Source organism: Chelonia mydas, chromosome 1 (genome assembly GCF_015237465.2).
Source record: "Chelonia mydas isolate rCheMyd1 chromosome 1, rCheMyd1.pri.v2, whole genome shotgun sequence".
NCBI lineage: Eukaryota > Metazoa > Chordata > Testudines > Cheloniidae > Chelonia > Chelonia mydas.
The window spans coordinates 5,567,840-5,638,583 of NC_057849.1; the positions used below are offsets into that span (position 1 = coordinate 5,567,840).

Below are 70,744 nucleotides of genomic sequence, written 5' to 3' on the forward strand. Positions count from 1 at the left end.
GACTGCAGTCTGGGAGCGTGGGAACTGCTGCAACCCTCTGCTGGGCTGGCCTTGGAACCTGGCCCTGGAACTGCTGGGCTGGCCCTTTTTCACACTGCTTTGCTGGTGATTCAGCCTCTCCAGGCCCTGTTATCACCCAACACGATAGCGGATGGCACTACTTACCCAACTGAACTACCTAACCCCCCAAGTACAAACAGGAAACACCAGCCAATTTCTCAGATCTACAGTCTCATGCCCCCCACTGGAGTATAAACCCCAAATTATTCTGTCTTACACTGCACAGGGATCTGTATAATATAAGCTCATTGCCCTCCCCTCAATGTGGGAAGAATATGCCACAAGCCTGTGTTAACCAAACTGAGATTTTCCCCAGACACTTCACTCAAAAGATCACTGGTTTAGATAAAGGGGAAAAAAACAATTTTAACTACAAAAAGATGGATTTTAAGTGATTTTAAGTGATAGCAAAAAGATCAAAGCAGAGTACCTAGAAAATAAAGAAATCCACATTTAAGCCGAAAATACTAGATAGACTGGATATGAATTAGCAATTTCTCACCCTGGCTGGTGATACAAGGAGTCAACCATACATAGGCTAGAAATGCTTTTAGCCTGGGACCAGAACTTCTCCCAGTTTAGTCTTTGCTCCTCAGGTGTTTCCAGGCATTCTTTTGTGTGAGAAGGAAGGCCACTAGATGCTGTCACACCCCCACCTTATATAGCTTTAACATTTGGCAGGAATCCTGTGTTCCAAAAACACTTCCCCGTCCAGTTTATGGAAAAATACAGGTACCCAAAATGGAGTTCAGTGTCATGTGGTCTGGTCACATACCCTTGCATGCCCTGCTGAGTCATAGCACCCATTATCCATAGGTTGCCTGGAGAGTTCTCAGGAAGGCTCACCAGGTGGGGTATAAGCTTCTCCTAAAGCCTATTGTTTCCCCTAATGGCCCATTACCCTGAATATGCCCTTCACAACCTGCTGTCTAGCCTGGAAGCATTTTGACGAGTGGGTGTCACCCAGATGTAATTCCATTTGAAATACTGATACATAGTCAATATTCATAACTTCACATACAAAAAATGATACGTGCACACAAATAGGATAATCCTTTTCAGCAAATCATAACTTTTCCAATGACACCTGACAAGACATATATTGTACAAAATATATCATAATATTGTCACAATTATATCACAATCAAACACCTGTGAAGGATATGGCGCACACTGTCACAATGAGGTTATGAGGAGGAGTCCCTCCTAGACTTTTAAAAGATACAAATCATAGCAAAAAGAAAAGGAGTACTAGTGGCAATTTATTTGAGCATAAGCTTTCGTGAGCTACAGCTCACTTCATCGGATGCATTCAGTGAAAAATACAGTGAGGATATTTATATACATAGAGAACATGAAAAAATGGGTGTTACCATACACACTGTAAGGAGAGTGATCACTTAAGATGAGCTATTACCAGCAGGAGAGTGGCGGGGGGGGGGGGCGCAGGGGAAGAAAACCTTTTGTAGTGATAATCAAGGTGGGCCATTTCCAGCAGTTAAGAAAGTCTGAGGAGCAGTGGGGGGTTGGGGGAATAAACATGAGGAAATAGTTTTACTTTGTGTAATGACACATCCACTCCCAGTCTCTATTCAAGCCTAAGTTAATTGTAACCAGTTTGCAAATTAATTCCAATTCAGCAGTCTCTCATTGGAGTCTGTTTTTGAAGTCTTTTTGTTGTAATATTGCGACCTTTAGGTCTGAAATCGAGTGACCAGAGAGATTGAAGTGTTCTCCGACTGGTTTATGAATGTTATAATTCTTGACATCTGATTTGTGTCCATTTATTCTTTTACGTAGAGACTGTCCAGTTTGACCAATGTACATGGCGCAGGGGCATTGCTGGCCCATGATGGCATATATCACATTGGTAGATGTGCAGGTGAACGAGCCTTTGATAGTGTGGCTGATGTGATTAGGCCCTATGATGGTGTCCCCTGAATAGATATGTGGACACAGTTGGCAACGGGCTTTGTTGCAAGGATAGGTTCCTGGGTTAGTGGCTCTGTTGTGTGGTGTGTGGTTGCTGGTGAGTATTTGCTTCAGGCTGGGTGGCTATCTGCAGGCAAGGACTTGCCTGTCTCCCAAGATTTATGAGAGTAATGGGTCGTCCTTCAGGATAGGTTGTAGATCCTTGATGATGCGTTGAAGAGGTTTTAGTTGGGGGCTGAAGGTGATGGCTGGTGGTGTTCTGTTATTATCTTTGTTGGGCCTGCCCTGAAGTAGGTGACTTCTGGGTAGTCTTCTGGCTCGGTCAATTTGTTTCTTCACTCCAGCAGGTGGGTATTGTAGTTGTAAGAATGCTTGATAGAGATGTTGTAGGTGTTTGTCTCTGCCTGAGGGGTTGGAGCAAATGCGGTTGTATCGTAGAGCTTGGCTGTGGACGATGGATAGTGTGGTGTGGTCTGGGTGAAAGCTGGAGGCATGTAGGTAGGAATAGTGGTTAGTAGGTTTCCGGTATAGGGTGGTGTTTATGTGACCATCGCTTATTAGCACCGTAGTGTCCAGGAAGTGGATCTCTTGTGTGGACTGGTCCAGGCTGAGGTTGATGGTGGGATGGAAATTGTTGAAATCATGGTGGAATTCCTCAAGGACTTCTTTTCCATGGGTCCAGATGATGAAGATGCCATCAACGTAGCGCAAGTAGAGTAGGGGCATTAGGGGACGAGAGCTGAGGAAGCTTTGTTCTAAGTCAGCCATAAAAATGTTGGCATGCTGTGGGGCCATGCGGGTACCCATAGCAGTGCCGCTGATCTGAAGGTATACATTGTCCCCAAATGTGAAATAGTTGTGGGTGAGGACAAAGTCACAAAGTTCAGCCACCAGATTTGCCATGACATTATTGGGGATACCGTTCCCAATGGCTTGTAGTCCATCTTTGTGTGGAATGTTGGTGTAGAGGGCTTCTACATCCATAGTGGCCAGGATGGTATTTTCAGGAAGATCACTGATGTATTGTAGTTTCCTCAGGAAGTCAGTGGTGTCTCGAAGATAGCTGGAAGTGCTGGTAAATACTAACACAGCTGCTACTCTGAAACAAATCATAGCAGTAAAGCACATTAGCAAATATAATCCCAACTATACATACCAAACAATAGGGTCTAAATTAGCTGTTACCACTCAAGAAAGAGATCTAGGGGTCATTGTAGATAGTTTTCTGAAAACATCTGCTCAGTGTGCAGCAGCCATCAAAAAACTAACAATGTTAGAAATCATTAGGAAAGGGTTAGATAAGAAGACAGAAAATATGATGATACCACTATATAAATACCACAACATGAATACTGCATGGAGTTCTGGTCACCTCATCTCAAAATAGGTATCTTAGCAATGGAAAAGGTACAAAGAAGGGCAACGAAACTGATCAGGGGCATGGAACAGCTTCCATCTGAGGAGAGATTAAACAGACTGGGACTTTTCAACTGAGATGAGATATGACAGAGGTTTATAAAATCATGAATGGTGTGGGGAAAGTGAACATGGAAGTCTTGTATACTCCTTCACATAACACAAGAACCAGGGGTCAGCCAAGGAAATTAATAGGCAGCAAGTTTAAAACAAAGAAAAGGAAGTACTACACAGAACACACAAACTCTGGAACTCCTTGCCTTTCCCAATTCCAACACATCCTTTTTGAGATGGGCTGATCAGATCTGCACGCAGTATTCATGATGTCAGCATACCATGGGTTTATATAAGAGTCAACATGATATTTTCTGTCTTATTATCTGTCCCTTTCCTAATCATTCCCAACATTCTGTTTGGTTTTTTGACTTCTGCTGTACAGTGAGTGGATGTTTTCAGAGAATTATCCACAGTGACTCCGAGATCTCCTTCTCTTTCTTGGTAACAGCTCATTTAGACCCCATCATTTTTTAGGTATAGTTGGGATTATGTTTTCCAATGTGCATTACTTTGCATTTCTCAACATTGAATTTCCTCTGCCATTTTATTGCCCAATCACTCAGTTTTTTTAGATCCCTTTGTAACTCTTTGAAGTCTGCTTTGGACTTCACCATCTTGAGTAGTGTTATATCAGCTGCAAACATTGCCAACTCACTGTTTACCCCTTTTCCCAGATCATTAATGAATATGTTGAACAGTAGTGGTACCAGTATACCATCTGGTCCTGGTGACTTATTACTGTTTAATTTATCCATTTGTTCCAAAACCTCTTCTAACGACACCTCACTCTGGGACAGTTCCTCAGATTTGTCACCTAAAAAGAATGGCTCAGGTTTGGGAATCTCCCTCACTCCTCTGCAGTGAAGAGCGATGCTAGGTTGGGGTGTTCTTGTGCTGGCCTGCTGGAATGTGTTTACATGTTCAGTGTGTTCTCGCAATGCTAGCGATGCCGGTGCCGAGTTCACGCACTGGACGCTGACTTTCAGGGAAGCATCTGCTTTTCACAGGCCCTGGGTGTTGCTCATAGCAAAACTTTTGCTGACTTTTGTTCAGGCCTCAGGCCTTGCACCACGCCCCTGCTTTCTACGACAGACAGATTTAGAGAATTCTGTCACTCTCCACTTGTATAGCCATTTCTGTGACACTTGTTGGATATCCTTGTTGTCATATCTGGCTGCCATATTCATAGTATCGGCAATAAAAATATGGACTTCCTCATGTTCCTTCCTTGATCAGGAACAGTCAGCATGGATTCACCAAGCACAAGTCGTGCCTGACTAATCTAATCGCCGTCTATGACGAGATAACTGGCTCTGTGGATGAGGGGAAAGCGGTGGACGTGTTGTTCCTTGACTTTAGCAAAGCTTTTGACACAGTCTCCCACAATATTCTTGCCAGCAAGTTAAAGAAGTATGGGCTGGATAAATGGACTACAAGGTGGATAGAAAGTTGGCTAGATTGTCGGGCTCAACGGGTAGTGATCAATGGCTCCATGTCTAGTTGGCAGCCAGTATCAAGTGGAGTGCCCCAAGGGTCGGTCCTGGGGCTGGTTTTGTTCAATATCTTCATAAATGATCTGGAGGATGGTGTGGATTGCACCCTCAGCAAGTTTGCAGATGACACTAAACTGGGAGGAGTGGTAGATGTGCTGGAGGGTAGGGATAGGGTACAGAGGGCCCAAGACAAATTAGAGGATTGGGCCAAAAGAAATCTGATGAGGTTCAACAAGGACAAGGGCAGAGTCCTGGACTTAGGATGGAAGAATCCAATGCACCGCTACAGACTAGGGACCGAATGGCTCGGCAGCAGTTCTGCAGAAAAGGACCTAGGTGTTACAGTGGACGAGAAGCTGGATATGAGTCAACAGTATGCCCTTGTTGCCAAGAAGGCCAATGGCATTTTGGGATGTATATGAAGGGGCATTGCCAGCAGATCGAGGGACGTGATCATTCCCCTCTATTCGACATTGGTGAGGCCTCATCTGGAGTACTGTGTCCAGTTTTGGGCCCCACACTACAAGAAGGATGTGGAAAAAATGGAAAGAGTCCAGCGGAGGGCAACAAAAATGATTATGGGGTTGGAGCACATGACTTAAGAGGAGAGGCTGGAACTGGGATTGTTTAGTCTGCGGAAGAGAAGAATGAGGGGGGATCTGACAGCTGCTTTCAACTATTTGAAAGGGGGTTCCAAAGAGGATGGCTCTAGACTGTTCTCAGTGGTAGCTGATGACAGAACAAGGAGTAATGGTCTCAATTTACAGTGGGGGAGGTTTAGGTTGGATATTAGGAAAAACCTTTTTCACTAGGAGGGTGGTGAAACACTGGAATGCATTACCTAGGGAGGTGGTGGAATCTCCTTCCTTAGATATATTTAAGGTCAGGCTTGACAAAGCCCTGGCTGGGATGATTTAGTTGGGGATTGGTCCTGCTTAGAGCAGGGTGGACTAGATGACCTCCTGAGGTCCCTTCCAACCCTGATAGTCTATGATTCTATGATTCTATGCAGTTCACATGGTCTTGTAAGCATGTTGCCCCTGGACAGCCAACAAATTTCTGCATGTAACAACCACTGTATGATGTTTGCCCCCATCTTTTCGCATAAAAGGGCAAAAAACCCTTGAATTAATCGGGAACAACATTATACAGTTTATAATATTTACTGCACCTGAATGAACATTGCTGAGCTCCTCTGCCATCTTCTTAGCAGCCAATACAGGGCAGAAAAGGTGGGGGAGTTGCACTGTATGTAAGGGAGCAGTATGACTGCTCAGAGCTCCGGTATGAACTGCAGAAAAACCTGAGTGTCTCTGGATTAAGTTTAGAAGCATGAGTAACAAAGGTGATGTCGTGGTGGGAGTCTGCTATAGACCACTGGACCAGGGGGATGAGGTGGACGAGGCTTTCTTCCAGCAACTCACGGAAGTTACTAGATCGCAGGCCTGGTTCTTATGGGAGACTTCAATCACCCTGATATCTACTGGGAGAGCAATACAGCAGTGCACAGACAATCCAGGAAGATTTTGGAAAGGGCAGGGGACAATTTCCTGGTGCAAGTGCTGGAGGAACCAACTAGGGGCAGAGCTCTTCTTGACCTGCTGCTCACAAACTGGGAAGAATTAGTAGGGGAAGCAAAAGTGGATGGGAACCTGGGAGGCAGTGACCATGGGATGGTCGAGTTCAGGATCCTGACACAGGGAAGGAAGGAGAGCAGCAGAATACAGACCCTGGACTTCAGAAAAGTAGACTTTGACTCCCTCAGGGAACTGATGGGCAGGATCCCCTGGGAGAATAACATGAGGCGGAAAGGAGTCCAGGAGAGCTGGCTGTATTTTAAAGAATCCTTACTGAGGTTACAGGGACAAACCATCCCAATGTGTAGAAAGAATAGTAAATATGGCAGGCGACCAGCTTGGCTTAACAGTGAAATCCTTGCTGATCTTAAATACAAAAAAGAAGCTTACAAGAAGTGGAAGACTGGACAAATGACCAGGGAAGAATATAAAAATATTGCTCGGGCATGCAGGAGTGAAATCAGGAAGGCCAAATCACAGCTGGAGTTGCAGCTAGCAAGAGATGTTAAGAGTAACAAGAAGGGTTTCTTCAGGTATGTTAGCAACAAGAAGAAAGTCAAGGAAAGTGTGGGCCCCTTACTGAATGAGGGAGGCAACCTAGTGACAGAGGATATGGGAAAAGCTAATGTACTCGGTGCTTTTTTTGCCTCTGTCTTCACGAACAAGGTCAGCTCCCAGACTGCTGCACTGGGCAGCACAGCATGTGGAGGAGGTGACCAGTCCTCTGTGGAGAAAGAAGTGGATCAGGACTATTTAGAAAAGGTGGACGAGCACAAGTCCATGGGGCCGGATGCGCTGCATCCGAGAGTGCTAAAGGAGTTGGTGGATGTGATTGCAGAGCCATTGGCCATTATCTTTGAAAACTCATGGGGATCGGGGGAGGTCCCAGATGACTGGAAAAAGGCTAATGTAGTGCCCATCTTTAAAAAAGGGAAGAAGGAGGATCTGGGGAACTACAGGCCAGTCAGCCTCACCTCAGTCCCTGGAAAAATCATGGAGCAGGTCCTCAAAGAATCAATTCTGAAGCACTTAGAGGAGAGGAAAGTGATCAGGAACAGTCAGCATGGATTCACCAAGGGCAAGTCATGCCTGACTAATCTAATTGCCTTCTATGACAAGATAACTGGTTCTGTGGATGAAGGGAAAGCAGTGGACGTGTTGTTCCTTGACTTTAGCAAAGCTTTTGACACTGTCTCCCACAGTATTCTTGCCAGCAAGTTAAAGAAGAATGGGCTGGATGAATGGACTATAAGGTGGACAGAAAGCTGGCTAGATTGTCGGGCTCAATGGGTAGTGATCAATGGCTCCATGTCTAGATAGCAGCCGGTATCAAGTGGGCGCCCCAAGGGTCGGTCCTGGGGTCGGTTTTGTTCAATATCTTCATAAATGATCTGGAGGATGGTGTGGATTGCACCCTCAGCAAGTTTGCAGATGACACTAAACTGGGAGGAGAGGTAGATACGCTGGAGGGTAGGGATAGAATACAGAGGGACCTAGACAAATTGGAGAATTGGGCCAAAAGAAATCTGATGAGGTTCAACAAGGACAAGTGCAGAGTCCTGCACTTAGGACGGAAGAATCCAATGCACCGCTACAGACTTGGGACCGAATGGCTCGGCAGCAGTTCTGCAGAAAAGGATCTGGGGTTACAGTGGACGAGAAGCTGAATATGAGTCAACAGCGTGCCCTTGTTGCCAAGAAGGCCAATGGCATTTTGGGATGTATAAGTAGGGGCATTGCCAGCAGAAAGAGGGACGTGATCGTTCCCCTCTATTCGATTTTGGTGAGGCCTCATCTGGAGTACTGTGTCCAGTTTTGGGCCCCACACTACAAGAAGGATGTGGAAAAATTGGAAAGAGTCCAGCGGAGGGCAACAAAAGTTATTAGGAAAAAGAAAAGGAGTACTTGTGGCACCTTAGAGACTAATTAACATGGCTGCTACTCTGAAACCTGTCAAAAATGATTAGGGGTCTGGAACACATGACTTATGAGGAGAGGCTGAGGGAAAAGGGGATGTTTAGTCTACGGAAGAGAAGAATGAGGGGGGATTTGATAGCTGCTTTCAACTACCTGAAAGGGGGTTCCAAAGAGGAGGGATCTAGACTGTTCTCAGTGGTAGCAGATGACAGAACAAGGAGTAATGGTCTCAAGTTGCAGTGGGGGAGGTTTAGGTTGGATATTAGGAAAAACTTTTTTCACTAGGAGGGTGAAACTTTTTTCACTGGAATGCATTACCTTGGGAGGTGGTGGAATCTCCTTCCTTAGAAGTTTTTAAGGTCAGGCTTGACAAAGCCCTGGCTGGGATGATTTAGTTGGGGATTGGTCCTGCTTAGAGCAGGGGGTTGGACTTGATGACCTCCTGAGGTCCCTTCCAACCCTTATATTCTATGATTCTATGAATGCCTGTCCCTGGATAATACAGTGATTCCAGGTTACTGAGGGAGCCACTTCTTTTTCCCTTCTCACAGGCCTGTGATGTCATCCTATCATAGACTGTGCTCCATTGCTGCAAATTCCAAAACAATGTCCCCAGTCAAGGCCTGTGTCTTGGATAAAATTATTTAATTGTTTAGAAAGCTCTTCACCAGTTGCTCGTGTTGGAAATGGGCGGCAAAACAGAAATTTCTTTTAATTCTATTGCTGTAGGAAAGTGAATGTACACCAGCAGCTGTGCAGCATTTGCTATACAGCAGAACCTCAGAGTTATGTACACATTGGGAATGAAGGTTGTTCGTAACTCTGAAATTTTCAAAACTCTTAACCAAACTTTATGGTTGTTCTTTCCAAAGGTTACAACTGAACATTGACTTAATACAGCTTTGAAACTTTACCATGCAGGAGAAAAATGCTGCTTTTCCTTTATTTTTTAATAGTTTACATTTAACACATGACTGTACTGTTTTTTGGGGTTTTTTTGTCTCTGCTGCTGCCTGATAGAGTACTTCTGATTCCAAATGAGGTGTGTTGTTGACTGGTCAGTTTGCAACTCTGGTGTTCGTAACTCTGAGGTTGTACTGTTTTGGTTGACTCACCTATCTGAATTGAATAATATAGACTCTGTCAAAAACTTTTAGGAGCTGCTCTTTTACATCAGTGGCCATCTCCACAATACAGCGTGAAACTGTGTCATTAGAAAGTGGCATCAAGTCTTGCTGTGATGCTACTTTCTCTCCTATCATCACCACACACGTATCCTTTACAGCTGGAAGTAGTAGTTAATAACCTATGTTTTAAGAAGAAAAGGAGGACTTGTGGCACCTTAGAGACTAACCAATTTATTTGAGCATGAGCTTTCGTGAGCTACAGCTCACTTCATCGGATGCATACCACAGTATGCATCCGATGAAGTGAGCTGTAGCTCACGAAAGCTCATGCTCAAATAAATTGGTTAGTCTCTAAGGTGCCACAAGTCCTCCTTTTCTTTTTGCGAATACAGACTAACACGGCTGTTACTCTGAAACCTATGTTTTGTGACTTACCAGCTTTGGCAATGTGCAAAACCACACAGTAAGAAGTTTGGTAGCCTTCATTTTAACAGTGCTGTGCAACTTTTTTTGTCATGTCAACTTATGAGCTTCCTCTGAAAAAACTTGACGGGATTACATACTAAGGTCGTGTGTCTTGTTTCGAGATGCTGGTGTAGCTTGCAGTTCCCCATACTGTCATTTGCCAGTACTTCACTGCATACAACACATTGAGGCCTCAGTGCATTGCGGGACCCACTCCATGTATAGCCCAGTTTAAAATAAACATTGTCATATTTTAGGCTTCTGCATTTTGCTGGAACTTCCACTGGTACCCTTACTTCAGTTTGTCTTGTACGCTTTTCTCTCTTTGTCACAAAATGATCCATTTCTCAGGTAAGCATTCAGCTGCTAATGGTTTTAAGATTGTTTTAAAGTACCTGGGGGGAACCACACAGTGGACATCCGATGTGTCACAGTTGCTAAGAGAGCCCTGCGTGGGAATAGTGTAGAGCTCAGTGGTGGCTGGGCTCCCGCCATCCCATTTATCTCCTTCCCTGGGTGTGCACGGCCTTTCTGCACAAGCCCCAGCTGCCCAAGGCTGAGAGCCGGAGCTCTTACAAAAAGAACCACATAGCTTGCACCTCCCTTTACACATTCCTGTGCCTCCCATAGTTTGAGAACTGGAGCCCTAAACAGATCTGACTGAAAGCAACGGTTCAGGAAAAGAATGACAAATGTCCAATTGGAATGATTGGCCCGCCATGACAGTGGCCGCATCATAACACTGTGCTACGACCGGCAAGTTTGCAATCCCCGATGTTTGTGAGAAATGCTTAATGTGGTGATAGATGGTGCCAGCATCCCCTCGCTCAGAGCAGTCAATGAATCCTAGAAATCGTCTCTCACACAGACTGTCACTTCTTCTTCTTGTTTAAAACTGTGCTTGGTCAACAAGAACAAGTTCTCCTGGACTTTCCGAATGGTTGTGCTTTTCACAATATCAGCAGCAATTTGTAAACGCTCATTTTGAGTTGAGGGGCTTGTGAGATTGAAAGAACCACTTGGTTGGTTTGTTTGTTTGTTTTTGCAAATGCTTCATCATACTGTGAAAACAAATTGCATAGTTCCAGAATGCTTCCACGGTTTGCTGACTTTTCTCTCTCATCCTGCCCCCACAATTCAATTCCTTGGTTAGCCAGGTAAAGCTGTACATTGGTGATTCTTGCAGCATACTCTCTGTTTTCATGTAACGCCATCTTGTGAGAATGTGACAACTATGCCACTACAGAGCCCACTTCTTTTGACGGTTTGAAAAAATGCCACCTTTCAGAACACTGCTTGTGTATTGGAGGTCATATATGTTTCTGAAACTTTTTTCCTACATTTTTCCAATTCCTTACTCTGTTTTCAGTGAATACAGGGTCTCCAAAACCAGTGGAAAACTGTCCGCAAGGAAAGCATAAAACTGCATCTGCCGGCTTGCTATACTCTAGAAATGAAACTATCTTCTAATATTCTGATGTAAATGAGAAAGACTGCGATACAACTTGGCTTATTCTAGTGGCCTAGTTCACTTTTATTCTTTGGACTTTGTGCCATTTAGTCACCTGTGGCATTTGAATGCCTCTGCTCTTTTGGTTGATCTCTGGCTCCTACACCTGGCCCAGCTGTTGTACTCCTCCTGCTGCTCTGCCTTCTGATGCTGGAGCAACTCAGCTAAGGGCACTGGAACATGGGGGGCCAGGGCCCATTTTTAAATGTGGTTCTGTTTTTCATTGGCTGGCTCAGCTTTGGGGGGTATCCTCCTCCTGCTGCCTTGCCTGCTCATGGTAGAGCCACTCAGCTAAGGGCACTGAAACACAGGGGATCAGCAGTTAGGGCCCACTTTTAAATATGGTTCTCTTTTCCACTGGCGGGCAGCGGGGGCCTCAGGACCAGGGGTTGAGAAGAGGAGAAACTGAGCGAGCGGTGGGCAGGAGGGCACAGGGGAGGGAGCGTGGAGGAGAGGAGCGAGTGGGGACTCGAGCAGGGGGATGCAGAGAGTGGAGGAGGGGAGAAATTCAGTGAACAGGGGTCCTCCTGGGGGAGAAGAGGAGGGACACAGCAAGAAGTGATAGGGGTCTTGATGAAGGGTGGATCAGGGACAGAAAGAGATGGAGCATGAACAGGGCCATGGGGGAAAAGCAGGAGTAAGCCTTGGGACAGAGTGCAGGTGGGGCCACCACAGCCCAGGCGTCCATGCTCTCAAAGGCAGCAGGTCAGCGGCTGTACCACAGGGGAAGTTTAGCCTCCCCTGGCCTACTATACATGCCACCTATGTAAGGCAGCCCTCCCTGGGCCACTTCCTACCACCTCCCTGTGAAAGTCTCAAGGTCTCCATCTGCAGTGGTGCAGCATGAAGGGTGTCTCCTCACCCGAAGGCACCTTCTGGTGGCTGCACGTAGGGAAGTCATTCTCCTTTGCTCTCGGGCAGTAACTGCCTCTACTAGCTATATGGACCAAGCTCTGAGAGCCAGCTCAGTCCAAGGATTTTCCCCTGCTGAGATAGTCCAAACAGCAAACAACCCAGCATTCATATGAGAGATGAGTGCTTCCCTCTCAGAATGTTCCTGCAGCAGGCCCTCCCTTCCCTCAAGGAGGGACCTTTGGGCAGTTGTTCACAGGGAGATTCTGCCTTCCCTCAGTTCACCTCCCCTGGAGTGGCCGGTAATAGGTCTGCTCTCCTCCCTGATCTGCCACAAATGAGCTGCTCCCCTGCTTTTTTGCCTTCCTCAAACACTTTTCCTCAGACTTGATTTGTCTGCCCCATTTTCCTGATAATTTACTTGCTGAACATTGAGCTTCTTTGAACTCATTTTGAAATGAAGCTACAAGATCAGAGGCTTTCGGAAGTACTATTGCTTCTTTGTATAGCTCTGTGTCTTTGGATTGTAGCAGTTTTAAAATAGCATTTACCACTTCCAGAATCTTTCTTTGATGCATAATGAGAAAAACAAAACTAAATTTTTCCATTAATTTCTTTAATGCTGAAGGCTGGCAAACTTCAATGGCATTTTTGCTCAGGAGAATTATTTCTGTGGGCGCCTTCATTGTGTCTAAATACCGAATCTGAGAGAAGGAGTGATTCATACTGATTGTTGATCAATTGTGTAGTCAGTTGCATTCCCCAGTGAAAGTGGGAACTATTGTGGGGAACTTTCTTGGCTTCTGCATTACCCCAGGGGAATTGGCTAGGGAAAGTGTCTGAGTCCCCACTCCCACTCCTTTTACCCAGAGGCCTGCCTGAGTTATAGGATTCCCCTTCCAGTCTCCTGTGTGGCAGAATCCTCGTAATGGTGACGTGGCTGGGCACATCCTAGGACTCCTGCCCAGGCCCTGGCTTTGCTGTGGTGATATTGTGGTCAGACACTTGCTCTGGCAGTGGCCACATGCCCTCAGGCTCTAGGTTGCAGGACTCTTCTCCCAAGAATCTGCCCTCCCATCAGATTCATGTCCCCCCTTCTGAGTCCAGCCTTCAAGGCCCTCTTGTCTGGTGACTTCTCCCTGTGTTGGGCCCTCTGCCCAGGGCCCCACCTTGCTCTTTGTACTCGGCTGCCATCTTACTTGTGGCACGGCCGGCATCCACTATCCTGGCTCTGGCCCCGCAGCTCCCCCCTGTAGCTCAGCCCAGGCTCCCCGTTGGTGCAGCTGGCCGGTGCCAACCCAGCTCCCTGCTCTGGTCTGCTCCAGCTGCAGCTCCCCAGCTCTTCAGGCCAACCTTCTGGCTGAGTGCTGCTTCTCTGGCTCCAGCCCAGCTCGGCCTTCTGGGCTGCTTCTCTAGCCCTTGTGTTTCCAGCTGCTGCTGCTGCTGCTCTGCCTCCAGCTCAGCTCAAAAGATTGCCACATTTCTACTGAATTAATAGCCCAAAATCACTTGAAAACTAACCCAAAAGTAGCCTAATCTATTTCTTGAAAGCTTTTGTTAGATACCTGGTAGAGATTTGATTGGAAAAAAAAAAAAAAAAGCTATAAGCCCTAGGACAAGTTTGTCCACATTAGCAACAAAGCTTTGAGATGAAAAAAGATATTCAAAATCAAACCCCCAATACAGGTACTTGTATTCTGATTGAGAGTTAGCAGGTGTTTCAAACAAAAAACGGCAAATGACCGTGTTAAAAATAGCTCAGAAGGAGCCCCAAACCGATGTCATCTAAAAAGAACAATAAGATTACTATATTATTTATTTCTAATTGCATTCAGTTATGGTAGTCAATGTCCACATTGAGAATTGAATTGGTTTGTTACTATTAGTCTCTAAAAGGCAACATTTCATCCTTGCTGTCTTCTTCGGAAGTAGAATGCTTCTGCTGATCTTCATACATATCAGCAGTGACTAGTGCAATCATTTCTTTCATTGGTGCAAACTCTTCACAAGAGATTTTGCGTTGTTGCATGTAACCCCTAACATGAAGAATGTTTTCTAAAAGTTCTTCTTGCATTTTGTTGCACAGTTTTGTAATTATAAAGTTCACCTGAGAAAAATCTTTCAACTGCAGAGTTGCTAAAAGGCAGCAACAGCAATGAAAGAGCAAACAAGCCAAGTTCACTAAAATCTTCATCCTCAGTGGCATCCATGTTCAAGACCTTCAACCCAAAACTGCTCTCCTTGGTTGTTCTGAGTACGGGGCCAGCGAATTAATCTAGGTCATGAAGGACTTAGTACTGTAAGTGATTCGATCACCTGGACATTTGATGGCAGTCTCTGTTTCATATGTTTCACAAACTCCAACATGAAATCTCGACACCCACTTCTGACGTCTTGGGCAACAGGAATGGTTAGTGTGTATTTTGAAAGTTCCAGCTGAAAGCGACTCCAAAATTGACTGCACACAGCAGTAAGTTATTTGACTCCAGGGTGAAGTAAGCATGCTATTGTCTAACACTGCAGATTATTAGATTTAAGCACAAACAGACATAAGCAACAGGTAGAGAACATCCCAGATAATTACCCAGCATCTGGAATGATATTGAATAAATAACAGCAGGCTAATAGTAGCCAGTTGCTCACCTGCCAGGGAGAAAGGATGTCAAGAGAAAGGTCTCTCAAGATGGTTTTGGAGGACTGCTCCAAAGTACACTGTATTAGCTAATCTTGTATAACTTCTACACAACACAGAGGCCTTAGTGAACCCTACTGGATCATCACGTTTACTAACTTTCAATAAACGTATAATATCAGAAGCGTCTAGACTGAAGGTTTTAAACCACTTATCTTCTTTCATTTTCACTTATTTACTTGTCTGTCCCCTCCTTCCATTTGTCACGAAGCTCTTTGGTTTTGACCCCATAAATGATAGGGTTGAGCACGGGAGGGATGAGGAGATAGAGATCGGCCAAGATGATGTAAACATGGGGAACAATACCTTGACTGAACTGGTGTGTGAGACTGGAGAAGAGGCCAGGGGTATAATATGTCAGCACCACACAGATGTGGGCTGTGCAGGTGTTGAGAGCTTTCTGGTAGGCTTTCTTAGAGGAGATTCTGAGGACGGCCCTGATGATCAGACCGTAGGACAGGGCAATGAGCATTAGGTCAAACCTATTGATTACAAACATTAGAACCATGGCAGATATTCTGGTGACTGTGATGTCCCCACACACCATCTTTGCTACAGCTATGTACTTGCTTTGCATGTGGGGGATAATGCGGTTGACACAGAATGGCTGCTGAGTCATGAGCAGGGGTAGGGGCAGAATGAAGAGAACAGCTCTTATCAAACCTACAAGCCCTAGTTTAGCTATTCATGCGTTGGTGAGGATGGTGGCATAACTCAGAGGGTTACATATGGCAATGTAGTGATCGAAGGCCATTGTCACAAGGGTGACTGACTCCGTAACAGGAACTGCATGAAGGAAGAACATCTCGGTGAGGCAGCCACCTACAGAAATGCCTGTAAAATTGAAACAAAATATACACGGCACTCTCAGGATGGTGGCAAATTGGTGTGGCTGTGCTGAATGAATGGTGTGAACGCAACTTGACATGACTTAAACATGGGTGAAGAACTGCAGAGGAACCTGGGAGCAGGGTCCCTTTAAGCAAAAGCAGATTTGATAAAGGACTGGAAAAGTCTGTGTGCAAGATCGATATTGAACCTATTGGTCGGGAAATATGGGCCCATGAAAAAGTAAATATCACATGCATAAAGTTCAGTACCCGCCCCCACCCCCCCAACCCCTTCCAAAATACTAATCAGCTACAATTAATAACTACATGCCCACTGGGCATACTTTTGAGATATGTGACTACTTTGAGGGAAAAAGAGTGTAAGAATCAAGTAAAGTAAATTCCTGAGAGACAAGAAGGAGGAGAAAAGGGAGAGGGATTCCTTAATTGACTCTTGAAGACCCTGCTAGACAGAGTAGTCAAAACTCTGCTCTGTGGGCTCGAGTAGGACTGTGACCAAAGGGGTTTCCAGGCAGACAAGGCCTTGCCTCGAGGGAATCCGAGACAGACCAGAGGGCTGAGGAGAGCAGACCCGGAGGGAAGAAGTCATCCGTACTACTTCTCTGTTTGCCAAGCAGGAACTGTGTGAGGCTAGCACAGGGTCTGTTTGTGTATGTTTGTGAAAGAGAGGCTCACTGAGAGGAATGTATAGCTCTTAATGTATCGTTTTTTAATGTCTAACATAGGAGTTATGCGCTTAATGGAACCTTTTACAGCTTGTGTAATTCCTTCTCAAATAAACTGCCGTGTATGTAAGTTAATTACTGTGGACCTCTTTCATTGGTATGACAGTAATCTGCTCTGCTGGGAGCCATTAAAGATCCATCCCGGGGTAGTAGCCCCAAGGACCCAACAGGCACAACCAAGGTAGATGTGGCGATGTCTGTGAGCGTCACCATGCAGAACAGCAGGTACGCTGGCTTGTACAAGATCTGCTCTTTGCCTACAACATATAGAACTGTGAAATTTCCCAACAGGCTGATAATGTAGAATCTAGAGAAAGGGATGGAAACCCAGAGGTGAGTAGCTTCCAAGCTAGGGATGCCTGTTAGGATGAATGTTGAAGGGTCAGAGGGTGTGAGGTTGAAAACTGCCCTGAGGTGGTTGACGTGTTGATCGGGCTCAGAAATGCTCAAGTTGCCTGTGCAGGGAGAGAAGCAAAGTGAGGGGGGGTTACACACTTTATCACAAATAGTACGGTAAATATTTTATAGTTTTCAGAGTAGCAGCCGTGTTAGTCTGTATCCGCAAATAGAAAAGGAGTACTTGTGGCACCTTAGAGACTAACCAATTTATTTGAGCATAAGCTTTCCTGAGCTACAGCTCACTTCATCGGATAGTTGTAAGCAGAGTCAGGATGAGCTCTACCCTGACATCTGGTGGTGAATTGTGGCGAGTTGTGGAAAAGAACTTCAGGGGCTGATCTTGTTTGCATAGGCACACCCACCCCACCTAGCATGAGCCCACAGCAGCCCAAATAGATTAATAGATTCATAGATATTAAGGTCAGAAGGAACCATTATGATCATCTAGTTTGAGCTCCTGCACAACGCAGGCCACAGAATCTCACCCACCCACTCCTGCGATAAACCTCTCACCTATGTCAGAGCTACTGAAGTCCTCAAATCATGGTTTAAAGACTTCAAAGTTCAGAGAATCCTCACGCAAGTGACCCGTGCCCCATGGCATTTTGGGATGTATAAGTAGGGGCATTGCCAGCAGATCGAGGGACGTGATCGTTCCCCTCTATTCGACATTGGTGAGGCCTCATCTGGAGTACTGTGTCCAGTTTTGGGCCCCACACTACAAGAAGGATGTGGAAAAATTGGAAAGAGTCCAGCGGAGGGCAACAAAAACCTCCTGAGGTCCCTTCCAACCCTGATATTCTATGATTCTATGACTTGAACAACTGCAGTGCCAACATACCCTAAATGGTTTGCGCTCTCTCCCCACATAATCAGCTTGATGTTCGCAGGATTCACCATAAACTGCATTTCAGATGTGCTGGGATGACACTTCAAGTCTGTTCTTCCTTATCTAGTGCTTCTTATTGAAAGGAATACAGTACTTCACTTAAATCCCAGGTCAGAGTCACCTACCTATTGACCCCTTCTTCCCAGGGTGTGTCCCTTATTCCAAACCCACACTCCCCTCATGTCCCTGCACAGCTCAGTCTCTCTCCCCTCATTATTACTGTAATTCGATGGCACCAAAAATGCTTTTGCACTAACAGAATTCCTCCCCGCACTTTCATTCCTTTGGTTTCCTCTCTGAGGCTACCTTTTGGCCTTGGCAGGGCTGAGGGACCTGATCAGATGTTTCCTGGTGACACTGTTATTCACCCTTCTAAGGCTGGAGACACATCCAGAAGCCGCTTCTCCCACAGAGTGAAGCACTGGGTCTCAGGTAATGGCCGATGGTTCCTTTGGAGGGTGTAGTTAGTTGTTGGCTGCATGTGTGTGTTCCTTCTGTGTGCTGTCCCAGCTCTGCACAGATAGCCATCACAGCAGATGCTCAGCTCAGTGGTTACAGGTCCACTATCACATGAATGCCTGTGACAATGGACCAACTCACTGAGAAGCGAGATTTTCCATTCCCTACGAGGCCAGCCAAAGAGGCCCCCTCTGAGACCCCTCTTTATACACTGATACAAACAAGTTACGTACTGCCCCTCTGATGTGGTGTGTCCTAGCATCACCTTTGGGGAGTGTGTTTGTATCATCCTTGGTATAGGGGTGTTCTGGTACCACCCTTCTGGAATGTTTTACGTGAGTGTCCTGTGTCTAGCACTTCTTACGAATGTGTGTTTTTGCAATACCAGCTCTGTTCTTGCCAGGTTACACGGGCAGAGCCCGACTTCTGCTTAGAGCCTCACTTTTGCTAACTTTGCTTTATATTAGCCAGCCTTGACCACGACTTTAGTTCAGGCCTCAGGCCTCATACTGGCCTCTTATACCAGGCCTCATGCCTCAGGCTCTCTCTTTCTACTCCAGAGGAGAGGTTTCCTGTTCCAAAGTGCAGGGAATTCCGCCTCCCAACCCACAATGAGCCTGTACCGAACATTAGGCTCCATTTCAAACAGGCCTCAGCAGGTTTTCATACCCGACTCCTCTCTACACTGGACACACCCATCAGCATCTTCCTGAAAATGCCCCACTGGAGCAGTGTCCCCTCCAGCCATCCCTTCCCCACCTGCAGAAGAAGAAGGTGCGGGGTGGGGGGGGGGGGGGAGGAGGAACAGAGTGTCTTGGGTCTCTGTGTGCTTTAGAAAACATTGCATTGACTCTGCTGTGGGGGGCTCAAACAGCAGGAGGTTGGAGCTGCAGAGAAGCCATCCCCTCCCCGCCAAGTTCTGCCCTCTCAGGAGTCTGTTTCCAGCCATGACCAGCTCCATACAGACCAGTGGACGAGAGTCCTGAAGAGAACATCTCACAACAGGGCCCTATGCACAGTGGGCAGGAGTGAAAGTTTTAGTCAATCTTGAGCACAACAGAGAAACCAGTCACTTTCTGAGCCTCTCACATAGTGGGGAGGGGAGTATTTACACCCCCTCACTGAGGGGTGACAAGAACTATTGCTGGGGAATGAAGACCGCTGCAGAGACCTTGAATTTACCCAGCTCCTGTGTGTTCCAAGCTGCTGATATTCACTGTGGGGTTGGTGAATGGGCTGGGTATTTTTAAAGCTACTCATCATCTCATGATTTTTTGGCAGCTGGAATCACCCCATTTTGGGGATCACGGGGGGAGGGGAGGAGAGTGGGTGGGAGGATGAATAGGGATAAAATGGCTGTTCCCCAACCTCAGAGGTTAGGAGAGGGTAAGACAGCCCCCCACTCTGAGCAGCTAGCCAGCAGACCCATATTTTTGAATATGATTGAATCTAAAACCTTAAATAATCACGTGCATTGGGGGTGAGGGCAACATTTTCCCTCGTCATGCCTGGAAACAGACTCCTGAAAGGGCAGAACTTGGGGGGAGGGGATGGCTTCTCTGCAGCCCCAACCTCCTGGAGCACCCACGGGGAAAAATCAGTGGGTGCTCTGCACCCACCCGCAGCCAAGCCCCCACCCCCACGACCTCACCTCCTCCTCCTCCCCTGAGCGCGCCGTGTCCCCACTCCTCCGCCTACCTCCCAGCTCTTGCCACCGCCAAACAGCTCTTTGGCGACGTAGCAAGCTCTGGGAGGCAGGCGGGAGGAGCGGGAACGTGGCGCACTCAGGGGAGGAGGTGGGGCCTGGGTGGGGATTTGGGGAAGGAGTTGGAATAGGGGCAGGGAGTGGACGGATTTGGAGCGGGGACTTTTGAATGTGGGAGAGCGGGGTGGAGGCTGGGCGGGGGTCGAGCACCCATCGGTGCGAGTAGAAGTTGGCGGCTATGCCTCTCCCCTCATCTCAGCAGCCCAACCCGCAGCCGCAGCAGCAGGAGGGGGGAGGGATCGCTCAGTGGTTTGAGCACTGGCCTGCTAAACCCAGGGTTGTGAGTTCAATCCTTGAGGGGGCCATTTAGGGATCTGGGGCAAAAATTGGAGATTGGCCCTGCTTCGAGCAGGGGGTTGGACTAGATGACCTCCTGAGGTCCCTTCCAACCCTGAGATTCTATGAACCTGAGCCACGAACATTGCTTGGGTCTCTCTGGTGCTGGGGAGGAGGCTGCTGGGGCTCAGACAGGTCTGTTCCAGATGAGCTGCTGCCATCTTCCCCCTCTGGACTTTCCCGCCTCCGGAATTGTCTCTCTTAAAATAATACACTTAGAAATGGCCCAGCTCCCTCTGCTCTCCTCAGCTAGGCCTGAAAATGCCCCACCCTCCAGCACCCCACATGCTCAGTCCCTGTCTATTGCCAGCAGCGATTTGGGATCGGGTGGGCTAGCTTTGAAGCTATAACCACCAACGAAACCCTGCCCCTTCGTCGAGCTGGTTGCAAAACCCACCATCTCGCCCATGCATTGCTCGTTTTTCTCTTGCACCAGCCGTGGCTTCAGGACAAGAAGCTACTGGCAGCCTGCAGCGCCTGTGAAACAACTAATCCAACTGCAGACCGGTGTATCAGAGCGATGGCTGCCGGGGGTGGGGAGAGGGCTATCCCCACAGAGCGATGGCTGCCAGGAGTGGGAAATGGGCTATCCCCACAAAGCAATGGCTGCTGGATGGTGGCGAGAGGGCAATCCCTACAGAGCAATGGCTGCTGGGCGGTGGGGAATGGGCTATCCCCACAAAGAAATGGCGACTGGAGGGTGGGAGATGGTTATCCCCACAAAGCAATGGCTGCTGGATGATGGCGAGAGGGCAATCCCCACAGAGCAATGGCTGCTGGGTGTGGCGAGAGGGCTATCCCCACAGAGCAATGGCTCCTGGGCGGTGGGGAATGGGCTATCCCCGCAAAGCAATGGCTGCTGGGTGTGGAGAGAGGGCTATCCCCACAAAGTAATGGCTGCTGGAGGGCGGGGCGAGAGCTATCTCCACAAAGCGATGGCTGCCAGGAGCTGGGAGTGGGCTAGCCCCACAGAGCGATGGCTGCTGGGCGGTGGGGAATGGGCTATCCCCACAAAGAGATGGCGGCTGGAGGGTGCGGAGGGGGCAATCCCCACAGAGCAATGGCTGCGGGGGTGGGGAGAGGGCTATCCCCACAGAGCGATGGCTGCCGGGGGTGGGGAGAGGGCTATCCCCACAGAGCGATGGCTGCCGGGGCTGGGGAGAGGGCTATCCCCACAGAGCGATGGCTGCCGGGGCTGGGGAGTGGGCTATCCCCACAGAGCGATGGCTGCTGAGGGGCGGCCCGCACACATGCCGGGGGGCGGGGTGAGAAGCGGACTCCTTTTCTGAATCAGCACCGCCCCCTGCTCGGGCGGAGCGGTGCGTAGTGAGGTCACTTCCGGCGCGGCGGCGGATAAGCGGCCCGTGTGGCACTTACAGCCTCTTTTGCCTCGCGCCGTGCAAGATGGCGGACACGCAGGTCAGGGCTCCGCTCCGAGGCGGGGCCTGCTGGGGTCTGGCGCGGTGGGGGCGGCGCGGGCCGGCTCGGGGGACACGCAGCCGCCGCCGGGACCAGCCCCGGGGCGGCGGGGGGGGGGCGGCTCGGCCCGGGGCTGAGGCGGGGCGGAGGGGGCTGCCGGGCGGGGGGGGCTGACTCGGGGGGACGCGGCCGGGCGGGGGGACGCGGCCCGCGCCGGGACTCGGGGGAGGGGAGCGGGGGGGGCTGAGCCCTGGCCGCTCCGCCTGCCCCGCGCGGAGCCCTGGGGACGTGCCCGGCCCGCGCCGCCTCTCCCGCTGCCCTTCGCGGGGCCGCCCGTGGCGGCTGTCCTCACCCTAACGCGGCTTTCCTTCGGCCGCCCCCGCGCAGACGGAGCGGGCCTACCAGAAGCAGCCCACCATCTTCCAGAACAAGAAGCGCGTGCTGCTGGGGGAGGGGGGCAAGGAGAAGCTGCCCCGCTACTACAAGAATATCGGCCTGGGCTTCAAGACCCCCAAGGAGGTAATGCCCTCGTGGGGGGATAGACGTGAGCCACGCCGCGGCCGGCCCTGGCTTTGGCTTGCTCTTCCTTGGGGTGACGCCTTCACTTGTTCTTCCGGCGGGGGGGTGGAGGTTGACGCTTTAAGGAACACTTGTTAAGCCTTTTCATATCTTCATGAAAGGGTTAGTCTAGAAATAGTACTACGTTTGGGTTAGAAGACTAAAATCCAGTAGGATAGAGATGATAAATTCAATGTCCATATTCTGTCAATGGCCAGAATATTTCTGTCAAAATAGCAGGTTAACAGCCAGGGAATAACCCAGGAGGTTATGAAAAGCAGTTTCTGCAAACTTCAGGGTAGCTCTTTTCCATGCTGACATGTGATGTTTTTTCTCACGATGGTCTTCCAAGTCCCACAGGTGAAGGGGCTTTGAGGATAGTTGCCGAGTGGCCTTGCTGATGTCAGTTCATACAGACAGGAATAAAGGAGGCAATGTGCCTCAGACTTGCAGTACCAGTCCTCTTGTAGCACCCAGATTCACCTTCTGGGGTGCAACAAGTTTTCATTGATGGTAGGTTTTTGCAGCACTCACTAGCTTTTTAGCTCCAAAGCACTGATGTCAGATTTCTCTGTTTTCAGGCCATTGAGGGCACTTACATTGACAAGAAATGCCCGTTCACTGGTAATGTCTCTATTCGTGGTCGTATCCTGTCAGGTAAGGCCTAAGAAACGCTTCTGTTCTGTGAGTAGAATTATTACTTCGGATAAATTTCAAAACCTTTTGGTTACGTGAACATCCTGTGGGGAATGGCCTTTGCAGGCCTGTGTGAGTAGAGCTGTTTAGAATCTGGATCCATCAGTTAAACAAAATGTAGGCATATGAGTTTATTAATGGAAAACAGGGTTGTTTGGAACTTGCACAGACTAGAGCATGTTGCAGATGTCCTTGTGTCTGAGCCTGCTGGAACTAGAGACCCCAGCATGTGGGGTTATTGTTAAAGGTGGTAGCCATTTCTTGCCTTTAATGTGCAGCCCACTCTTTAGGATTTCAGATCCCAAGACAATAAATGCCTCCTTTGGGTTTGTACGCTCCCTACCAGAAATAATTACTATCTCCCCTTTTCATTGCTGCTATGGTCCTGAGCTGCAAATGATGCTATTCTCACGATGGTCTTCCAAGTCTCATGGTGAAGGGACTCTGACGACACTGCCAAATGGCTTTGCTGATGCCTGGCGAAAGGACCCAGGAGACGGTGGCAGTACAGTTTCTTAGAAGAAGCCCTTTACACTGAAATAGAACTGTTTTGATTGACCCAATAGTGAGGAGAACATCAACTTCAGGGGGCATGTTGCTGTTGAAAAATGCATGCAGAGGCTACAGACTTGCTAATGTTGCCCCAGATTCTCTGATACCATCCTTTGAAGCTTAAATTCTGAGTAATCCATTTCTAATCTACAATGGATTTCGGAGAGCTAACCAATCCTTACCAAGTACTAGGAATAACTAATTAGCTGCCATCTTCTGAATGTAATACGGGGTAGGTTAGAGGGGAATGTAGTGCCTTTGTTAATGCGTGAAGGAGGATGGGTAAAGCAGTGGGGCAGGTAATCAGTAGCTCCAAGTATAGGGTCCTGTTGAACATTCCAGGGAAAGGTAGGGGACAAGTCTTTTTCTGTCTCCAGTCTGTACAATCAAGGTTGATGGTTTAAGCTTTGTAAGGAGTTATGTAAGTGCACTGTATTGTATTGGATTTATTTTACTATAAACCATTGGTAAGAGTTACAAGGTAGCATAGTAGGAAAACTTGCTGCATAACCTTGAAGGTTTCCTGCCTGAGTCTATATTACCTGAGTGTTACTCTCCAGACCGGAGCTTCTTTTGGGAAGTCTCTGGCCTTATCTATACTAAGAGACTTTTGCCATTGTACTTATACTGATGTATCTAAACTTGCAAAGCCCTTCTAGTGTGGATGCAATTATATCAGTTCTCTGAACCAGCAAAAGTATACTGGCAGAAGCACAGTTAGACTGGTATGTGTCTGCACTAGGGCTGATACCAGCAAAGCTGTGTAGGTTTTAAATAAAAAAAAACAAAGAACATGACCAGAATAACTTTGTAGACCAAACACCACCACTAAGAGTGCTTTACATTCTTTCCCCCTGCACCCCCCTTATTCCCACAGGTGTGGTTACCAAGATGAAGATGCAGCGTACCATCGTCATCCGCAGGGATTATTTACACTATATCCGCAAGTACAACCGTTTTGAGAAACGCCACAAGAATATGTCCGTACATCTCTCCCCCTGCTTCAGGTGAGCGCAGGAGTAGTTCTGGGGGCTACACTGTCTAGCAGTGATTTGAAGGGAAGAACACAGCACCACTAATCTGAGCCCTGATGGCACTCTACATAGGTCATTACATAGTCCATCTGTCGGTGTCTATGCTACCTGCTGGATCGGCGGGCAGCGATTGATCCAGCGGGGGTCGATTTATCTTGTTGAGTCTAGATGTGATAAATCGACCCCGGAGCGCGCTTCCGTCAACTCCGTTACTCTACCTTAGCGAGAGGTGCAGGCGGAGTCGACGGAGTGCCAGCAGTAGGCTCACTGCAGTGAAGATGGTGAGTAGATCTAAGTAGGTCGACTTCAGCTACGTTATTCACATAACATAGTGAAGTTAGATCGATCCTCCTCCCCCGCTAGCGTAGACCAGGCCTGTGCCATTCGCTAACCCAGATAGAAGCTCTGGAGACTACAGACCCCAGAGCGCAATGATGGGCTCAAGATGAGGAGTCAGGTTATTTGTATTAATCCATTCTGATAGAGACTGTGACCACGGGCAAGCTGGTTATCTTCTACCTCCATTTTCCTATATGTAAAATAGAAATCACTAACCTGTCTTGCTAGTGTGGTGTTAAGGTTAAAGCATGCCTGTGCTTCGAAGTTGAGATGTGCTGCAAGAGCTATACTATGCTCAGTCTCGGCCCAAACAGAAAGCTGTTCCGATCAAAGGGGGAGCGTGAGAGACCCAGAATTGTAGTTGATGACTGCACTTCTGTCTAGAAATGTAAATGAAGTGAGGCAACACTGTAAAACTACATGGGCTGTGCTTTTGCCACTCCTGACCTAGAGCCTGTTTGGTGGTGGTGATGTCTAAACTCACGATGGTCTGCAGAGCCCCCTGTGGTGAAGGGGGACTGCTGAAAATGCCAGTCTGGCAATGCTGAACCACAAAACATGTTCTGGTCTGGCTGCCCCTAGTTGCAAATGCTTCTCTGTGCAGGTACTTTCTGGCAAACTGTCAAACCTGTATGTGTAGGGAAGTTTATAAAGTGAGCTGTCTGCATGTGACTTGTGTCCAGTTAGTAAATGTCAAAAATTTTGAGTTTTCCTGGGAGGAAGCCTTCTTGCAGTACTTAGGACAGGGAACTTAGGGTAAAGACTGAATCCCTATTCTTGGTGCTGTCTGAGTTATTCTGTGATCTTGAGTGAGTCACTTCATCTCTGTTCTTTATTTATCCCTCGGTAACCAGGGATTACTTGCCTATCTCCCTGAAGATTGTAAAGCTTCTTAAGTATTTATAAAGCTCTCTGAGATCCTTAGAAGAAAGGTACTAGAGCAGAATGTAGGGAATTGTTCAAATGATGTGAAGATAAAAGTACTGAGAGTAGGGAGAGGGGGTCCTGTAGCTTAACACCACTCTGATCATCTTGTCTCTGGGAGGTCCTTGATTAGCATTTCAGTCCAAATTCAGGTGACTGAGAACCAAGCAAGAAGCTTTCTCCAAATATCTAGATGAAGATTGCAAGGGAAACACCTAGTCTTTGCCTGGGCAATGGGTCCTCAAGTACTTGTTTTTAACTTTGATAGTCTCCTGTGGGAACTTTGTGTGCTATCTGTCTTAACATATTGGAGCTTGCTTCACACATGCCAAAACCAAAGGCTAGAAGGAACTTGTTTGGAGGTGGATGGAGGACCTCTCACTTACTGAAATGCCACCTGTTTGGCACTTAAATAACAGCAGAAGGTGTCTTCATGAAATCTGTTTCTCAGTGTTGTCTTGCTCACTTGCATTTAGTCTCTTCAGTGCTGTGCTGGCACATTTATGCTGCAGGAACAAATTTCTGGTGGCAAAGAATCTGCTGTTTAGCTATCTAAAAGCAGCTGTGCTTTTTTCCAGGGATGTCCAGATTGGGGATATTGTGACTGTGGGGGAATGCCGTCCCCTCAGCAAGACAGTCCGGTTCAATGTCCTCAAGGTCACAAAGGCTGCTGGCACCAAGAAGCAGTTCCAGAAGTTTTAAAGGCGACAAATGGATGATCAGGATGAATAAAACTTTTGTAAAAACCTGTTCAGTTTGTGATCTGAAATGAGCAGGGATGGCAATCTAAGGGGCATGAGACTGCAGGACTCTAGAAAAGGATATAGTGGTCTTGCTCCAGGTCCTAGGGTATCTCCAGGAGTGCTACTTGGCCCATCTCACTTCTAAGTGCTCAAAAAGGTGGGGAGGAGGGCTTTGTATGCTTATCTACAAAGAAGGTATGAATGGGTTTTTGGCTTAACTGTAGGACTCCTCTTTCCACATACAAATCTTTGCTTGCTCCATGGTACCAGCCAGCTGAACAATCTAGTGAGATTTCAGAGAGGTGGGGGGCTTCCATTTTTAGTGAAACTCTTCTCCCAAGTGTGTTTGCCTTTAAGTGTATTCACTTCCTTTTTCAATCAGGCTTCACTTCTTCCTGTCCTAGCCCTGCTAGTTCAAGACTGTCATCGTCTTCTGTGAAAGCCTGAATAAGACCAAAATTTCTAATATCAAAAAACAGATTTTTCTTAAAAGATTGTGCTTTAGGTACAGTAAAACCTCAGTTAAACACCTTGAGAATGGAGGTTGTTCATAACTGAAATATTTGTAACTCGGAACAAAACTTTATGGTGGTTCTTTCAAAAGGTTACAGCTGAACGTTGACTTAATACAGCTTTGAAACTTTACTATGCAGAAGAAAAATTCTGCTTTTAACAAAGTTAATTTAAATGAAACGAGCACAAACAGTTCCTTGCCTTGTCAAATCTTTTTTTAAACTTTTTTAGTAGTTTAACACTGTACTATATTTGGTTGGTTTTTTGGTCTTTGTATGACTACCTTCTGGTTCTTAAGGAGGTGTGGTGTTTGTAACTGAGGTTCTACTGTATATTGATGCTAAAAGCTCACTTCCCCAGTTCCTACATATCTCTGCCAAAAATTGGAGTGCTGCTAGCCAATGGCTGTAGATTAAACTTTGTATAAAATTTCATCCTTCAATGAAAGGCTAGACTGGATTCATGTTGCCCACATTAGGGTTAGTCATTGCTTCTCTTGCTCTCTCTAGCCTAATAATGGTTTTGCTCTGGATAAATATTTACTTTAGTGCCTAAAGTCAAGTGGTGGGGAGACCCTGCCTCTAGTCCCCCTGCTCTGTCCGTAGTGGAGCAGCTTCAGCAAGAGATGAGTGAGCCCTACATCAAACATCCTATATCTCAGTGGTGGGGGAGCACTTTTTCCCCATCAAGCTGAGGGGGGAATTAAACCTAGTTCTCTCATCCCAGCTGGATGCTCTGCCTGGGCTGAAAGTTACAAGGTGGGCACCACACTCACTCCTCACCATGTCCTGTGGAGTGAGGCAGGTATATAAGTTTTTTCCTTGAAAGGTAGCTTAGGTGTCAACCACCTTACTCCAGCCACTAAGTTCCCATTGGTGGCTTGCAAAACAGGAGCATCCCTGGACTTAGATGTCTATCTCTGAGAGCTGTGGGGTCTAGCACACATCCCTGTTGTCGTCTTCCCTGGGCTAGCTTTGGGAATTGCATAAGGAGCCTAACTTGGCTTTGGGGTTTGGTGTTCCTGTGGTTTTGCTAGGTGCTGTGATGCTCAAAGTGTTGCAGTGTCTTTGAGACTAGCAGTCGAGTTAGCCGGTTGAGTAAAGACCCACCAAATCGACTGCAGATTGCTCTGCAGTGGACCCCTGTACTCCTCCCCCAGAGGAGGAGAATAAGGTAAGTCAAGGGAGATTTTCTCCAGTCGACCCCCCACAGGGTAGACCCTGCAGTAATTCGACATAAGGTACATTGACTCCAGCTCTGTTCATGTAGCTGGACTTGTGTAGCGTAGGATGACTTACCGCGGTCGTGTAGATGTAGCCTGACTGTCCCGTTTTCCTTCCCTGGGTGGCCAGAAGCCTTGCAGCAGCCAGACTGCATAATTACAAAGAGTTTGCTACAGGGCTTTCTGAGGGGGGATTGTTGCTGCACCAGGTGAAGCTGAACGTGGTTTGGGCTGCATGGCTAACAGCGTTGAGCTGGGTTGGAGAGCTCAGGTGGGTCACAGAGAGCTCTGTGCCATGGCCTTTCTAGCCCTTTGTCTGGGTGGGACATGCCCAGGGGTGTCCAAGCTCTAGAAGAGGCGCTTGCTGCCTATTTAAAGCAGGCCTGGGCCCCTGCATCGCCCTTGTCCTGGGTCAGCGTGGAACTCAGGCACTTGGAGTCCGCAGTTTTCAGAGGGACTGTGGAAATTGTGTGCCATCTTGGGAAAGAGCCCGGTAGTATAAACTGTCTCTCAAAAGGTAGAGAAAGGGTGGTTGGGCTTCTGTCACATGCAGACCACAGTGAGGGTTCGCAGTGAGGGGATTTTGGCTGGGCTGAAGCCCTGTGTCTGCGCACTCCATGTGCTGGCCTTGGGCTGCATCCAGTCAGAGCTGCTGCAGGCAAAGGTCTCTCCCATCAGCAAGCAAAGCTATTCTTGGGTGCTTAAGAGCCCAGCAGCTCAGCATAGCTTCTGTAAACTGGCTGAACTGGTGTGACCAAAAGCCACACCTGAATAATTAGAGACCTGACATTAATACTGGGAAAACAATAGGATGTCTGATATGGGACTCAGTTAACAAAGATATAAAGGATGGTAATGTAACTAACGCCCATCCATGTGGGTTTATGAAAATGAATCTTAGACTCATAGAATATCAGGGTTGGAAGGTGTTGAGGTTCCTTCCCCACTCTGAACTCTAGGGTACAGATGTGGGGACCTGCATGAAAACCTCCTAAGCTGACTTTCACCAGCTTAGGTTAAAACTTCCCTAAGGTACAAATTAATTTTATCCTTTGCCCCTGGATTTCCACTGCCACCACCAAACTTTAACTGGGTTTACTGGGAAACGTAGTTTGGACACGTCTTCCCCCCAAAATCCTCCCAACCCTTGCACCCCACTTCCTGGGGAAGGTTTGGTAAAAATCCTCACCAATTTGCATAGGTGACCACAGACCCAAACCCTTGGATCTTAGAACAATGAAAAAGCATTCAGTTTTCTTACAAGAAGACTTTTTTAATAGAAATAAAGGAATCACCTCTGTAAAATCAGGATGGTAGATACCTTACAGGGTAATTAGATTCAAAACATAGAGAATCCCTCTAGGCAAAACCTTAAGTTACAAAAAGACACACAGACAGGAATAGTCATTCTATTCAGCACAGTTCTTTTCTCAGCCATTTAAAGAAATCATAATCTAACACATACCTAGCTAGATTATTTACTAAAAGTTCTAAGACTCCATTCCTGTTCTGTCCCCGGCAAAAGCAGCATACAGACAGCCACAGACCCTTTGTTTTTCTCCCTCCTCCCAGCTTTTGAAAGTATTTTGTCTCCTCATTGGTCATTTTGGTCAGGTGCCAGCGAGGTTACCTTTAGCTTCTTAACCTTTAACAGGTGAGAGGATTTTTCCTCTGGCCAGGAGGGATTTTAAAGGGGTTTACCCTTCCCTTTATATTTATGACTCGCTCCCCAAATCTCAGCTAGGGTGAAACGCTGGCCTGGATTTCTTCCTGGAGCTCTAGGAAAAACAGAGTTAATAAGACACATGCACCTCTAAATATACTACCAAGTACATAAAGACTAACAATATTTTCCACATCTCAAGGATGATTTTAACCAGTTGATTCTGGGAAACTTTCACGGGCGAGTGCATCAGCCACTTTGTTAGAAGCTCCTGAGATGTGTTGGATGTCGAAATCAAAATCTTGGAGAGCTAAACTCCACCGAATAAGATTTTTGTTATTTCCCATGGCAGTATGAAGCCACTGTAGCGCAGCATGGTCTGTTTGCAGGTGGAAACGCCATCCCCAAACATATGGACATAGCTTTTCCAGGGCGTAGACAATGGCGTAACATTCTTTTTCACTGACTGACCAGTTGCTTTCCCTCTCAGACAGTTTTTTGCTGAGAAACACTACAGGGTGGAATTCTTGATCAGGTCCTTTCTGCATTAAAACTGCTCCCATACCACGCTCGGACACATCTGTGGTTACTAGGAATGGTTTGTGAAAGTCTGGGGCCCTTAGTACAGGGTCAGACATGAGTGTAGCTTTAAGCTGGTTAAAGGCCTTCTGACACTTTTCGGTCCACTGAACGGCATTTGGCTGTTTCTTTTTGGTAAGGTCTGTCAGTGGGGCGGTGATTTGGCTGTATTGTGGTACAAATAGTCTGTAATAACTGGCCAAGCCTAAGAAGGAATGCACCTGTTTGACTTTGGGACAGGCCACTTTTGGATAGCATCCACTTTGGCCTGTAGGGGGCTGATAGTTCCTTGACCCACCTGGTGTCCAAGGTAAGTCACTCTGTTTAGGCCTATTTGACACTTCTTAGCCTGAACAGTTAGTCCTGCCTCCCTTATGCGCTCAAGGACTTTTTGTAGATGTTCCAGGTGTTTTCCCCAGGAATCCGAAAAGATGGCCACATCATCAAGGTAGGCGACTGCATATTCTCCTAATCCTGCTAGGAGACCATCTACAAGTCTTTGGAAGGTGGCGGGTGCATTTCGCAGCCCGAAAGGGAGGACATTAAATTCATAGAGCCCGAGATGTGTGGTGAAGGCTGACCTTTCCTTGGCGGATTCATCTAGCGGTACTTGCCAGTACCCCTTGGTTAAGTCCAAGGTAGAGATGAACTGGGCCCGTCCCAATTTCTCTAATAATTCATCTGTGCGTGGCATTGGATAGTTGTCTGGGCGAGTTACAGCATTTAGTTTATGGTAGTCCACACAAAAATGTATCTACCCATCTGGTTTGGGAACTAGAACCACTGGAGATGCCCATGCACTTCCAGAGGGCGGATTACACCCATCTGTAACATATCCTGGATCTCCCATTCTATAGCAGTTTTAGCTTGAGGAGATACCCAGTAAGGTTGGACTTTATTTGGGTGAGCATTACCTGTGTCAATGGAGTGGTATGCCCGTTCAGTCAGTCCTGGGGTGGCTGAGAACGTTGGCGCGTAGCTTGTGCACAGCTCCTGGATCTGCTGTCGCTGCATACACTCAAGGGTCATGGAGAGGTTCACCTCTTCCACACCACCAGCACTTTTCCCTTCGTAGTAGGCCACTCAGTGTCGTCTCCTCCCTGGGCTGTAAACTGACAAACCTTTAATTCTCTGGAATAAAAGGGCTTTAGAGAATTAATATGGTCCACCTTAGGCTTTCGGTTGGAGGTGGGGAATGCTAGGAGATAATTAACAGCTCCCAGGCACTCCTGGACTGTGAATGGCCCTTCCCACGATGCTTCCATTTTATGGGCCTGGAGCGCCTTTAAGACCATGACCTGGTCCCCTACTTTGAAGGAACGCTCTCTGGCATGTTTATCATACCAGGCTTTTTGCTCTTTTTGAGCATTCTGTAGGTTTTCTTTAGCAAGGGCTAAAGAGGTTCAGAGGGTGTTTTGTAGGTTGGTTACAAAGTCCAGAATGTTAGTTCCTGGAGAAGGTGTAAATCCCTCCCATTGCTGCTTCACCAACTGTAATGGCCCCTTAACCTCACGGCCATATACAAGTTCAAATGGGGAAAACCCTAAACTGGGATGTGGTACACCTGTGTAGGCAAAGAGCAACTGCTGTAACACTAGGTCCCAATCATTGGAGTGCTCATTTACAAATTTACGTATCATGGCCCCCAAAGTTGCATTAAACTTCTCCACCATGCCATTTGTTTGATGGTGGTAAGGAGTGGCAACCAAGTGATTTACCCCATGAGCTTCCTTAAGGTTTTCCATCGTTCCTGCCAGGAAATTAGTCCCTGCATCTGTGAGGATGTTGGAGGGCCAACCTACCCTGGCAAAAATGTCTGCTAGTGCCTGGCATGCACTTTTAGCCCTGGTGTTGCTTAGACCTACTGCTTCCGGCCATCGGGTGGCAAAATCCATGAAAGTCAGTATGTACTGCTTTCCTCTGGGGGGTCTTTTTCGGAAAAGGACCCAGAATATCCACAGCAACTAGCTGAAATGGAACTTCAATGATGGGGAGTGGGTGGAGAGGGGCTTTGACCTGGTCTTGGGGTTTTCCCACTCTTTGGCACACTTCACAAGACCGGACATAGGTAGAAACATCCTTGCCCATTCCCTCGCAGTGGAATGACCCCCCCAAACGGTCTTTGGTCCTGTTCACCCCAGCATGGCCACTAGGGTGATCGTGGGCTAAGCTCAAGAGCTTGGCCTGGTATTTAGTTGGAACTACCAACTGTCTCTGAGGATGCCAGTCTTCCTGGTGTCCACCAGAAAGAGTGTCCTTGTATAAAAGTCCTCTTTCTACAACAAACCTGGATCGATTAGAAGAGCTGAGAGGTGGTGGGTTGCTCTGTGCCGCCATTCAAGCTCTCTGGAGGCTTTCATCTGCTTCCTGTTTGGTCTGGAACTGTTCCCTTGATGCTGGAGACATCTTTTCCTCATTGGATTGTGGACCTATGCTTGGTCCCTCTGGAAGCGATGTAGGGGATGGGGCTGTTTCCGTTGACTGTGAACCGCTCTCCGCTGGGACACTATCTTGGGGTTCAGGCTCCGGCTGAGCCTCTTGTGTAGGGTTATGGGCTGCTGCCGGTTCGGTGGGGCCCTCTGGTGTTGAGGTTGCAAGTACTGGATTCAGTGCTGGCAATGGGTCTGGTGCTGGTTGTTCCGCTGGTTCCGGTTCTGGGACTGGTTCCGTTTTAAAGGGGTTTACCCTTCCCTTGTCAAGCCTCACCTTAAAAACCTTTAAGGATGGAGATTCCACCACTTCCCTAGGTAACGCATTCCAGTGCTTCACCACCCTTCTAGTGAAAAAGTTTTTCCTAATATCCAACCTAAACCTCCCTTACTGCAACTTGAGACCGTTACTCTTGTCAAGTCTCTTAGATTTTTTTAAAACAAGATTAACTGTTTGGTTGAGAAAGGTAATAGTGCCAATGTAATATACTTAGACTTCTGTAAGGGAGTTGACTTGGTGCTGCATGACATTTTGATAAAAAATTAAAAATACAAAATCAACATGACGCACATTCAATTAATTCAAAACTGGCTAATACATAGGTGTTAGAGAGCTTATTCCTTCACTCTCCCACTTCCCTAGTCCTTCTCGCATGAACAGAGAGCAACAATACCCGAAGTCCGAAGGTGCAAACAATTCGATGTTTATTGGGGTGAACTTCCAGCAAGCTTAAATACAAGTTCCTTTTTCCTTATTTTCGAATCCCAACTTACTTCCTGTTTGCCCCTAATTTATATAGTAATATTCTTAGCTATACCTTAACCAATCATTCTACTGAAATTTAACTAACCAATCCTAACATATTGTAACATGATTAGCTAACCAATTATATCCCACCACCTTAATTAGATTACACCCAGCAAAATTAATTATACAGCAGACAGAAACAATCACAGGACCAGACAGAGATTATACAGACAAACAATAGCAAAGTGGGAAAACAATACAGAAGTGAGGATTTCACATCCCAGCTATTGATAAGTGAGTTCTTGCCAGACAGGATGCTATCAAACTAAGTTTCCTTTTACATTTTCTAGGCACTTCCCTTTCTTTGGAGGTGATAGGAATTATCAGGACAGGATTGTATTCAGGACAGGATTGTATTCCTAACAGCCCAATAGCACCTTCTTTCAATGTGGCTAGTTTGGAATGTGAGGATGTGACTGTTCGCTTCCTGGCTTATGGCTGCCTCTGCTGCTTAGCCAAAGGCCTTAGCCTAAGAACAGGGCCTCAAACTGTCACAGTAAGAGAAGGCCCTTACACCAGCAGACAGTGATTTTGATTCTTTCTTTTATACCTCTAGAACTAGCCAAGTGATAAGAATACCCCTAAATTCTTAAAGTACAGGCCTTTACAGACAGGCCTGAATATCTATATCCTAACACTCCACCCCTTTTTTTTCTTCTTTTTCTTTTTGGGATCCTCCTGCCCAGGTATCCCTGGAAAAGCATAGGACATATGGCGACACATTTCCTGATAGGGCCAGGCATCAAGGTGGAAGGTGTCGACGCTCCATCTGTCCCACTGCCCCTTGTGTAGTACCATGCCCTGCACCTTCTCTCGTACGGGCATACTACACCTATTCCAATTAGTGTTCCAGACTTCCCAGTATAGTGGGCCCGAGAAGGTTGGGTCCGGGTTGTCTAGTACACTTGGGGGGGCTTACTACATTACTTATAGGTTATAATTAGTGGCTGTTCTCTAGGGGGTTGTGCCCCCCTTGATCGTTTCCATATGCAATGTAACACACATATAATTAACAATACAACAGCTGCTATGATAATCCACAGCAACACCGAGAGTCCTGACCCCTGCAGTATGGTCCAACATCCTGGCCACCACCAAAAACACTGCTTCTCCTCCTTTGATAAGGTTAAAATTTTGTCAGCGCCATCCTGTAGTGTGGATTGTAAGTGTGTCCAACTGTTGGCGCTTGCAGCAAGTTGCTCTTGTAATCTTTGTGTACTTTTGTCCATATTGTGTGTCCATTGAATATCCACAGTGAAATTTGGTATTGTCCAAACCAATTCAACTACTTGGTACGGTATGGGGTAGTAGGTGCTGGTTCGATTGTTTACAACGATTAAGTCCACTGATCCATTGGTGCACCATAGTCCAGGTGGCAGTGTATAGAAGCTCATAATTTTGTCATACACTGGAAGGATTTTGCCTCCTAGTGTTATATTGCAGGATTGGATACATTCCCAACAGAATACACCGTACCCCATATACATTACCCCTAAATGCCCCCCCTTTGCAATAGGCCATTGATCCTGCTCCTCCATAGTCATAGGAGAGGGGCACATCCATATTCCTCCTCTGGATATACAACTGCTTAATGTGATGACAGTCCAGTTTACCCCATTCCATCCCCCCCACCTATTCCCTAGTGGCTCCCAACGTGCTCCCCCTTCCCTACTTACTCCCATAGGGTTCAAGGGAACCACCTTATTTGCATTTCCTTCCCATGGTATCATAGTAACAATTACACAAGAACTCTCCCCACAGGTCGGGGATGTTATTTTCCAGGTAGATGGGTATGTTTTTGCAATTGTGGATAGATATGGGCTAGCCTCCCGATTTAATACTGAAGGCCATTGTTCTGACCAAGCATCTCTCATAATATCCATTAACATTATTAACTGAGCATTTTGAATACCTACGCACACTTCTCCCCATGTTAGTCTTCTGAAGCCATCCTCTACCCATGTCACCAGGTCCCCTGCCCAATGAGTTAACTGCAAGTTTACCTCCACTGCTGTCCTCCACCCTGTGGCAACTGCTGATAGATGCTGTGCCATTAATTCATTAATTTGTTGTTGAAATTTCACATTTTGGCTTACTAATTGTTTGGTTACCCACTCGTCCCCCAGATTCCATGTACCCAGCATAGTGTTCCCAGCTGCCCACAATCCCCTTTTCCGACGACGATTCCAGGTGTGTCCCCTCACCCATGCACTGAATTGTTGTTTCAATCCTTTTATGTACATACTACAGTTAGGATGGATTTGGTCCACCCACCATTCCTTGGGGCGTACCACCCATGTAATAGAGTGAAAGGACACGTTAAAAATTGCTGGCTGCACCTGCTCCCACAATGGCTCCCAGACATTTGCTCGTCGGGGAATATTCTTGGCTCCAGGCTGTGGCCACTTTAAATTTGGATTCTTCCAACTTGGCATCCATATCACCTGTAGGGTTACATTCTGTAAAATGGTTAACTCATCGTACACCCAGCGTCCCAAAGGGGATTTTACACCTAATGTAATATGTACATAACAATCACACCCTCGGGGATTATCTTCCATGGAAGTACCATTGTGGTTACATATGGTAACATCACACCCTAAATGTGGGGCCCTATTTTCCCAAGAGGGTTCATTTGCTCCAGGGGACCAGAGGGTTATATTCTTTGGACCCTCTGTAACAAACCACATAGCTGGGTAACTGTGTTTTCCACTATCGTTAATCATGGCAGCACCCAGGGAGTACCATGCGATATTTCCTGATAAATTTGATATTCTCCACTTGGTTGGGATTCCCCCATCTAATCCATAAACCATATACCGACACTGCCAAATTCCTGTTGGAGTATTAGTGGTACATCTTTCTATGGGGAGATTCTCATAGTCTTCATTAGCTTTATTACCACAGGTTGCATGTGTAGCCGTCCATGTGTTTCCTCCTTTTGACACTTCACATCGTGGGATCTGAATAGAATTTGTAAATGTGACAATTGTGATTAGCACTAGTAATTGTTCCATCCAGGGCCAGGGAATTTTCATCCTTTTCTCCTTTTTGAATTAACCTGTAATACACACATAACAAAATTTACACGTCCCCTTTCCCAATCCCCTGTTTGTACCTTTTTATTTGCGTGCAGTGAACCCACTCCCGTCCTCCATTCTCTGTACCCAGTAATAGCAGACTGGGCCCTAATTGGTCAAGGACAAGATAGGGGCCCTTCCATTTAGGAGCTGGGAATGGATGGTGTTGACCTGGAATCTTGTACATCACTAGATCTCCCACCATGGGTAGATTACGCTCCCCAGGCAGGTCATACCATGCTTTGACTCTTGCTGCTCCTTGCTCGTCTCGCCAGGCCACCGCCTGCTGTACTTGTTTTACATGTTCAATTAAAGTTAAAATCCATTCTTGTGTTAAGCCATGTGTAGTGACTTCCCCAGGTACTGGGGTAAGTAGATTTTCCCACCGTTCCATAGGCCTTCCCATGAGAGCTTCATATGGAGAAAATCCTGTGCCCTTTGATTCTCGGGCCCTTATTCTCATTAAGACAAAGGGCAGTAACTGTGACCAGTTTTTTCCTCCGATTTCCACTCCCTTTCTTAGCTCACTTTTAATGGTGCGGTTCATGCGTTCCACCTGCCCCGCAGCCTGGGGGTGATAAGCAATATGGAACAACTGTGTGATTCCAGTGAGGGCTGATAGCTCCCCTAACAGATCTGACCGAAAAGCAGCTCCTTGGTCTGAGTCAATCACCTTTGGGACCCCCCAGCGAGTGAATACCTCATTTACCAGTATTGCAGCAGTTACCCGGGCAGTCTGATACTTTGTGGGGAAAGCTTCCACCCACCGGCTGAAAGCATCCACTACCACCAACATGAATCGGTTTTTTCCTGTGATCTGGTGGTAAGGGTCCTGTGTAATCAATCTGTATTCTTTCCCATGGTCCCCTTGGGGTTTGTCTCATTAATTCTCCCCTTAGCACCTTGTGAGGTGGGCTGTGCCTGGCACAGTCCAAACAACGTTCCAGATGTGATTTTAAATCAGCTGCCATTCCTGGCCACCAGCACAACCTTTTTAAAGTTCCCAGTGCCTCCTCAAACCCAGGGTGTCCCCCTGCCAAGCTTCCATGCACCCAGCTTAAGAAAGCCGTCCGACTTCCCTGAGGGCACAACATTACCGGTCCCTCAATTGTTAAGACACACCAAATCCCTTCCATTAGTTCCACCTTTGGCACATGCCTGTCCCCAAGTTTCATGATGCCTTCCAGTCCTGGGTCGGATTCCTGCAACTCTCGAATTCGCCCTCCCCGATCTGTATCCACCCCGCTTCTTGTTATCACTGCTACAGGCACTCTCTCTTCTGGCTCCCAGGGCCATGGGGGTGCCTCTGTTGCAGCCCGCCTGGCCTCTACGTCAGCCAGATTATTTCCTTTGCTTAGGGGTCCTGTTTTCTTGTGTGCCTTTACCTTTACCACATTGATCCGTGTAAAACAGTGACTCAGCTCCTCCACTCGCTTCCACCAGGTAGCATGCTTGATTGTGGAGCCGTCTGTTGCCCTGAAATGATTATCTGCCCACCATCTCAGCATTAATGTGGCACCACGAAATACATAATCTGAATCTACCACCACCCAACATTCTGGCTCCAATTTGGGATCCACTTCATTTAAAGCTGTTAGCAAGGCTGCCAGTTCTGCCTCCTGAGCTGACTTTGCTTCTAGTGAGAAACCAATCGTGCTGACTGTCTCATTTCCTCTGATTCCCACAACAGCTAAGCCTGCAGTTTTCAGTCCCCCTTGATAGCTACAACTTCCATCCAAAAACCATACCAGTGTCCCCTCTTTTACCTGATTGGGGTTAGCCGCCCGAAACACCTGATGTTGGGTTTTACCTGGGCTGGCTTCACATTGGTGTGGGGTGCCAGCCAGATGTAATCCAGCTACCCAGACTGTGGGTTCCTTTAACACCTCTGCTGTAATGTTTTCTGCCTGTAGAGCCAGCAACCATTTAGCAATACGCTGCCCACTCACTTGTCCCTGTAAGATAGTGTGCATGTTTAACAGCCGCAGGGGGTCATGATGAGATCGGACTATTACTTTCTGCATTCCCGTAAGGTATTTAAATTTCCCTACCCCCCAGTAGGTGCACAACAGCACCTTTTCACACCATCCGTACTTCAATTCCACAGCACTCAAAAGTCGAGAGGCAAAGGCCACAGGTCGGTCCTTTGCTCCATACTCCTGTGTTAATGCACAACCAATGGTAGTGTCTGATACCAAAGGGTACAGATAAAAGAATTTCTCCCCATCCGGGGAGGCCAGCACTGGAGCACTGGCCAGGTTTTCCTTTAGCACTCTCACTGCCTCAGTACACTCTTCTGACCATTCCCAAGTTGAGGCTCGGGTTAGATCAAATAGAGGCTGGGCTATTTCTGCATAATTGGCCACAAAATCCCTGCAAAATCCAGTTAGACCCAGAAAACTTTGCAAGCTTTTAACATCCGTAGGCAGTGGCAGGGACTGAATCAGTTGCACCCGTCCCTTATCGATTTCCCTTCCCATCTGAGACACTTCCACTCCTAAGTAGGTCACTCTTGTCTGTCCCATCTGAGCCTTTTTCCCATTGACCTTCAATCCTGCTCTTGCCAAAGCTTGCAGGACCTGCTCAGTTAGTTCCCTGTCTTCTTCCTCTGTCCCTGACATTAGCAACAGGTCGTCTACATATTGTATGCACCTTGCTGAATCCACCCCCTCCAGAGCCTGTCTCATGTATCTGTGAAAAATTGCAGGGGAGTCCCTATATCCCTGGGGTAGGACTGTCCAGCAGAATTGTCTGCCCTCCCATGTGAATGCAGTTTTATACTGACATGAGGTAGCTAGTGGCAGAGACCAAAATCCATTAGCTATGTCCAAAACAGTGAAAATTCGGAATTGGGGTCCAATACGGGCCAACATTTCAGGGTACGCTGCCACCACTGAGGCTGGCGAATTGGCCAGAGCATTTAGTGCCCTGTAATCCACAGTGAGGCGCCAGGTACCATTTGGCTTCCTCACGGGCCACACAGCAGCATTACAAGGGGATGCAACTGCCCAAATCAGTCCCCTCTGTTCCAATTCCCCAAAAGTTGCCCCCACCTCTGCCAATGCCTCCCGAGGAATAGGATACTGTTTCTGTGGGGGAGGGTCCCCTCCCTCCATCAGTACCTCCATGCTGCCCCTACCACAATCCAGGTTATCCTTCGCCCACACAGGGATGTGTTCCCACCCAGCCGGGGGTGGTGGGAGGGCATGTGCTGCTTTAATGGTCATAGTGGCTATCCCCATGGGAATGGTATAGCCCTGACCGTCCTGCGTTTGCCCCAGTAAACACACCCAATTGGCTAAATCCAGTACAAGTCCCAGTTTGTGTAAATCTCCTGCCCCCAACAGATTAAGCATATCATTACAACCCCACATAATCTCTCCTTCCCCCCAGATTCCTTTGATTTGTCCCCGCCTCAGGGTTAACTGTGTCTCCCCTCCTGTTGCCCCTACAATTGTCACAGTCCCTTCTGAGGGTCTCCCCTGCCCCCATGTGGTTAAACTGATGGCTGCTCCAGTGTCTATCAAAAAATCCCTCATGGGACTCCCTTCGATTGCCCCCTGGAGCGTGGGGCGACCAGATGCATCCCGTCCTAAACTGAGAACATGGACAGGACGCCTCCCAGGGCACCCCTAAGTTGCAGCACCCACCTCTGTCCCTCCCACTGGTTCATGGGGGGACCGGGGGTCCTGGCACCGAACACATTCCTGTCTCCATGCAAAATTGTGTGTCTGGCATTTCAGGCAGTCCCAGTCCCTTGGCCTCCGGGACCACTTTCCCCCTGATCTGGTAAAATCATGGGTAGTCAGTTTAGCCTGCAGTCTCTGGATCTGTTGCTCTATAGCTGCCCGCTCGTCCCTGACTACCCTCCCAAAGCCACGAACTCTCCCTCTACCTCCTCCTCTCCAGGCTGACCCACTCCTTTCCACCTTGTATTGATCCCCCGCAGTAATAGCATGGACTGGCTCTTCCCCCTGATGCATCTGCCTCCACACATCTGCCTGTTCCAGAAACTGGGGTAGCTGATTGGGAGCAAGTTCAGGGTGCTGCAACCTTAAATGCCCCACGAACTGCGGATTGCTCAGCTCCAACCATTTCTCCAGCAATTCCACACCCCTACCCTGCTCCACACCCCCACCAGGTCCCGGTGCCCCTGCCTGTGGCAACACCCATGGACCATCCAGGGGATTCACCCAGCACCGTGCCCATGCCTGTATGCGATTAAGTGTATCCCGCCCTGTTTCCCCAGGGATTCGCTTCATCTTATTCATCCCCGCAGTTCGTCCCTCTCTCTCCGGATTGCCTCACAAGACTCCTCTGTCCGTGCAGCATCCCGTGCCTTCAAATCCGCTACCTCTACTGCTAACACAGATTTTTCTGTTAAAATGCGTTGCTGATCCACAATCCCCTCCAAATCCTTAATGTGTTGGAGGAGATCAGCTTCCCTTTTTACCCAGTATGCCATCCCAGCACACAAACCTTGTAATACCATTCCCTTTTTCCTACACTCCTTTCCCTTGGGGTCTCCCAAAACCTCTCCCATCTCCTTCTCAATCTCATCCCAGGTGAACCCCTGCACCTGGTATGGGCCCTGATTCTTCCTTATCCATTTGTTCAAAAAATCCGTTACCCCAGCTTGCCAGAACCCGCAACTACCATCACGAGAGTTCGCCATACCCCCTCCAAGCAGCTGCGCGGACTGTTGGGGAGGGGGACTTACAGGCTGCCACTCACCTATCCAATGCGATGTATCCAAGTCCCGGCACCAAGATGTTAGAGAGCTTATTCCTTCACTCTCCCACTTCCCTAGTCCTTCTCGCATGAACAGAGAGCAACAATACCCGAAGTCCGAAGGTGCAAACAATTCGATGTTTATTGGGGTGAACTTCCAGCAAGCTTAAATACAAGTTCCTTTTTCCTTATTTTCGAATCCCAACTTACTTCCTGTTTGCCCCTAATTTATATAGTAATATTCTTAGCTATACCTTAACCAATCATTCTACTGAAATTTAACTAACCAATCCTAACATATTGTAACATGATTAGCTAACCAATTATATCCCACCACCTTAATTAGATTACACCCAGCAAAATTAATTATACAGCAGACAGAAACAATCACAGGACCAGACAGAGATTATACAGACAAACAATAGCAAAGTGGGAAAAACAATACAGAAGTGAGGATTTCACATCCCAGCTATTGATAAGTGAGTTCTTGCCAGACAGGATGCTATCAAACTAAGTTTCCTTTTACATTTTCTAGGCACTTCCCTTTCTTTGGAGGTGATAGGAATTATCAGGACAGGATTGTATTCAGGACAGGATTGTATTCCTAACAGCCCAATAGCACCTTCTTTCAATGTGGCTAGTTTGGAATGTGAGGATGTGACTGTTCGCTTCCTGGCTTATGGCTGCCTCTGCTGCTTAGCCAAAGGCCTTAGCCTAAGAACAGGGCCTCAAACTGTCACAGTAAGAGAAGGCCCTTACACCAGCAGACAGTGATTTTGATTCTTTCTTTTATACCTCTAGAACTAGCCAAGTGATAAGAATACCCCTAAATTCTTAAAGTACAGGCCTTTACAGACAGGCCTGAATATCTATATCCTAACAATAGGTCTCAAAATGTAATGGGAAATCATCACTGAGGAGGTATTTTTCTAGTGGGGTCCTGTAAGGATCAGTTTTTAACCCTACGCTATGTAACACTTTTATCAATAAGCTGGAAACAAATATAAAATCATCCCTGATCAAGTTTGCAGGAAATGCAAAAATTGGGGAAGAGGTAAATGAAGAGGACAATGAAACAGCCCTGCAAGCCTGAGTTGGTATCTAGTTGCTGTGTAGACATATCCAGAAGCTCCATTGATATGGGGTCCAAGTCCCGGATAACTAGGCACCATTCACACCTGTGTCTCAGCCTCCCCTGAAGACAAACAACCCTATTCCATCCCCTAGGTAACCATGCAGCACGTAGGGGAAACTGAGGAGCATATAGGATTCATAAAAAATATGACAGAAAATTCCCGCTTTGTCACAAACACAAGTGAATTCAGAGTGATGAAAGGAGGGAGAGGATATCAGAGCAGGAGCAGTTATGCTTGGGGCTGACATGCATGTGAGTAAGGCATCGGGCTGTCTCCCTTTGAATGCAGAACCAAGTGCCTCCTGCTGTGATGTGTTTTGCCCATGGAGCTGGTGGGGTGGATTCATGCTGGGCCACTGCTTCATGGATTCCTAGAGTTTAGGGCCAGAAGGGACCATTAGATCATCCAGTCTGGCCTCTTGTATAGCACAGGCCACAGACTTTCACCCAGTTACCCTTACATTGAGCCCAATAACTTGTGTTTGATTGAAGAGTATTTTCCAGGAAGGTAGCTAAGCCTTGATCTGGAGACAACAAGAGCTGGGGAATGCACCAAACCTCCCTTGGTTGACTGTTCCAGGGTTAAGCACCTCACTATTTAAAAATTGTGCCTTATTTCTAATTTAAATTTGTCTGGCTTCAGCTTCCAGCCATGGGTTCTTGTTCTGCCTTTCTCCACTAGATTACAGAGCCCTTTATTATTTAGGATTTTCTCCCCAAGAAGGTCTTTACACAGTGTAATCAAGTCCCCTCTCAATCTCCTGTTCGATAAGCTAAACAGGTTGAGCTCTTTAAGTCTCTTGCTATATAGGCCCTCAAATAATTTTTGTGGCTCTTTTCTTCCCCTCTCCAATTTATCACCAGCTCTGTAAAATATGAACTGGATGCAGTATCCATCACCGAAGCCCCCTACAGATGTGAAAATCACCTCCCTGCTCCTTCTCGCTTCTGCAATTTATATACCCAAATGCCACATTAGCCCTTTGTTCCACAGCATCCCACTGGGAACTCATGTCGAGTTGCTTGGCCATGCTGACGTAAGTCCTTTTCAGTCACTGCTTTCCAGGATACAGTCTCCCATGCTGTGCCTGTGGACCTGGGGCTGTCTCCGGGTCAGGGTGGGAATCAGAGGCAATGGCTTCTCCCCTGCAGTCCCAGACAGGTTCACTCTCTGTGGCGCTGGGAGAGCTCAGGGCTGCCGTGCCTCGCAGCCGGAATATGGGCCCCTCCTGGCTGGCGCAATCTATCAGGGAGCTATAGGAAGTTATTGCTTTACAGACCCTGAGACGAGGCCCCTGGCAGGGGGCACCGTGTGCACAGGAGTCTCTGCCTGGGGGAACTGGCTGGGTGGCCTTTGGAGGACAGAGCCCCTGTCAGGCCTAGGTTTGGGGGTATCTGTGCCCTGCAGGATCACCCTGAGCACTCGCTCCCGGGTATCCCTGGTCCTCACCCCGTACACGATGGGGTTCAACATGGGTGGGAACAGGAAGTAGAGGTTGGCCAGGATGATGTGGATAGGGGGAGCCACGTGGTGACCAAAGCGGTGTGTGAAGAAGGAGAAGAGGGCCGGGGTGTAGGAGATCAGGATGACACAGATGTGGGAGCTGCAGGTACCAAAGGCCTTGAGCCGGGCCTCCCAGCACGAGAGGTGCGGAACAGCCCGGACAATCAGGAAATAGGACAGACCGATAAACAGCAGGTTCCCACCTATGACTAGCAACACCAAGCTGGGGCCGTAGGCATGATTAATGCTGGTGTCTCCGCAGGCCAACTTCACCTTAGCCATGTGCTCGCAGTATGTGTGTGGGATGTCGTTGGTCCAGCAGAAGGACATCCTTTTAATCAGAAAGGGGCAGGGGCTCATGAGCAGCATCCCCCTGGCTACGGCCGCCACGCCCAGTTTGGCAACGAGGCGGCCGGTGAAGACAGAGGTGTAGCCCAAGGGACCACAGATGGCCACGTAGTGATCCAGGGCCATGGCCAGCAGCACAGCCAACTCCATCATGGAGAGGGAGTGAATGAAGAACATCTGGGCCAGGCAGGCCCTGGCATTGATCTCCCTGGCCTGAAACCAGAAGATGCAGAGAAATTTCGGCAGGGTGCAGGTGGAGGCTCCCAGGTCGATGGCTACCAGCATGCAGAGGAAATAGCTCGTGGGTTGGTGCAGGGCTGGCTGTGTGACGATGGCTAGGAGAATAGCACCGTTCCCGACGATGATCACCAAGTACATCGTTCACATGGGCACCGAGATCCAGACGTGAGCTTCTTCCAGCCCGGGGATGCCCAGCAGCAGGAACGTGGCAGGGTTTGAAGGTGTCAGGTTGGCAGCAGCCATGGCCAGCCCCTGGTTCTCCAGCTGTGTTCACTGCAGCTCACACTGCCTGTGAATAAGGACGCAATAAAACAGGGAGGGGAGACCAAGCCAAAGGAGAGACCAATTCTGTATGGACTCTGCCCGGTGCTGCTCACAGCACCCTGTGCACTTGGCATTGCTGTCCCTGGAGCAAGCAAGAATAGGGGCAGAGGAGTCTCGACGCAGCAACACCGGGTCTCCTAGTTTCTACGGTCTCAGCGAGGTTGATCATAGCGAGGGTGATGCTGGAGGAACCCAGCAGCTAGACCTGTTCTTAGCCTCATTCCCAAGCAGGGTCCCATCCCCTGTGTCGCTCTGCAGTGCCCTGTGAACCATGCTGCATGAATATCCATAACATAATCCTGTCCCTCCCCTTGCAGGGGGGCCTGAGCTGGTGCTGACTTCACTGGCACCAGGCTTCTTAGCTGAGACCTGCTGGGTTCAGCGCTCAGGCGTGGGTGCTGTCAGGCTCACACACACCTCACCTGGTTCAGCCAGGCACTAACTAGCCTCCCTGGGTTCTGCCTCCTCTCAGCTTCCCCTTCCCCTCCCTGGCTAATTCTGCTTTTTACTCGATTAGCTCCCACTTGCTGATGCAGGCTCTCCCCTTCTCCTCACACCTGTGCTGAGCTCACTTGACCCAGCCAGCTATGTCTTCTCTGCTTCTGCCAAAGGAAGCAGCTCCTGCCATTCAACTCAGAATTGGATGGGGAGCAGAAATGAACTGTAAAATGTAACACAGACTTCAAGCTAAAGGATGTGTAGACAAACCCACTTATACGGCCCATGCTCTATAGAGCATAAGAACATGAGAAACATAAGAACGGCCACATTGGGTCAGACCAAAGGTCCATCTAGTCCAGTATCCTGTCTTCTGACAGTGGCCAATGGTAGGTGTCCCAGAGGAAATGAACAGAACTGGTAATCATCCAGTGATCCATGTCCGGTCGCCCATTCCCAACTACTGGCAAACAGAGACTAGGATCATCATCCCTGCCCATCCTAGCTAATAGCCATTGTTACGAATTATTCCAGTTAGGACACGTACAGTTCATTTCTAGGCTGAGGCAACCAAATAAAGACAGACTGCAGAGTGTCTCGAAGTTGGTAGGTTTATTGCGCTCGAGCGTGGTACCGCTCTGTTAAGCAGAGCGGGACCCCGATTACAGGTTACACAAAGATTATATACTGTTGGCAAAACATCCTGCCTGTGTGCCTCGGGGGGGCCTAAACCAATAAACAGGCCTTCTCCTTATCTATTACCAGTCCCCTGCAGCCACCTTCCCCATGCAAAAAAGCTGAATTAGGAACTATTTCAGGCATGTCGGCTGGTTCCTGTCTCCTTTGTTTCCCTTATCTTGAAACTGTCCAGCTGTCCACCTTGACGGATCCTTCCTTGGTACGTGATGTGCTCGCTTCTAGTTAATGGCCAAGAGGAAACCCAAAATGGAGTCACATATACTAACTAGGTTGATTTCCCCTAACAGTCCCTCCTTTTCTTATGTACGTCAGTGTAAGCAGAGTCAGGATGAGCTCCACCCTGACATCTGGTGGTGAGGTGTGGCAAGTTGTGGAAAAGAACTTCAGGGACCGCTCTCATTTGCATAGGCACACCCACCCTGCCTAGAATGAGCCCATAGCTGCCCAAATGGTCACTTTGGCTGCTGTGGGATCCCCAGTGTCTCTGTTACTGGGGCAGGAAGAATAAATTGCTATTACCCTGAGTATGGGAATCGAGGACAGTGGAACTGTACTTGGCCTTTTGTTATGATGGCGGGACTCGCCATCAACTAAGTAGCACTCGCTAGGCAAGGGACATGGGGGAGGGATAGCTCATTGGTTTGAGCATTGGCCTGCTAAACCCAGGGTTGTGAGTTCAGTCCTTGAGGGGGCCATTTAGGGATTGGGGTAAAAATTGGGGATTGGTCCTGCTTTGAGCAGGGGGTTGGACTAGATGACCTCCTGGGGTCCCTGCCAACCCTGAAATTCTATGATTACAAAACTCTGTGAATTGAGAGAGGCTGGGGACAGGTATTAATATTTGGTGGCATGGGCCCCTTGATGAGGGCCTTTAGTGCTAATGGCACTTCTTCCTCTCTCTACTGTGGAATATCAGAGCTAATTTTGATTCCGTTAGGAGTCTAGTTACAGACTGCTGAGCTGAATTCACTTTGGGCTAATGGTGCACCCGCACTGGGGCTCCCCTACTACAAGCTGAAATCACAAAAGAGCTAAACTTACTAAGAGCTGAAATCACTGAGTGTTGTGTTAAGTAGTGGGGGAGCCTGAAGATATATGGTGGAGCAGTTTGCGGGACGGCGAGCGGAGCGGCTGGTGGAGCAGAGCAGTTTGTTGGATGCCTAGAGCAGCTCATGGGGCGGCTGGCAGAGCAGAGCCCCATGGAGAGGTGGGGCCATCAGCTTTGGACCACGTAAGGTGCCCCTTAACCCCCCCATCCCCGCAATCTCCACCCAGGTTGGGAGGTAAAACTCTACAGATAAACTTTCGAACTCTGGGGCTGCCCTGACGAGGGACAGAGACTTGTGGGTCGTTGGACTTTTGGGACTTTGGGTGATTTTGGGTTGCTGGACTCAAGAACCAAAGGGAAAGGACATGCCCCAATTTGCTTGGGGTGGGTTTTTTGCTCATGGGTTGTGTTATGAATCCTGTTGGTGGTGTTTCCCCAACATAATGCCACATTGTTTCTCTCTGTTATTAAAAGGCTTTTTGCTACACTCAGACTATGTGCTTGCGAGAGGGGAAGTATTGCCTCTTGGAGGCGCCCAGCGGGGGTGGTATATATTTGTCCCAGGTCACTGGGTGGGGGCTCGAGCTGGTTTTGCATTGTGTTATTGGAATGGATCCCCTAGATACTGAACCCGGCCCTTGTTGCTGCCAACTCTGACAGGCAGAAGGGTTACATCAGTAAACTATATTGGGGCAGAATAACCTCGATGCAAGATTAAAATTTGCCAGCAGCACATACCACAGCATTGTAGGCATACAAAGAATAATACAAAAACAGAAACAGCCATAAGAATGAGGTACAAAATACACCGTCCCAAAGTCTGGCAGTGAGGAGGTGAGCCAGCTCCAGGCCTCATGGAATCCGGTGCTGGTGTTGTCAAGGGTGACACGGTGAAGCGATGTGGCCTGCTGCATAAGGGTGTGGATATTGGTTTTCACCCTGCGGTGTTGATTCACAAAGACACAACAGCTTGAGTTAACAAGAGCACAACCCCAACCCCCCCCCCCCCCCCCCCCCCCCCCCCCCCCCCCCCCGGTTTGCAAGGAGATAGGCTAAGCGGTTCTGCAGTGTGGTCTGAGATAACTGAGTCACCTCAATTTGAAGGGTAGACAAGGCGTCTGCGGTGGCATTTGCCATTAATTCTAAGGCTGCAGAAATATTAACTATAGCCTTTTCCAATTCACTCACCCCCACCCAGGGCAAAAACCAACGAACAAAGGAGTGAAAGCCTGTAGGCCGTTCAGAGAGAGGGTTTAATGGGACATTTAGTCGGTTCCTCCATACCAGGTTCTGAATTTCCCCCTGGGCCAGGGTCTGGTGTACTGCAACAGCGGGTACTATGGCTCCTAAGGTGCATGTACCACACCAATCTGCCGGGAGGACCTTATAAGCCGTGTGATTGCACAACCAGAACCAGACTCATACCTCAGGGACCGGCCCCAGCGCCCTGGAATACTTGGGGGAACTTGCCGCACCAGAGCTAATGCGGGTGGTATCATTGCACCCTACAAAGTTACCCACAAAAACTGTATTTTCAAAATTCTTACGTCGTGACACACATAAAGCATAACTACCCTGGGCCACCATATCAATAGACCAAGTTTGGATTGTAACATTCCAGTTAAATGGAGTGTCTGTCCATAATCCAGCCAGGAGGGTTCGGTTGAGAGGGATAGGCACCCCTACCAACGGGATTCCCTGACCTATGTACATGGGCGTATGAATACAGACCCAACACTGCGTTCGGTTAACCCCCTGTGCTATAGCATGGGTTAAATGCAGGAAGCTGTTGCCTTCCCATCTGTGTACCGAACTCAAGAATACAGAGGGGATTCCACTGGCCACCCATACCAGTATTTGCATCCTCCCGTGTACCACGCAAAAAACAAGACAACAAATATAAGTCCAAGTAACGAGAAAACAAGAAGTCCTGATGGAGTCTCAAGATCCCAATAGTTGGGAAGTTCAGCCCAGGGACTGCCAGTAGTGTTCATTCGTGGGGCGGCTCGTCAGGCCCAGGTGGGAGTCCCTGCGCCAACTTAGCGTAGCTGTAATGGATCCAGGAACTTCTACCTGCAACTTTTAAAGCAGAATAAGTACATAACAGAACCTGGTACTGCCCCTCCCAGCAGTGTTCTAAGGGGTCTGTACGGGGGAATTTTTTTACCACCACCCAATCCCCTGGTTTGAAGGGATGAACCTGTAACCTCAATGGCGTGGTTTGAAACAATTGAGCCCCAGACTGGTTGTTATTGAGCTCTATTTGTAATCTGGCTACCTACCTGGCCAAGGTCTCATCTCTATCCAAAAGGCTAGTGTGAGCAGGAACATAGGTTCCCAGAACCAAAGCTGGCCTCCCAACAATACCTTGAATGGGGACAAGCCCAGGGGCATGCATGGGACCCGCCTTATGTGCCACAGGACTATGGGCAAAACCTCTGGCCACTTCAGTCCAGTCTCTTTGCAAAACTTTGCTACCATCATCTTCAGGGTTCGATTCATGCGCTCCACCTGCCCTGCCGACTGGGGGTGGTAAGGGGTGTGGAGTTGTCGTGCAATCCCCAGGCACCGGTACAGCTCTAAAATCCTTGCAGTGAAGTGTGATCCTCAGTCCTAGTCAATGACTTCAGGGACTGCAAACCTGGGCACAATGTCTTTCAGTAGAAATTTCACCACAGATCTGGCATCTGCTTTTCTGGTTGGTACTGCTTCGGGCCATCTGGAAAGTTGATCCACTATTACAAGGAGGTGACGAAACCCCGAGCTTTTAGGCATTTCTGCATAGTCCATCTGTAATCGCCGAAATGGGAAGTTAGCCCAAGGTCTCCCCCCCGCAGTGTTGGCATCGAGCCGAGACCGAGCAGAGAAGTCCAGGCAAGCAGAGCAGAGGCCAAGAGCTCTCTTCACCGCCAGATAGACATGAGGCGCTGCCCAACATTTAAGAATAGCAGCTGCAGTCGCCTGAATGCCGGCATGTCCCAAAGAATGAAAATAGTGGGTGGCCGAGAGCAGATAGCGACGGGGGAGAATAGGTTTGTTCCCGATTCGCCAAACCTTATGGACGCCTACAGAGTCTTCCCAACGTTTCCAGTCCTGGAGCTCATCAGGCAGCACATCAGCATAGAAGTGCGTCCAGTCCGTCGGCGGGAAGGACGCATCCAGAAGAAGAGTTGCTGACACCAGGAGGGGCTGAAGGGCAGCAGTCTTTGCGGCTGTATCAGCCAAGGCATTACCTTGGGAGACAGGATTCTCAGACTACTGGTGAGCATAACAGTGGACAACAGCCAGTTCGAAAGGACCTTGAATGGCGTCCAAAAGTGCAGAGATTAAAGGGCCGTTTGCAATCTTAGTGCCTGAGGAGGTTAGAAACCCTCGCTGTTTCCAGAGCTGGCCCATAGCATGTGTCATAAATATAAAGGGAAGGGTAAACCCCTTGAAAATCCCTCCTGGCCAGAGGAAAACTCCTCTCACCTGTAAAGGATTAAGAAGCTAAAGGTAACCTCGCTGGCACCTGACCAAAATGACCAATGAGGAGACAAGATACTTTCAAAAGCTGGGAGGAGGGAGAGAAACAAAGGGTCTGTATGTCTGTCTTTATGCTGCCTTTGCCGGGGATAGACCAGGAATGGAGTCTTAGAACTTTTAGTAAGTAATCTAGCTAGGTACGTGTTAGATTATGATTTCTTTAAATGGCTGAGAAAAGAATTGTGCTGAATAGAATAACTATTTCTGTCTGTGTATCTTTTTTGTAACGTAAGTTTTGCCTAGAAGGATTCTCTATGTTTTGAATCTAATTCCCCTGTAAGGTATCTACTATCCTGATTTTACAGAGGGGATTTCTTTACTTCTATTTACTCCTATTTCTATTAAAAGTCTTCTTGTAAGAAAACTGAATGCTTTTTCATTGTTCTCAGATCCAAGGGTTTGGGTCTGTGGTCACCTATGCAAATTGGTGGGGCTTTTTATCCAACATTTCCCAGGAAAGGTGGGGGGGGGGGCAAGTGTTGGGAGAATTGTTCATTGTTCTTAAGATCCAAGGGTCTGGGTCTGTAGTCACGTAGGCAAATTGGTGAGGCTTTTTACCAAACCTTGTCCAGGAAGTGGGGTGCAAGGTTTTGGGAAGTATCTGGGGGGAAAGACGTTTCCAAACAGCTTTTCCCCAGTAACCAGTATTTGTTTGGTGGTGGTAGCAGCCAATCCAAGGACAAAGGGTGGAATATTTTGTACCTCGGGTGCAGAGATCAGGGCTTTCTTTGTGGATGTGAAAGCAGCTTCCATCTCTGGGGTCCAGAGAACAGGATTGGGGTTAGGAGTTGTGGTGGCCTGGACTAACGGTTTCACCAATTCCCCGAAGGCCACTATCCAGGGTCAGCAGAACCCCGCAGCCCCCAGGAAAGCCCGCTTTTTTGTAGTCGGGCACGGGTAATCCTGGATTGCCTGCACCCTATCAGGGGAGAGTAAACGCTCTCCAGGCCGAATCACAAAACCTAAATAGATCACCAGGGTTCGGCACAGCTGCAGCTTGGATGGAGGTGCACGGTGGCCCTTATTAGCTAATGCAGTAAGCAGAGTAACAGAATCAGCTAAACATGCATTATAATCAGAGCTAGCAATCCACAAATCATCCACATGTTGGACTAGAACAGAGGAGCTGGGCAAAACAATGTCTTTCAAATCATCCGCCAGAATTCGGGGAAAAATAGTGGGGGAGCCTGAGAACCCTTTGGGGAGGCACATCCAGGTTAGCTGCTGGCCCCCCCAAGTGAACGCAAACAGATATTGGGAGTCGGCGTGTAAAGGAATGCTGAAAAATGCAGCACACAAGTCTACAACCGTGAAACAAGTATCTGACTGGGGAATCAGTGTCAGGACAGTACTCGGATCAGGGACCACTGGGTGGGGGGTTATAACATAACTATTTATCGCACGCAGATCTTGAACGAACCGATAAACTGGGCACCCATCCGGGCCCAGTCTTGGCTTTTTCACAGGAAGGATAGGAGTATTACAAGGAGAACTACACGAAACCAAGACCTCCTGGGTTAAGTAGCTAGAGATAAGAAGGGAAATACCTTCCTCCGCCTCCTTCGGCAAGGAATATTGTTTTACGGAGAGAGGTGACCCATCCCCCACCTGCAGACTGACTGGAGTGGCTGATTTAAGGAGGCCCACGTTGGTGGAACTCACGCTGCACAAATTGGGTGGAACGCTGGACAATTCTGTGGGGAGATTGGGAATCGGGATAACCGAGGCCATAAGAGAAGCAACCGCCGAGTCCGGGATGGACATGCAAAGTCCTTCGGGGGCACGATATATGTGGGCTCCCAGCTTGCTAAGCACGTCCCGCCCAAGAAGGTTAGTGGGGCCTTCTGGCATGACAACAAATCTATGTGACAACTTTAAAGAACCCAGCTCCACAGGGACGGGGCAGGATAGGGGAGCCGGGCACAGGTTGCCCTCAATACCCTGCACCCAGACCTTGGTATTAGAAAGAGAGCCCGGAACAAAAGTTAAAGTGGAAAGGGTGGCTCCGGTATCCACTAAAAAGGGCACAAACCGTTCCCCAATTTTCAAGTAAATTTGTGACTGCAATCCAAGATCCCATTCCAACTCTCCCATGGCTCCCAAAATCTCCGCTTCTAGTCACTGGGGATTAGCAAAGACCTGGGGAGCATTAGGGGGAAAGGAAGAACCGGTCTCCGGCTGATCCTGCCAAGGAGCCCCTCGTGGAAGCAGGGGTCATTCCCTCTTCCAGTGCCCCAGTTGCTTACAATAATTACAGTTCCCGTTCCATGTCCCACCCCAGCCTCCTCCCCGTTTAGGTCTTGCTGGCACGCTCTAATTTTTGACCAATTTGCCGTCTAACTACCCACCCTACGGATGCTCTCCAGGAGCCCTTCCTGGGCAGCTGAGAGGCAGGCCCGGCCATTGAGGTAATTAGGATTCCAACCTGGATCGGCTTCGGGCCAAGGGGTGTGATTCTCAGCATCCCCTGCCCAGCACTGATTAGCGTCTAGAATAGAATACCTCTCGTCAGGGGTAAATAGGGTTTGCAAAATACCCTGGACATCTGCCCAGTTAGGGTTGGATGCCGTAAAGACTGAACAGATAGTCTGTAGGACTCTTTTCGTCGCACAACCTTGGCATCTGTGACTGCCAGGTTACCAGGTCCCCAGGGCCAACAGGGCGGTGGACCGTGACCATAGTGACACAGTCATTGCCCGTCGCAACGGGCTGTTGTATCAGGTGCGCTTGAAGCGCAACAGGGGGTAGGGTTAGAGACGGGTATAGAGGGGCAACAGGAGGAGGAGTAGGGGGAAGAGACGGAGGAGGGAAAGCAGCATGGGGCGGAGCGGAACCCGCAAGCGGCATGCAAACTTTAGATCTGGTACCAGATCCCAAAGTTAAGGGGCGCCTCTTATCTCGGGCGTATGCCCAATTATCGCATACATACCAATAATCCATTTGAGCTGGATGCTTGTCCTCCAGCTGTTGTCTAAGGCAGGTTAATTCAGCCTGTCCAAAAGTTCCGTTGAGTGGTGATCCAAAGGGCGTCTGAATAGTCAGCGCTGGCCACTCGACTTTACACAAAATTGCAGCTCTCCTTTTACCTAACCCATGGGTGCCAGAAATATTTTTCCAATTCTCGAGAATCTCAGCCAAAGGGGTTCCCCTGCTCACACTCTGCCCAGAGTCCATTCTAGGGCTACCAAAAGGATGCCTAATATGACACCTTATCACCTAAGCGATGGCCCACACTCCCGTTCCTCGGAGTTCTAGAAGGTGAACTCACCCGGTGCTGCCTGGAGTTGTCCGAGGGAAGGAGTGCGGCTTCGCTTGCAAGGGCGAGCCTAGAGTCCCATCTGGGTCGCCAAAACTGTTACTGTTATAGGCCACCTTGATTACATTGGCCTCATTAGCACTACAAAAGTGATTTCCACCCCTACTTGTCAACTGTTGAGAATAGCCCACTTCCACCTTAATTGAATTGACTTGTTAGCATTGACCCCCCCCCACTTGGTAAGGCAACTCCCATCTTTTCATATGCTGTGTTTTTATACCTCCCTACTGTATTTTCCACTCCATGCATCTGATGAAGTGGGTTTTAGCCTACGAAAGCTTATGCCTAAATAAATTTGTTAGTCTCTAGGGTGCCACAAGGACTCCTTGTTGTTTTTGCTGTTACAGACTAACACGGCTACCACTCTGAAATCTTATCTTTGTGTTGCTCTCCTGGATGGAGATGGAAAACATGTACCAGGTCTCAGCTTGCCCATTTCCCTGAAGCCAGTGCAGGATTGTTCCTCCAGTGCGTTGCCTACCCTAATTTTAAGTATTTGTGGCAATGGGGATTTCCTTGGGAGATGATTTCTCAGGCTGCCCCAACTCACTGCCAGATTATTTCTCATGATACTCGGCATAATTTCCCACATCTCTGATGTGGGCTGTGTGCAGGTCGATGTGTCCAGATGCGGGGAACTGGAACTCGTCCCCAACAGCACCTCCTGATGACCTGCAATGACATGGACCTAGAACAGGTCATCTCCATCCTAGTTGGCATCCTTGGGCTGGAAAACTTTCCCTGCTGGATTGCCATCAGGCTCTGCTCCATGTGGGTCCTGACCCTACGAGGGAACTGCACAGTGCTGCTCATCGTCAAGATAGAGGTGAGCCTCTGCATGCCCATGTATTTTTTCCTCTCTATGCTGGCCATCAATGACCCAGTAATCACCACCTCCACCCTGCCCAAAATGCTCAGCGTCCTCCAGCTGGGCTCCCAGGAGATCAGCTTCAACACTTGCCTGCTGGAAATGTATTTCACCCACACCTTCCCCATCATCAAGGCTGGCACCCTCTTGGCTACTGCCTGCGTCCGATATGTTGCCATCTGCTGCCTGCTCCAGTACGCCACCATCCTCAGCAACCCAGCTGTTGTCAAGATGGGGCTGGTAGCAGCAACAGCAGGGGGAGCGATCCTGGTGATTCCCTGCCCTGTCCTCATCTTGAGGCTGCCCTGCTTCCGGAAGGTCATCCCACACACCTACTGAGAGCACACGGCCAGGGTGAAGCTGGTCTGCACAGACACCACAGTCAGCCGGATCTACAGTATCTCTGTGGTGCTGCTGGTGGTGGGGCTGGACATGATACTTGTTGCCTCCTCCTACTCCTCCTACATCCTCAGGGCCGTCTTCATGCTCTGATGGAGTGAGGCGCACAGAAAGGCCCTGAGAACCTGCGTAGCCCACCTCTTCACCCTCCTGGTTTTATACACACCTGCCCTCTTCACCTTCCTGACCCACCGCATGACAGAGACGTGCCCCCTTATAGCCACATTCTGCTGGCCAGCCTCTACCTCCTGGTGCCACCCCTGGTAAACCCGCTGGTGTATGGCGTGAAGACCAAGAAGATCCATGACAGGGTGAGCAGCATTGTCAACCTTGGCGAGAAGATAGCTTCAAAGCCTTAAAGCCTGGACTGTTACCCCTGTGTCTCCAATACTGCCCCATTTGTAAGTCTGTGTATTCAATAGAGAAATTTTATTTAAAGGGAAAGGGAACCAAGGATGAGTTTGGGAAAACACCACACCCACATTCAAAACATGCAGCCATAAGCAAACCCTACCCCATGGTGCATTGGGCAGTGTCCTTTGCCTCAGTTTCCCCCCTTGCGGGAAAGTCCAATGAATGAATGTCCCTTTAACACATCACTCCCCTCTCCCTCCGCTGCACGGCACCCACAGTTGGCTGCCCTGGGTTAGTGAAGACCCAGGGGTGTGTTCACAGCTCTTCACCTCCTACCCCAGGAGGGTGGGGGTGGAGCATCGAGCCACGCCTCTGCTGCTACCTCTGCAACTGGCTCACAGCTGCTGCTGCCTCTCTGCCGTCGCTCTCAGGCGGCGGGGAAGCTCATGGCCAGTGTAGCGTCTGTGTTGGTTTTCACTGTCCCCGCAGAAGATCGGAGGCTTAGGCCCCAGACCCGCTCAGCCGTGAGGACAGCTCTCAGAATCACCAACCGCAAACCAGGGCTCCCAACTGAGGCTAATCAACTCTGTCATTAAACACTGGAGAGGAACAGGTCAAATGGCTGGTTGGCTGGTTCACTGGGATTTGGCATCCCTACCCCTTGCTTAGCAGGGGTGGTTCGGTTGAGGGTAACCCCCTCAATCAGGACAGGCTAAGCACAGGTCTGCTGCCCTTCACTCATACAATAAGGATAACACCATTTCATTACCCTGCATTCAAACACTAGTGTGATTTTTAACCCAAGCCAGCTGATCATTTTAGCAAGGCAGCTCCATCTGCTGCGCACTGAGGCAGAGCGGGCCTGTCTATGCAAACACGGGCTGCTCCTGAAGCCTTTCCCTCAGCTCGCCACTAGGTATCAGGGAGAGCTCATCGAGACCCTGTCTTTCAGAAAGACACCAAATCTTATTTTAAATTCTCCAAGTGATGGTGGGTCCACCACCTTCCCAGGAAGCTGCTCCAATGTCTCAGTTACCCTCACTGCTAGGAAATTGCATCTTATGTCAAGGATGAATTTCTCTAGCTTCAATTTCCAGCCATTGGATCAAGTAAAGAGCTTCTCAAGGGGCCGCGGGTGCAGGCGGCAGGGCTTTGGGGCTCATCTGCACCAATGAAGCAGCTCATTAGCAGTCCTCTGCGACTCAGCCGTGGCCGCTTTTGGGACAGTGCTGCCCAAACCGGGTGCTAAGATAGGCACTGATCCGGGAGAGCACATGTATAGCCCCATTGCTGTCATATCTGAGCTCTGCAACATACTTATCCTCAAAACCGCTGTGAGGCAGGGCAGGATTATTATCCCAGATGGAGAACTGAGGCACAGAGAGGCTAAGGGACTGGCCCAAGATCCCACAAGAAGCCTGTGTTAGAGCGGAGAACTGTTCCTGGATTTCCAAAGGCCTAGGCAAGTGCCCTAACCACTGGACACTTGCCCTCCCTGAGTGCATTCTTCAGCCTATCTCTACGCACGGCAGGATTTAAGCATGTCATTAAGCCCCACTGACTTTAGTGTGATTCAGTCATGTGCATCAAGTTAAACATGCTTAAATGTTCCCCCGAAGAGGGACGCTTTCCTGAACTGGGCTGCAGACTGACCCGACAGGACTATTACCCTCTCCTCAAGCATCTCTTCGTCCATGATGACTGCAAGCAACTCACCAACTAGGTAAGGCTAAATGGAGGAGCAGCTGAGGATAGTTGATGTACATCTGTATGTATAGTTACCTCTGTATGGAGTCCCACTGGGAGTAGCCAAGGGTGGGGTCCTAGCTCCTTTGAAGTCAATGGGAGTTTGGCCATTACTCACTGAGTTCAGTGGGGTCGGGGCTCCACCTTCTACGCAAGGTGGGGAAGTGGTTGCAGGATGGAGCCCTAATTTTGCCTTGTGATAGGTTCTTTGCAGTGCCATGCTGCTCTCGCTTCGTGTTTGGAAAAGCTAGTCCCCCACACTGTTACATGGCAGATACAGAGCCTTTTGTGACCATAGTGGCTCCATGCCTCACGCTGGACTTCTTGGAACACTTGTGAGAGAAGAATGTATCGTTACAGGGAGTGCCTCTCCCAAAAGGCACAGAGCATCTTCTCAAACTGGGCATCGCTGGACCATGAAAAGGAAGCGTAAAGTGAATAAAAGAACAGAAGAGAAGATGTTGTGGGGTTGTTTTTTCTTCTTAGAAATTGTGTATAATAAATGTCATCAGGAAACCTGCAAGACAAAGAAGTTGCTTGGCGTTTGTTTTGCCTGTGTATAATATGTAGATCCCATCAGCTAGTTCTTTCAGCCGACAAACCACAGGTTGTACTCTGTGTAAATGGTAAGGTTCAAGGGATTAGTCAAGCCAAATAAGTATCATTTGGAATATAGGTGCTGACTTTTTAGTTCCCAGTGGGTGCTCCACCCCGGACCCCGCCCTCTCTCCACCCTTTCCCCCAAGCCTCTACCCCGCCTCGCCTCTTCCCACCCCCATTCCTCTCCCTCCCCCACCTCTTCCTGCCCCTGCTCCTCCCCTTCCTCCCAGAACCTCCTGCAGACCATGGAACAGCTGATTGCAGGGGGTGGGAAGTGTTGGGAGGGAGGGGGAGGTGCTGATCGGGGGGCTGCCAGTGGGTGCTCAGCACCCACCTTTTTTCCGTGTGGGTGCTCTAGCTCCAGAGCAACCACGGAATCGATGCATGTGATTTGGAAGTGGAAATCCAGCCTAAGTGGATCCAAAAGAAAGGGGCATAAATTAAAACAGGCCAGCATCTGTGCATTGCTTCCTCTTCGAAGGCTATGAACTGGGGCAGGGAGGGTGGGGTGTGTGATCACTTCAAAGCCCACAAAGGGTTTACCAGTTAACAGCCTTAGCTTAGAACTCACACCCCATGAATAGCTCAGTCATTCTTTATATAGCTTGGGACTTTGTCCTTGAGCCTTCAAAGGCTTCAAAAGGCTGGGTTTTCGCATAATCGGGGAAGGGAAATTTACATTCACCTCCTGGTAGAGATCCCCAGAAAGCCATTTAGCCCTGTTTGCCCCCAAAACCCATTCTTATCTGGCCCATTGTTCAGTATACTCCTTTGAAGTTCATAGCGCTTTCCAGGGCCCACATCCCATCTCTCCCCTAGAGAGGTTACATACAATTGCACTCCACAATCACACAGAACCTTTGCCTCGAATATGACAAACTCCAAAGCTAGCTAAACTCAATTCAGTACGGTTTTTCCAAGGGTAATGCAGGAAATTGCCATCTCTGTCACTGGATGGGGATAGCCAGTGAAGGGTTGACGAAGTGAAGACAAGTAGTTTGTGTTTGACACCACAGCAAAGTGGGAGCCGGTGAACAGATGCAGAGATCGGCGATATGGTAAGGGCAACAGGCTAGGAGAAAGATCTTTGCAGCACTATTCTGAATGGAGCTGAGTGGGGGGTCAGATTGCATTTGTTAAGACCAGAGAATCACACCAGGGAAAAGGAGGCTGGAAATCAGGGTGGCTAGAGGGCACTAGACCTGGGTTCTATTCCTCACTCTGACACTGAAAGGCTGCAGGACATTGGGCACGTCACTTCCCCTCCCGCTCTTTGTCTTGTCTTCTTCTGGGCAAGGACTGTCTTTTGCTAGATGTTTGGACAGCCTCCAGAACAAGGGGGCCTTTTTTTTTATTTGGGGCCTCTGGGTGCTACTGTACAATCCACATGACATTCTCATAAGCAAACTAGAGATATGTGTTCTCGATGAAATTACTCTAAGGTTGGTGCTCAACTGGTGGAAAGACTGCACTCAAAGACCATGGTTCACTGTCAAACTGGGAGGACATATCTGCTTGGTTCCTGCAAGGATCTGTCTTGGGTCCCACACTAATCAGCATTTTCATTAATAACTTGGATAATGGAGTGGAGAGTGTGCTCATAGCATTTACGGACGACACCAACCTGGGAGGGGTGGCAAGCACTTTGGAGGCGAGGATTAGAATTCAAAATGACATTGACACATTACAGAATTGATCTGAAATCAGCCAAGATGAAATTCAATAAAGAGAAGTGCAAAGTACTACACCGAGGAAGGAAAAAAAATCAAATGCAGAACTACACAATGGAGAATAACTGACTAGGCAGTCATGCTGCAGAAAAGGGCCAGGAGGCTATAATGGATCACAAATTAAATATGAGTTAATAATATGGTGCAGCTGCAAAAAAGGCTAGTATCGTTCTGCGGGGTATTCACAGGAGTGTCATACGTAAGCCACAGGAGGGAATTGTCCCACTCTATTCAGCACTGGTGAGTCCTCAGCTAGAGTATTGCATCCATTTTGGGAATCACGCTTTAAGAAAGAATTGGACAAATTGGAGAGATTCCAGATGAGAGCAACATGAAATGATAAAAGTTTTTAAAAACCTGACTTGTGAAGAAAGGTTAAAACAAACCCGAGCATATATAGTCTTGAGAAGAGAAGACTCATATGGGACCAGGTAACAGTATTCAAGTATGTGAAGGGCTGTTATCAAGAGGACTTTGGTCAATTGTTCTCTATGTCCACTGAAAGTGGGACAAATTTTAATGGGCTTTATCTGCAGCAAGGGAGATTTAGGTGAGACATTAGGAAAACCTGGTAGCTCTAAGGGCAGTTAAGCTCTGCAATAGTCTTCAAAGGGAAATTGTAAAATCCCTGTCACTGGAGGTTTTTAAGAACAGGTTGGACAAATCCCTGTCAGGGATGATCTAGGTTTTCTTGGCCTCAGCACGGGGGGGCTGAACTAGGTGACCTCTTGAGGTCCTTTCCAGCCCTTCATTTCTATGATTCTGTGATTCTACATCTACGGGCAGAATCCTGTTCTGCTAAACATTTACACAGCTGTTAGAAGCCTTTTACTGCCGATATGAGCGAGGAATAAACAAACTGCAAGGAGTTCAACTCTCTGTGAACAGCTTGATTCTTTGGGCAAATCTAATTTTGCAATTTTGTTTCCTGAAAATTTAAACTCACCAAATTCTGATTCAATTTGAGAAAGTAAGAAGTATGACATTCGAGCTAACGGCAACCAGGCCTCTTTTACCAGATTTTAGATGCCTAATGTTAGGAATCCAGATTTGGGCTTCTTTCCTTTTTCATCAGAATTGCTCTCTGCTCCTTTTGCACAACCTCTCTGTATTTGTTTCTCGCGTGGCCCAGCCCTCAGTTCTCCATTTCCCACCCTGGCTCTCCATTGGATTGTTGCTCTCATCTCTGCTCTCACAGCAGTGTCTCCTAAGCAGAAAGAGTCCTCACGACATTCACTTTCAAGCTGAACCTTCATACCAACACGCCCATGGTAACAAAATCACATGCGGCAGATAACAGACACAATCGCACGTACACACTTGGGGACCTGAGACTAGAACCAGGCACCCTTTGGCTCCAAATCACAGGCCTCTAGCACATGAGATGAAAAAATAACATCCCCTGCAAGCCATGATAACATTTGGTCCATTATCCTCCCTGTGGGCCTAGCTGGAGGCAGGCAATGTAACCTGCTCACTTTAAGCTCGTACATTGCATCATGCCTGATGTGAAGCACAGCACGATGTAATGCTTTGGGATGGCCCTGGGGCCTGCTCCTCATGTTCCATGTTGTAATCCAAGGAGATATCTTGCAGCCAGGCGAAAAGGGAGTTCAGGCTCAGGCAGTTAATTTGCTGCTCCACTTCACCACCTGAGTCAGGGTTAAAGTCATGTTGACCCTGGGTTCCCTACTGGCTCTGAGCCACCTGCTGGGATTCCCAGGGCGGCAGTATAAATATCCCTGTGTCTCAGCCCTGGTCAGTGCAGATTCCTCACCACCTGCCGCTCCCCACCCGGATCACAGGCAGAGATTCCTCATCCCCGGCCGGGGCAGGAGCCTGGTGAGTCGATTGCATGAAACGTTTGGGTTCAGGGCAGGTCTCCGGTATTCAGCAGGGTTCAGTGGGATGGGGATAGTGATTAGAGAGGCAGGGATCTGCAGATGGGAGGGTAATGCCTTCAGGAGATGCAGCTTCTAGGCCCAAAGCTGGGGGGCATGTCACTTGCCCTCTCAGGGGGACACACAGCCATTTTCTGACCTGCTCATTATCATTTAACATTTATATCACCAGAAGTGCCAACTGGGCTTAGTGCCCTTTGTGCCATGTGCTGCACAAACACATGCAAGAGAGAACTCAGTCCCTACTTCCGGACGGATTCATAACGTTGCCCCTTTTTGCCCCAAACGGCCAGTCAAATTTTGGGACCATTGGAAGTTCTAGTTCAAAGTAGAAGCTAAATCAGTGGTTCTCAACCTCATTTGATCGGGCTCCCCTTCTTCGAGTCTGTAGTCCTTCATGCCCTCCTCCCAGTACATATACTGCCAACCAGCTGTGAAGGCAAAGTGGAGAGCAGTGGCTGCTGGCTAGGTGCCCAGCTGTGAAGGTGTAACCCACACACCTCCTGGGTGTGGTGCTCTGTCCCATCTAGTGGCACTGAGACCACTAAGAGAACGAGATTAACGAGTTTGCTTTACAGCCTTAGCTAGCAGCCCATTGGCTTTGAGCTCATGCTGTAGAGGCTCAGGCACTGAGGTCCCTGGTTCGATCCTGCCCACCGATGCCTGGGATCTGTCGGCGTTACAAGGGCAGTGCTGCACCAGCTAGTAAGGGTGGCAATGTGAAATTTTTCACAGCAGACTAGGGTGACCAGACAGCAAATGTGAAAAATCGGGACGGGGGTGGGGGGTAATAGGAGCCTACAAAAGAAAAAGACCCCAAAATCAGGACGATCCCTATAAAATCAGGATATTTGGTCAACCTACAGCAGGCTTAGCGCTCCATTGCCACCCTTACTTCTATACTCCTGCTGCCCCGCCACCCCACCCCCAGGGCTGACAGCTGGAGTCCTGCCACCTGGGGGGTGAGTGATTTGGGGGGTAGAATAGCCAGAGCCTGGGTGGTGGGGCTCTGTCTGTCCCCTTTATCCTCACCTCCTGGGTGTGCACGGCCCTTCTGCATGAGCCCCAGCCACCCCGGGCTGACAGCCAGAGCTCTTTAAAAAGCGCCCACAGAGCTTGTGCCTCCCTTGACACATTCCTGCACCCTGCTCCATGTTTGAGAACCGCTGAGCTAAATAGATCAAGCTCCTAAAGTTTATCACGATAAGGCATGTTTTCTAATCCTGTAATCATTCTTGTGGCTTTGCTCTGAATCCTTTCCAATGTATTGACATCCTGCTTAGATTGTGGTACCAGAACTGGACACAGGATTCCAGCAGTTGTTGCACAAGTGCCAAATACAGGGCTAAAATAACCCCTCTGTTCCTAATCTAGATTCCCATTTATGCATCCGAGAATTGCATTTGTCCTTTTGGCCACAGCGTTGCAGTGGGAGCTCATTTTCAGCTGATTATCCACCACGACCCGCAAATCTTTTTCAGAGTCACTGCTTCCCAGCATAGAGTCCCCCATCCTGTAAGTATGGCCTGCGTGCTATGTTACTAGATATATACATTTACGTATAGTGTTGGCTTGCGCTCAGCTCACCAAATCAGTCTATATCATTGACGTGACCTCTTCATTACTTACCACTCTCCCAATCTTTGTATTGTCTGCCAACTTTATCAGTGATGATTTTACGTTTTCTTTCAGGCCATTGATAAAAATGTGAAATAGCGTAGGGCCAAAAACTGATCCCTGTGGGATCCCACTAGAAGCATTTGATGATGATTCCCTGTTTACATTACATTTGGAGACCTATTTGTTAACCAGGTTTTTAGTCACTTGATGTGTGCAGTGTTAATTTTCTCTCTTTCTAGTTTTTTAATCAAAATGTCATGAAGTATCAAGCCAAATGAATTACAGAAGCCTAAGTCTGTTGCGTCAACACTATTACCTTTATCAACCAAACTCAAAAAAAGATATCAAGTTAGTTCAACAGAATCTGTTTTCTGTAAACCCATGTTGATTGACATTAATTATATTAACCTCCTTTATTAACTGAATCTCATATCAGCTGCTCCATTATCTCACCCGGGATCTGTCAAACCTACAAGCCTATAATTACCCAGTCATTTCATTTACCCTTTTTAAATATTGTCACAACATTTGCTTTCTTCCAGTCTTCTGGAAATTCCCTGGCGTTCTGAGACATCTTGAAAATCAATATTAATGGTCCGGGGAACTGCTCAGCCAGCTCTGAAAACTCTTGGTGGAGCTGTTGATTTAAACATTGTGGTGGTTAGTATCTTCTGTTTAGCGTCCTCCTGAGATTCTAGTGGAATGGAAAGAGTGTTACCGTATAATATGACCACATCGTCTGTTTGTTTGTTTTTTGTCCTCACTGTAAAGTTAGGATAGGAATAGGATATTTCTTTCAATGCAACAGGCAAATAGCAGCAGAGTCTCTTGCGCTGATGGATAGACAAGGGACTAGGAGCCTGGACAGTCTGAGCTCCGGTCAAGACTCTGCAACTGACATCCTGTGTGGCCTTGGGTGAGTCCCTAAATCTCTCTATACCCCAGTTTTTAATCACCAGAACTTTATTAGTTTAATTAAATATTGTCCATATTAGTGGTTTTGCTATTTTTTAGAGGAGTGCATGCAACCATGGGGGACAGTGAAAACAACTGGCAAAGCAGGTGGAAGGAGGTCTAAGGATTCCACTCCCTTCTGGCAAACTGCTGCTACGAATCCCACAATTGCAAAGAGAAAAGTCCCAGAATACATAGAGCCCAGCCGTGAAGCAAAGCACCATGGGATACTCACCCAGAATGCTGAGCATTTACACTGCCCAGCCATCGAGATACATACTGAATAAGAAAACAGTTGACAATGTGCACACAGTCAGTGTGTACTATCTAATATGCACCACTTAGTGTGAACAAACTCAGTGCAAATTAACTCCCCTGTGTAGGGGAAACGGAGGCACACGGTATTCAGAGAAAACATTAAGAACATTCCCACTTTGTCACAGATCCCCAGAGGAAAGGTGCTATAGAAATCCAGAGTACTTCTCATTATTGATGACATATGATATTTTCTTTGTCTATAGGGAAGGGACCCTGGGTGAATTTAGACAGAAAGCCTCGTCACATCATGTCAGCTCTCAATCAAACCAGCTTTCATCCTGCCTCCTTCTTCCTGATTGGCATCCCAGGCATGGAGGAGCTGCACATCTGGATCTCCATCCCATTCAGCCTGATGTACATCGTCACACTTTTCGGAAATTTTACCTTATTATTTGTCATCGTAACGGAGCGAAGCCTCCACGAGCCCATGTACCTTCTTCTGGCCATGCTGGCCGTCTCTGATCTAATATTGTCTTCCTCTACAGTGCCCAAAACTCTGAGCATATTCTGGGCACATTCCAAGGAAATCTCTTTCGATGCCTGCCTGACCCAGATGCTCTTTACACATATTAGTTTTATTGCTGAGTCAACAATCCTGCTGGCCATGGCGTACGATCGGTATATTGCCATATGTGATCCCTTGAGATACACGACTGTGCTAACACATTCAGTGATAGCCAAAATAGGGCTGGTGGCTCTAGCTAGAAGCTTTTGTGTGATGTTCCCAACACTTCTTCTCCTTTGGAGGCTACCGTACTGTGGACACAACATTATGCCTCATACGTACTGTGAGCATATGGGCATAGCCCGGCTGGCCTGTGCCGATATAGCTGTCAACATCTGGTATGGTTTTACTACAACTCTTTTATCACCAGGATTGGATGTTGTGCTCATTGTTGTGTCTTATGTTCTCATCCTCAGGGCTGTCTTTAGGCTCCCGACTAAGGACGCCCGGCTCAAAGCTATTGGGACCTGCAGCTCCCACATCTGTGTCATATCCATGTTTTACATGCCAGCGTTCTTCACCTTTTTCACACATCGGTTTGGCCACAACGTCCCCCACAACGTTCACATCCTACTGGCCAATCTCTACGTGCTCCTTCCACCCATGTTAAACCCCATCATCTATGCAGTGAAAACGAAGCTAATTTGGGAAAAGGTGGTCCGCCTGTTCTTCAAGGCAGGGCAGCGGTGCTGAATGCTGCGACTGGGATGCTAAATAAACCAGATGGAAATTGTGGGCTCCAGTGAGGCCCGTCAGGAAATGGCAACTTTGTGTTAGACCATTTTAGATGGTCTCTTCCTCATCTCAGGCTCCATGGTGTAGTGTTTGCTGGTCAGAGGAATTGTGAGACTCTCCTAAGACTAAAGCATGGCAGTTAGAAAACAAAGAGAAACAAAGGATCACAAATGTGAAGCTGGTAGGACCTAAGGCCAGATCTTCAGCGTGTGTAAACTGGCATTGCTCCATTAAAGTCAGAGTCACTACGCTGATAAGCACCTGCTGAAGATGTGGCCCTTACTGTATTTCTGAGAGGTACATTTTTACCCACGTTCTGCCCTGCTGAACTCTATATTGGATCATGTCTTTTACTCTTGTATCTCAAAGTTTTCAAAAATATTGGACTTGTTTTCTTAACTGTAGACTTGGACAGAGCCAGGGCTGGCCTTCAGGAAAATGGCACCCTGGGCTCCCACCCCCTCATTGGTCCTGGGCCCCACTGCCTCCTCCCAGGGCTTAATTTGTAATGAAAGGCCCGGCACAAATTAAGCACTGCACAAGGTGCCTGCAGTAGAAAGTCCAGTGGGGAGGTTTGTGTCAGGCCAGGATCCATAGCCAGCCAGCATGTCTCTGGGGCATCTGGACTCCTGTGGAGCCTCTGGAAAAATAGAAAGCTGCTGCCCTAAATATAATCCCTGAGAGAGGGTTTGCAGTGAATCCCCTCTGGGGCCCAGGTGTGATTTCGCTTCCCTGTACCAGCAGGAGGGGAATCGGTCGTGTGGTCTGATGAAGATGAAAGAGATGACTTAGTCTGTGTGAACTATGCACATGACAAATAGAGACAAGTAACCCAACAGCCAGGATTTTCCATCAAGGGGCCTTTCAGCTGTCACTGCACCCCCATTAAATCAGTTAATGGTGGTTTTGAGGGTGCATGGAATGCAGGATTGGGCCCCACATGTGGCTCCCCAAAATAGTTCCTTTTGACACTCCATTTACCACAGTCCAGAAGTAAGAAGAGCATCTGTAAATCCTTATTTCACGCTTTGAAGCACCTACCAGATAAACATTCCCATTGTACAGCCCCTTTTGTGTTCAGCTCTTAGCTGAATTCCACCGTAAGGATCTGATGGGAGGTGTTAGCTCTTCCTATCCAAAATATTTCCCATTCTTTTCATTTTTAATTAAATGTTTATTGAAGACTTAGGCTGTTATCTAAGATAACTTTGCACCTGAAAACTCTGTGGTTTTTGCAGATAACAACTTAGAAATTAGCTGTTGATTTTACTGTACCCACACAAACTCACCAACATATTTCCATTGATCATAATTGAAATTTACAGGAAGAGGAAGCCAGAAAAATGCTGCTTGAGAACTTGTCAGGCCATGTCTACACTTGTGAGCTTGCAGCTGCACTGTGTGATCACTCATGTAGCCACTCCGTGCCGATGGGAGAGGTCTCCCGTCGACATAATTAAACCACCTCCAACGAGCGGCGGTATCTACGTTGGTGGACGAAGCTCTCCCGCCGACATAGCGCTGTCCACACAGACGCTTCTTTTGGTGAAACTTATGTTGCTCCGGGGGTGTATTTTTTTCACACCCCCTGAGTGACATAAGTTATACCAACAAAAATGTAGACATAGTCTTAGAGTCAAAATCCAGTAATTTAGACTCTGAGTTAGGCTTGTTACAAATGGACTAGTGAATGATAACTCAACAAATCATTTCTGGGTTTAGGATATTTACTTTGTTATATCTTGGCACCTTGTGGTTTTTGCAGTCCTGTTGGTCCCAGGATATGAGAGCCACAAGGTGGGGGATGTGATATCTTTTATTGGACCAACTTCTGTTGGTGAAAAAGACAAGTGTTCGAGTGCCACAGAGCTCTTCTCCGGGTCTGAGTGCCTATGAGCTCTGTGGAGCTCAAATGCTTGTCTCTTTCATTCATAGAATATCAGGGTTGGAAGGGACCTCAGGAGGTCATCTAGTCCAACCCCCTGCTCAAAGCAGGACCAATCTCCAATTTTTGCCCCAGATTCCTAAATGGTCCCCTCAAGGTTTGAACTCACAACCCTGGGTTTAGCAGACCAATACTCAAACCACTGAGCTATCCCTCCCTCCATTCACCAACCGACGTTGACCCAAACAGAGATATTACCTCACCCACCTTGTCTCTCTGTGTATAAAAGCTTGAACTCTTTGAATCTCAACTTCTACTGTCATTAAAAATGTATCTGACCTCCCCTCCATTAATTTCCCACAACTGTGCTGGGGACACTGGGGCATGGCCACTAGGTAACTCGAGGGGATGGAAGACCACGAGTGTTGATGAAGCCCCCTCGCACTAGGCCCAAGTGTCCTTGGCCCCCCCGCCTGAAGGCACTCGCAGCAGTTATGCTGAGGATCTGCAACAATGTGTTGCAGAGTCAGACTGCCTGAAACTAAACAAGGCCAAACAGGGCAGATATGGAAGAACAATGCTGAATAAAGCAGCTTTATGTATGGTTTAACAGCTGGTATAGAGAACAAGAGAACTAGCTGGTAACTGGATTGGCTGGCTATATGGATACTTCGGGCAGCTTGCTATTGGATAAGTATGCTGAAGAAAGGATGTATAAAAGCCTGTGTAACTTCCTGCTTTGTGTGCAGGATTTGAGATTCTAATCTCCCTGTACCTTCTTTGAAGCTTCAAATAAACTTTTCTGCTTCTCCACCCCGTTGTGATTATTGGGTGACGCACACCAGGCAGCGAACCCCCTGCTGTTGCTCGCCTCTGGCACTGGGTGCCGGCAACAACTGTGAAAATTAAAATTTATAAAAATACCAAAAAGCTTAAAAACAAACAGTTGATACTACCCATCAAAGTTATAAGAAACTAAAAACTGAATTCTACCAAGCCTATTTATAAGCCACCAGAGCAGCAGGGTGGAAGTATGGGGAGGGAATAGAGGGGTGGGGAGGGAGTCTATCCCCATTAGAGAGATCTCTCAGTTTAAGGGCCTGAAACTTGATGTCACACTCACACATTGAAGTCAGAGATGGAAATAAAAGAAAGAAGTTTCCTTATTCTTGATGTGCAGCGCTTTGACCAACAGCTTAGCCAAGGCCTTGGGCCAGGAATGTCAGTATTCGGTGAAGTACAACTGTGGAAACAGGAAACAGTTACAAACAGAACGCCGGAGAGCGGGGATAGGTGATGAGGGATTGAAAGAAAGGGAGCTGGGTTTCATAGCGGTCACAGCAGGCAGGCCCCACCTACTTAATGGTTAATCTGCCATTAGAACTCCAGAGCTGTCATAAATATAAAGGGAAGGGTAAACCCCTTTAAAATCCCTCCTGGCCAGAGGAAATCTCCTCTCACCTGTAAAGGGTTAAGAAGCTAAAGGTAACCTCGCTGGCACCTGACCAAAATGACCAATGAGGAGACAAGATACTTTCAAAAGCTGGGAGGAGGGAGAGAAACAAAGGGTATGTGGGTCTGTCTATATTTTGTCTTTGCCGGGGATAGACCAGGAATGAAGCCTTAGAACTTTTAGTAAGTAATCTAGCTAGGTACGTGTTAGATTATGATTTCTTTAAATGGCTGAGAAAAGAATTGTGCTGAATAGAATAACTATTTCTGTCTGTGTATCTTTTTTGTAACTTAAGGTTTTGCCTAGAGGGATTCTCTATGTTTTGAATCTAATTACCCTGTAAGGTATCTACCATCCTGATTTTACAGGGGGGATTTCTTATTTCTAATTACTTCTATTTCTATGAAAAGTCTTCTTGTAAGAAAACTGAATGCTTTTTCATTGTTCTCAGATCCAAGGGTTTGGGTCTGTGGTCACCTATGCAAATTGGTGAGGCTTTTTATCCAACATTTCCCTGGAAAGGGGGGGTGCAAGTGTTGGGAGGATTGTTCATTGTTTTTAAGATCCAAGGGTCTGGGTCTGTAGTCACCTAGGCAAATTGGTGAGGCTTTTTTACCAAACCTTGTCCAGGAAGTGGGGTGCAAGGTTTTGGGAAGTATTTTGGGGGGAAAGACGTGTCCAAACAGCTCTTCCCCAGTAACCAGTATTAGTTTGGTGGTGGTAGCGGCCAATCCAAGGACAAAGGGTGGAATATTTTGTACCTTGGGGAAGTTTTGACCTAAGCTGGTAAAGATAAGCTTAGGAGGTTTTTCATGCAGGTCCCCACATCTGTACCCTAGAGTTCAGAGTGGGGGAGGAACCTTGACAAGAGCCTAACATCCAGGACATCCTCCCTGGACAGGGCACAGCGTGCTACTACCCTACCCACTGTGACCCCCGTTCCTGCTCCTGTAGGCCCAAACCATGTGACGAACAAGAATGACATCGTGAGAAAGAAAAGGGTAGTTTGGGTTAAGTTTGTAGCATCGGTGCCAGAATGGGGGTGGGGATGGGACAGGGGTCATGGTCCATCCACTTTTCGCCATGGGCCCCTAGCCCATCCTCTTCCCCCCAAGGTCCTGCCCCCCTGGACAGGTGGAGCCTGGCTGGGGAGCCCGGGCAGCAGGGGGTGCTGCACCACGGACCCTCCACCTGCCCAGGGTAGGGAAGAGGCAGAGAGCAGCCCTGGTCCATGTCCCCACCCCTGGGGCCCCCCACCCAGGGCAGGTGGCGGGTCTGCAGCTCCTA

General features: G+C 48.1%; 2 protein-coding genes, 3 non-coding genes and 2 pseudogenes across 6 annotated transcripts; 6 read left to right on the top strand and 1 right to left on the bottom strand.

The window, feature by feature from the left end:
- The first annotated feature begins 21,810 nt into the window (after positions 1–21,810).
- RPS11 (ribosomal protein S11) lies at positions 21,811–26,794 on the top strand. Its single transcript, XM_037908820.2, has 5 exons — positions 21,811–21,941; positions 22,329–22,460; positions 23,081–23,156; positions 24,625–24,754; positions 26,623–26,794. The coding sequence occupies exons 1-5, from the start codon at positions 21,927–21,929 to the stop codon at positions 26,744–26,746; spliced, it is 477 nt and encodes a 158-aa protein (XP_037764748.1). The 5' UTR covers positions 21,811–21,926; the 3' UTR covers positions 26,747–26,794.
- LOC114018870 lies at positions 22,816–22,909 on the top strand. Its single transcript, XR_003564075.1, has one exon. It is a non-coding gene; the product is annotated as a small nucleolar RNA SNORD35 (small nucleolar RNA).
- LOC114018869 lies at positions 23,587–23,677 on the top strand. The gene has a single exon (XR_003564074.1). It is a non-coding gene; the product is annotated as a small nucleolar RNA SNORD35 (small nucleolar RNA).
- Positions 25,583–25,677, top strand: LOC114018868. Its single transcript, XR_003564073.2, has one exon. It is a non-coding gene; the product is annotated as a small nucleolar RNA SNORD35 (small nucleolar RNA).
- A 17,417-nt stretch (positions 26,795–44,211) lies between the features above and the next one.
- Positions 44,212–45,282, bottom strand: LOC102932673 (annotated as a pseudogene).
- Positions 45,283–54,692: 9,410 nt separating this feature from the next.
- On the top strand, positions 54,693–58,203 carry LOC119565162 (annotated as a pseudogene).
- A 5,942-nt stretch (positions 58,204–64,145) lies between these two features.
- Positions 64,146–66,790, top strand: LOC102946292 (olfactory receptor 52B2). Of its 2 annotated transcripts, XM_043526620.1 has the most exons (3): positions 64,146–64,267; positions 64,416–64,523; positions 65,083–66,790. In XM_043526620.1, exon 3 carries the CDS (start codon positions 65,127–65,129, stop codon positions 66,075–66,077), a length of 951 nt encoding a protein of 316 aa, XP_043382555.1. In that variant the 5' UTR covers positions 64,146–64,267; positions 64,416–64,523; positions 65,083–65,126; the 3' UTR covers positions 66,078–66,790. The 2 variants fall into 2 exon arrangements, with proteins under 2 accessions (XP_043382555.1, XP_043382553.1); XM_043526618.1 differs by lacking the exon at positions 64,416–64,523 and having other exon boundaries at positions 64,149–64,267.
- Positions 66,791–70,744: the final 3,954 nt, after the last annotated feature.

Coding starts and splice junctions, on each gene's coding strand:
- RPS11 (XM_037908820.2), top strand. Junction 22,461..23,080: donor GCTTCAAGACCCCCAAGGAG/GTAATGCCCTCG, acceptor CTCTGTTTTCAG/GCCATTGAGGGCACTTACAT. Junction 23,157..24,624: donor TCGTGGTCGTATCCTGTCAG/GTAAGGCCTAAG, acceptor TTATTCCCACAG/GTGTGGTTACCAAGATGAAG.
- LOC102946292 (XM_043526620.1), top strand. CDS start 65,127: ATGTCAGCTCTCAATCAAACCAGCTTTCATCCTGCCTCCTTCTTCCTG.